Source organism: Schistocerca americana, chromosome 8 (genome assembly GCF_021461395.2).
Source record: "Schistocerca americana isolate TAMUIC-IGC-003095 chromosome 8, iqSchAmer2.1, whole genome shotgun sequence".
In the NCBI taxonomy this organism is placed as follows: Eukaryota; Metazoa; Arthropoda; class Insecta; order Orthoptera; family Acrididae; genus Schistocerca; species Schistocerca americana.
This window is the reverse complement of record NC_060126.1, coordinates 163,659,800-163,731,888: the sequence shown is the minus strand read 5'-3', so window position 1 is coordinate 163,731,888 and position 72,089 is coordinate 163,659,800. Positions and strand designations below refer to the sequence as shown.

General features: G+C 42.9%; 1 protein-coding gene across 1 annotated transcript; it reads right to left on the bottom strand.

Annotated features, from left to right (window-relative positions):
- Positions 1-14,795: 14,795 nt before the first annotated feature.
- On the bottom strand, positions 14,796-66,996 carry LOC124545006 (protein takeout-like). Its single transcript, XM_047123765.1, has 6 exons — positions 66,877-66,996; positions 37,878-37,970; positions 33,030-33,180; positions 28,579-28,715; positions 25,268-25,417; positions 14,796-15,063 (listed from the first exon to the last, which is right to left on the bottom strand). Exons 1-6 carry the CDS (start codon positions 66,971-66,973, stop codon positions 14,909-14,911), a joined length of 783 nt encoding a protein of 260 aa, XP_046979721.1. The 5' UTR covers positions 66,974-66,996; the 3' UTR covers positions 14,796-14,908.
- Between the last annotated feature and the right edge of the window lie 5,093 nt (positions 66,997-72,089).

Genomic DNA, 72,089 nt, shown 5'->3' with positions numbered 1-72,089 from the left:
AACGCACCTCTCTCGGTCCAACAAATGCAAGGATAGTTAACTTAACACAAAATTAGTTTCTGGACATTTCTGTCGGCATAAAAAGACGTAGAAAAGTGTAATGTTACATCTAGTAAATCGGAATTATAGATAGGTAGCGCCTACGTTGTTTGTTGTAATAGACAGAAGACAAAAAATATACTCATCTTTAATTCTCGATACTGTTGTTGGTTCGGCACGTAGTTGTGTAAAAATTCTTAGTGTTATCCTGCGGAGACCGTAATCTTGACGTGCTGAAAAGTAGAACATTACCCTGTCAACGACACTTTGTCATACTGTATTCACGAAATCAAATCTGTCAGTAATGACATTTTGTTCAATTACGTAAGAAAATGACTGGATAAAATTGTAGACTTTTGAAACAAATACTTTCTTGAGATCTACTTTTTGTGTATTTCACAATAAACAGATGCAGAAGAATTCATGAATATAGACGTAATGGAACATCGGCAATTTCAACAAGTGCATATTACATTGTCAAATAAAGTAACAAGTCACAGACTTTGCTCCCAACGTCTAATCTCTTTCAACATTTCACACTGACTTATTCAGACTCGTTATTTCGACAGTGCAAAGAGTCCATTAGGTAACACTGCAGTAGCAAGTCTGTGATAATCTCTGTATAGAAAATCTTATTCAGAAAACAAACATATTTTTAGAGACTGAATGATTATATAATCTTAAATATAATTTCCACAACGAAGTTTTAATAATTTGTATATTGCCAAAAGTAAGTTGGTAACTGGCAAAAGAATCAAAACTGATTTCTCAGGATGACTTATGTTTTCAGAGATAAACTGAAAATGCAGGAAAACAGATTACAAAACTGGATAATAATCCGGAAAGCTCCCTTTTAGAACATAACGTATGCAGACTTCAGAGAAACAACGTCAGAATAAGAGTAGTTCTTGAACGGTTCATTTGACACAGATGTATCTTCAACAACTACTGAATAGGCGTCACAAATGTGCAGATTCGTTTCAGAGTCCGCATCTGCCCCTGGAAAAGTTTTATAGTTTGCAACCTCTTTTCGAAACCTTTGTTTTACCACTGGGTTCTTGCGTTCTGTAGTTGATCTTGAGATGCTGTATTTTCACACCGCCACATCTCGTCATATAAAACACTGATTTGAGTAATGAAAGAGGCCAAGAGCCATTTATTTGCCAATGTATAATATTTAACTACGCATTATAATGATGTATTTTGACGATTTACAAGGAGAAATGAAACCAGCGCTACTGACGTGTCTAAGAGACTATAGACTAATTCAGCGCACATGTATAAACATTGATATTAAAGACAGACACTAAAGACATTTGACTACGAAGTCTTTCGCGACGGAGTCCTTGCATAAAAAGTTCTCGGTTTACTTGCCGCGTCAAATTTGGATAAAATCCCAAGCTTTCGATGACTACCTCCGTCATCTTCGTCAGGGGTAAAACTGACTGTAGTGGACCGGTGAGGCTTCCGCTTTTATAAGCAGTGGACGGTTTCTCATTGGCTGGATGACGTCACGGTGAAACCGATGCGTACTGAGGTGGCGGCCTCTATATCCATAGATTTTGTTTGCGCGCTTTATCCAGCGTTGCTTGCAGCGCCATCCATCGCAACAGGAGGAGAACTGCGAGGAATGTAAGAAGTCTCCCTCTGCGCTCTTTCTTTATCAGTTGCGCGCTTCCATGCATTGCTGAGTGCATAACCGGAATCTCTGTTGAAATTATTTTCACAAAGTCTAATTTCAACTGCTTCCCTGATGACAGAGTCCCAATAGTTTGAAGCGTGAGCAAGTAGTCTTGTTTCATCGAATAAAATCTTATGTTTATTTAACAAACTGTGCTCAGCCACCGCTGATTTTTCTAGATACCTGTATTTCAGGTGACGCTGATGTTCCACACTGCGATCGGAGACAGTTCTTATAGACTGGCCCACATAGCTTTTGCCACACTCGCAAGGAATGCTGTAAATTCCCGGTACTCTCAGGCCAAGATTATCTTTCACGGGACGCAGCATTTCCTTAATCTTCCTGGGTGGCCGGAAGACTGGTCTGATTCCTTGCCGGCTCAGGACTCTGCCGATCTTGCTGGTCGTTGCACCGCAGAATGGTAGCCGTGCGATGTGTTGGTCCTCTTGATCTGTAAAAACAGCGTCCTTTCTTGGTTTCTTCGCCAGAGTAGATCTGATATCACGAACAGAATAACCATTTTTTATGAATACCGTCGTCAGATGGTTAATCTCGGAGCCGAGATGATCCTTGTCCGAAATAGTCCTTGCTCTGTGTACCATGGTGTTCAGCATAGCTCTCTTCTGAGCTGGGTGGTGAAAACTACGCGCGTTTAGATATAAATCTGTATGCGTCGGTTTTCTGTGCACAGAATGTCCGAGACGTCCATCTGATTTTCGCTCCACCAGTACATCTAAGAAGGGTAACTTTCCATCCTTCTCCACCTCCACTGTAAATCTTATGTTCTGATGTATACCATTCAAATGTTCAACAGTGCGAGCGTTGAACAGTGCTCCCTTACGTCCATCCTGCTTCTTCAGGTATGTTGACGATACATTTTTAATCTGGCCACATGGCAATGAGGCACTGCAGCAGTTTGGAACATTCCACTGCGCGCATCGTCTTCTGTTGTATGTGTAGATGGATGCTAAAGGAAGTCATCTCGGCATGCCGGCCACGCGCGATAGCGAGTGTGCCAGCCGGCCGCTGTGGCCGAGCTGTTCTAGGCGCTTCAGTCCAGAACCGCGCTGCTGCTACGGTCGCAGGTTCGAATCCTGCCTCGGGCGTGGATGTGTGTGATGTCCTTAGGTTAGTCAGGTTTAAGTAGTTCTAAGTCTAGGAGACTGATGACCTCAATGTTATGTCCCATAGTGCTTAGAGCCATTTGAACCATTTTTGAGTGTGCCAGTCAACGCCCAAACAAATGAAGAAGATTTGAGAACAGTCATTCTATCAGTTCGGTCTCTAATGTCAAAGCTTCACACCTATATGTTACGGTCTATTGGGAGCTACGACTGATGAGGGATGCCCATCATCCGCCGTTGTAACACAGAAGAGTTATCGGAAATCTAATTATGTCGTTTCATTAGCTTAAATACGTCAGAGTTGTCTTTCAGCATTCAACCCAACTGCAAAGGAGAAGATGTTACGTGGCGCAGTTTAGTGGCACTGCATAGCATATCGATTACAATAATGAACTTCAAGAACGACGACCGCAAATTATTCTTAAGGTAAATTTGGCATACACATGCAACTGGGTGACAGATCTACATGGAGTGCACCCTAACAACGCCAGCAGAACTGAATTTGCTGCCATAGAGGAGGACACGAACTAGCGGTGCCAAAAGAAGAGAGCACTGATGATTTTTCAAGAACTTTGACGAGAAAAATGAAAGAGGATATGACATTTCCCAGAGCTGCCCAAGTAAGTAATCGAGAATATACAGGTGGGTACACGTAGGGGTGTTGCTTAAGTTAATTCCAGTAATTAAGAGCAAAATCAGTTTAATTCGGCTAAAAAGAAAGTAGTGTTAAGTTGTCTGAAGAGTCAAGCAACAAATGAACGAATACTAGTTGACCATATCAACGAAGTCAGTAACGAAAGATGTTTGAATGCAGAAGTAACGCTCGGCACCAAATCCACGAAAGAAGTGGCTTATAAGGCGCTTGTTCGCCCGATTCTAGAGTGTTGTTCATCTGTCTGGGATTCCTATCAGCTAGGACTGATAGGGGACTCAGAGAATATCCAACGAAGATCGGCGCGATTCGTCACGGGATCGTTTAGCTGGCGAGAGGACCTTAAGGAGGTGCTAAACAAACTCTACTGGCAGTCGTTACAAGGGAGGCGTTGTGTGTATGACGGAGAGATTTACTGTTGAAATTTCGGGACAGCACTTTTCAGGAGGCGTCGGACAAAATGTTACTTCCCCTCGCCAACATACATCTCATGTATTGACCACGAGAAGAAAATTCGAGAAATTAGAGCCAATACAGAGGCTTACCGACAATTATTCTTCCCACGCTCTATTCGCGAGTGGAACAGGGTTGTAGGGATCAGATAGTGGTACCGAAAGCACCCTCCGCCACAAACCATTAGTTGGCTAGTGGAGTATGACGTAGATGTAGATGTCGATGTATCTGAATAAGAATCTCATTAACAACAAGGAAGAATTTCGCTCGGGGGATCTCGAGGCTACTTTTGCAGCAGCAGCCTTCGACAACACAGGTGAGGCAGTCAACCAGCACGACAACAGTGCAGCTCCGTTTCGCAGTGCAGCAACCGGTCAGCTCGCTAATGGCCCTACCGCACTGGGATGCCAAGGCAGGTCTGCTGACTGAGACGCCAGACAGAAGCGTGGGACGCAATGGAGCCTCCCGCACCTGACATCTATCTACCTGGCTGTGGCAGCTCTGCCGGCAGAGTGCCGCCGCGAGGTTTTGCCGACAGGCCCCTAGCCGCGCTGCCAGTGGAACACACGGCGACTTACGGCAACACCGACTCAAAGGAAGGCCTCGGCGCTTGTTGGTGACGTCACGTCAGCTAGGCACGGCGAACGCCAGGTCTGTTGCAGGCAGAAATGCCTGGGCGTGCTTATCACTATAAATCTCCTATTTTTGGACAAAATGTTTGGTATTGTTTTGGATTCTGCAGTTTCATTTAGATGAAAGATTTTCTTACTATCGTAAAGCTACAAATGAAGATCATAGTTCTGTACTACTGAATCCTGACGAAACAAACGTAGATCAATATGAGAAGACGCTTTGCCCCATTGGAAGCTATATTTATTTGATCCATTTTGTTATCGAAACTTACCCCAACCCCCTTACAATGAACTCGTTTCTTTTATTTATTTTCGTTTGGCATCGTCACTGGAAATGTGAACTAATTTACATGTGTAAATGTCCAACTATTGCCAGTCATTAGATTACAGTCGTTTTCAACGAAAGGAATTCTAAACAGGAAACAAAATAGCTTCATACATCGAAAATACTGCTGAGCTTAAACTTTTTTAAACATGCACATTAGAAAGATAAATATTCCCCTCTTGCAACTGAAATGAGAAACTTTATAAGATAAAAAAAAATTTTTTGATAAAACAAGTATCTCTCTTTTGCCTCTTCTTCTGTCTTCCACCCCCTCAACCAACGTGTACAATCGCAAGATATTTCATTAACATTCAGTGCTCCTCACCCCACAGTCAACCAAGCTACCTAAAAAAGAGCACCAATATGTTCACAGTTTCTTGTAAAAGCAACCCAGTACAAACGTAACTTCCTCAGATCTACAAATTAGGTAAAGAAGCACGAATTCTGTTGCTGCTGGCCCATGAAGTTGTTTCTGTACGTCAATCCTTAAAACAGGTGGAAATTTAAGTTCAGGAGCACACTATTTGTTAAGAAGTGTAATGAATTGCACAATTAATTGATCGCAGAAATCTCTCAGAACAATGTGTGTTGGTCAACTACCGCCAATGGTTTCACATTTTCCTGTGTCAGGGAGGGAGACACCACCATTATGAGTATGCCTGCAACAGACCTGGCGTTCGCCGTGCCTAGCTGACGTGACTTCACCAACAAGCGCCAAGGCCTTCCTTTAAGTCGGTGTGGCTTACGGCCGCTCCCGCACCAGAACGCCAGCAGCGCTTGCCGAGGGCTACCTGCTGCACACCTTCACTCAGTTTTATCCGCCCACGTGAGTTCTATGGATACTTTTGACACCGAATCTTTATCTGCGAGGTTCAGAAGAAATCAGCAACTAGGGACACTCCATCTCAGAATTACTCAAAACGCCAATTGGAAAAACGTGGCCGGCCGTAGTGGCCGAGCGGTTCTAGGCGCTACAGTCCAGGTCCGCGAGACCGCTACGGTCGCAGGTTCGAATCCTGCCTCGGGCATGGATGTGGATGATGTCCTTAGGTTAGTTAGGTTTAAGTAGTTCTAAGTTCTAGGGGACTGATGATCTCAGAAGTTAAGTCCCACAGTGCTCAGAGCCATTTTTTTGGAAAAACGTGTTGAGAATTCCGAGGGTCATAAATGAAGCTGAGTTCGTCACGTTCAGTTGTTGTTGTTGTGGTCTTCAGTCCAGAGACTGGTTTGATGCAGCTCTCCATGCTACTCTATCCTGTGCAAGCTTCTTCATCTCCCAGTACCTACTGCAACCTACATCCTTCTGAATCTGCTTAGTGTATTCATCTCTTGGTCTCCCTCTACGATTTTTACCCTCCATGCTGCCCTCCAATACTAAATTGGTGATCCCTTGATGCCTCAGAACATGCCCTACCAACCGATCCCTTCTTCTAGTCACGTTGTGCCACAATTTTCTCTTCTGCCCAATTCTATTCAGTACCTCCTCATTAGTTATGTAGTCTACCCATCTAATCTTCAACATTCTGTAGCACCACATTTCGAAAGCTTCTATTCTCTTCTTGTCTAAACTATTTATCGTCCATTTTTCACTTCCATACAAACTTCATACAAATACCTTCAGAAACGACTTCTTGACACTTAAATCTATACTCGATATTAACAACTTTCTCTTTTCCAGAAATGCTTTCCTTGCCATTGCTAATCTACATTTTATATCCTCTCTACTTCGACCGCCGTCAGTTACTTTGCTCCCCAAATAGCAAAACTCATTTACTACTTTAAATGTCTCATTTCCTAATCTCATTCCCTCAGTAACACCCGCCTTAATTCGACTACATTCTACTATCGTCGTTTTGCTTTTGTTGATGTTCATCTTATATCCTCCTTTCAAGACACTGTTCATTCCGTTCAACTGCTTTTCTAGGTCCTTTGCTCTGTCTAACAGAATTACAATGTCATCGGCAAACTTCAAAGTTTTTATTTCATCACCATGGATTTTAATTCCTATTCCGATTTTTTCTTTTTTCTTTACTGCCTGCTCAATATACAGATTGAATAACATCGGGGATAGGATACAATCATGTCTCAGTTCCCAACCACTGCTTCCCGATCATGACCCTCGACTCTTGTAATTGCCATCTGGTTTCTGCACGAATTGTAAATATCCTTTCGCTCCCTGTATTTTACCCCTGCCACCTTTAGAATTTGAAAGAGAGTATTCCGGTCAACATTGTCAAAAGCTTTCTCTAGCTCTAAAAAAGCTAGTAACGTAGGTTTGCCTTTCCTTAATCTTCCTTCTAAGATAAGTCGTGGAGTCAGTATTGCCTCACGTGTTCCAACATTTCTACGGAATCCAAATTGATCTTCCCCGAGGTCGGCTTTGACCAGCTTTTCCATTCGTTTTTAAAGAATTCGTGTTAGTATTTTTCAGCCGTGACTTATTAAACTGATAGTTCGGTAATTTTCACATCTGTCAACACCTGCTTTCTATGGGATTGGAATTTTTATATTCTTCTTGAAGTCTGAGGGTATTTCGCCTGTCTCATACATATTGCTCACCAGATGGTAGAGTTTTGTCAGGGCTGGCTCTCCTAAGGCTATCAGTAGTTCTAATGGAATGTTGTCTACTCCTGGGGTCTTTCTATTAATTGCAATAACGCACTTTCTGTACTATAGCTGGCTGTAGATTGTGGAAATTAACGATTTCTTATTTCGTCACAGCTTGTTCCTGATGTTCCGCTCCAATCACGAGAGCTTTACACCACAGACAAAGCACGTCTACTATCCAGGGTACGTAAGTTTTCCTCGAAACCTACTTCCAGACCGACGTAGCACACCTACATATCCTGCTGCAGCAAGTAATGCTAAAGGCCAGATACATCACACACGCTAGAATTATTTTAAGAAAAACGATAAGCAAACAGAGGAGACAGATTTCCGACATCTTGTCTAAAACATTTGTAAATTTAGTTTCAGTTTATAACAACACATTTTTCAAATAAAAACTGAAAAGCATTCGTATGTATACTTTACAGTTACAACTAAATCTGTAAATATCACTGCAGACTACAAATAATTAGCTACCGAGTACACAGGTCACGAAGCTCTTTTTCTCTCTGGTGAGATTACTTTCCTTAAAACGGTGACCTTTTTCATCAGTTAATCTCGGGAAATCTCCACCACCTCGTCAAATGAACGGAATGGCATTCTCAGGATACTGTAATTTGTTAAATCACGATAAATCATGTCATACAATTCGTTACTGTAACGACAGCAATGAAGGGACGTGCCCAGAAAGCAGTGACTATTCGCTGTGTCTCCTGGCCTTGACGAACACGTCAGCAGTGCAATGCAGCTCGCTGTATGCCAGATTAGGTGAGCTGCAAACAGTCCCGAACTGAGATGCCTTTTATTAGTAATTTGTCCTGCGAAAAGTTGTAAGAACCCATTTCTCTGGATCCGAGTAGTCGAATCTAGTGACGTTCTTTAATTACAAACGAGAATATACCTATTGTCGTTGAAGTTGTATGTCTGTTCGGACTAGAAAAGTGGAAGAATTAATGGCCCTCTTTAAGCCACAAGGGGACGAATTGAAGCCAATATAAAATAGTTGTCAAATAACACTGCGGCCTACGAAGAGAAATTAGAGACATTAGACGAGATGTCTAGTATTATTACAACCGTACAAGCGTTGTCAGATTTAGAAAGACAAGGGTAGGAGGTAGCTACGAAAGTAGATATAATCTCTAATATAGAAGGGACTTTATTAAATTTACCTAAGGAGTTACAGGTGGAGATAGAAGAACGGGGCGACTTAGTCCAGAACGAATTTTGAGAACAGTTTAAAAAGGTAAGTGACAAGATGCAACAAATAGATGTATTGTCAAATCATGAACTAGAAAGTATAGACACTCAAATCTCGGGTACGCACGGCCATTTGTAGACAGTAGAACAAAGAGAGATTTTGGTGAATTTACTAGTGCCCAAAACACTTCAACTAGCTAGGAGGAGCACCTACAGGCGTCAGTTGAACGAAAAGTACAGAAGAAATCAGGGCCTAATATCACGACCACCAAGTCTTTCGGCGATATTGTCGAAAACCGAACAGAATTTTTGTGCGCGAATGAGCTTAATAGAGGATATGTAGTCCCTAAGCCTCATTTTGAAAAATATGTAAACCATAATGAATATTCAACAGAAGATTGTGTGTTTCAGGGAAGTTGGATTATGTGCAGCGATACTGAAGTATATCCTGGATTTGAGCATATTATGCATATGAATAGGCCTACGAATGAACATATGAATGTAAAATTTAGGTGCAAGTACATGTTACATATGTTATCATGTCATTTACTGTCAGTTGAAAACACAGAGTTCGCGACAAACTGACTTTGTTGCGTTCGGTGTACTACGTTACGAAGGTGTGCAATGTGAACTAACAATATGTCTGTTGTTTGATGCAACGGTAGATAGTAAAGATGTAAGATGTATTTATTTTCCTGGTCCTGGAGGAGGCTATCATGTACTGACGGCCACTAAAAGTCGTTAGAAGTACGGTGTGCACCCATGGACCAATGACCGAACTGGGGAGACTTTCAATTTTCCACGCGTTATTTCATAACATTCACAAATTATATTTATGTTACTTACGTATCTGAGGTGAATTTAGCCTCATTTCCGTATTTATTTATTTGTAAATGGAAAAGAGGAAGTTAAAAACATTAAAGATGTATGTAATGCAAGGAATGCTCTTATATGCTAAACTGTTCTGTAAACTGTTCTGTCCGCCACTGCAGAAACTCTACTGTAAAACAGCATAGTTGGTTCAGCATGAAAGTATAGATCTGAAGTTAAACACTCGTAGATCCTGCGAAAGTTCTAGAGTTCATTTAAGTGCTACAGACTAAAATTTTTCAATTTTATTTATTTTTATTACTCAACTGAGGTTCAAAATGGTTCAAATGGCTTTGAGCACTATGCGACTTAACTTCTGAGGTCATCAGTCGCCTAGAACTTAGAAGTAATTAAACCTAACTAACCTAAGGACATCACACACATCCATGCCCGAGGCAGGATTCGAACCTGCGACCGTAGCGGTCGCTCGGCTCCAGACTGTAGCGCCTAGAACCGCACGGCCATTCCGGCCGGCCTCAACTGTGGTTTTGTGGCTTTATTAACTATTTATTGAATGGTCAGTTGCAGATAAACTAGAGTTTGTGAACTACTTGCTGAGTAAAGTAAGTAGCGTATTCAGATATTACGAGTCAGCTGTTACGTTAAGCGAATTAAAGACGACTGCTGGACCTGCGAGCATAACGCATGGGCACTGTGTAATCTCTCGAGTGTATTGAATACACAGTGTTATTGTAATCAACATCCATCAATACATATTATGGAAATGTCTGTACGAATATCTGTGTGTCCAACACCTTGTCCTAAATCACTGGACCGATGTCAATCAAACTTGGTGCACATATCATTTATTGTCTGAAGAGAATCGTTGTGGGGGCAAGATCTAGGTACCTATTATAGTCCAGGAGATATGACGTGTTAACCAATGAGAAGCGTGAAAAACTGCCGCATCATGCATGACATTGAAATTCATTACTTCTCTCTAATAACTCTATTCGGGACACATTTGCAGATAGTATTCACATATGCTGCTGAATGACCCTAAAAAATATATCGTTGTACAACGCGCGGTTAGAGGCGCCATGTCACTGATTGCGCGGCCCCTCCCGCTGGAGGTTCGAGTCCTCCCTCGGGCATGGGTGTGTGTGTTGTTCTTAGCATAAGTTAGTTTAAGTAGTGTGTAAGTCTAGGGACCGATGACCTCAGCAGCTTGGTCCCTTAGGAATTCACACTCATTTGAACATCTGGAGAGATGTCTTCTAGTAAGACACTCCTATAGTCGAGTCAGTTTAACGTGAATTGTGCGTATCCACAGCTATACACTTGAACCGTAAAGAATAAACCGCTTTAGCTGTAGGATCAATCTTTATTTTTGGTCCAATTAGTTTCGGGCGTTAGAGCCACATCTTCAGGGATACAGGTTAATAATTTATTTCAACCTATAAGCAGTAGTTGACCCAACATTCTTTGTTCAGTTGCGATAAAACTGTTTAACCGTCAAGAGATCGGTGACCCAATTTAAAATAGAGCTGAGTTTAGGGGACATCACATTGCCACAGGAAAACTAAGACATAACATTGTCGTGATAACATGTCCGCTACATTCTGCTTTATTTTAAATTGGACCACCGACCTCTTGACGATTAAATAGTTTTATCACAATGGAACAAAGAATGTTGGATCATCTACTGATTATCGTTTAGAATAAATTAGATATCTCTATCCCTGTAGATGAGGCTCTAACATTGCGAAACTAGTTAAATCAGAAACAAAATATTTACCATACAGCTGAACCGGTCCTGTTCATCTTGGTATAATAACTGTGCTGAGTGTGTTTAGAAAGATAAATTAATGATTCCAAGAATTATTCTCTGCTTCCTTGACTCACAACGTTTTATGCAGGTGGCATTCCAGGAATTTGTTGAAACTCTGCCCCAGGAGGATATGCATATCACCCAAGCTGCATTCCCTGTCGAGGAAAACTTTCAACTCGTGATTAGGAATGGGGCTTTTCCATCTGAGCATCAGTATAGTATGGCAAAACTCAATGAAACGAGGCTATCCTATATAATAGCATTTTTCAGCATCTATATCGCATGCAGAGTATGAGCATGCTGTGAATATAGGGTGGGAATACTCCATCTGAAGAGAGTATGCACAACTTTACATGAATACAGACATGTGTTTGCTCGTGCATGTTTTCAAGAAATCCAGGCCTATGGATGACCACATATTCTCTGGATCCTGCCTTTTATTACACAGGACCTGGGTTGTCATTGGACGCTATATACATCTACATCTACGTGCATGCTCTGCAAATCAAACTTAAGTGTCTGGCAGAGGGTTCGTCGCACCACCGCCACAATAATTCTGTTATTCCAGTGTCGAATATTACACAGAAAACACGAACACCAATTACCCAATAAAACCAAGCTGGACATCGAACTATTGACGGATGATGGCATGCTTCTTTTCTTCGAGCAAAGGACCCATGGGGGACTTTTTCATTGTGTCCATTGCCACACAAATTCAAATAACCGATGTATGGGTGAGAGGTTCAAGGAATCCCTGGCTTCTAGTTAAGTTATATACTGGGATGGCAGTAACCTGTAGGAGCACACCATGCAGCAATCACTGTCGACTGACGAGATTCTATGGGTGCCAACATAAGAATGCAAGGGGTTAGGTATAAGAGGAGATACGTTATTCAATATCACAATCTCCAGCAATGTCTCAGATTTTGGATGAGGTTGGTTAGAATCACCCAGGCTATCGCCTTCGAGCAATCCCCCTGACTGAACGAGTATGTTGGTTTGAATACGCACTGAGGGCTTTCGCGATGTATGACTGAGAAAAGATTTTTTTTAATTAATGAATTATTCAGTTTTCGACTAACACAATAGAGAATTTGAGGGAACATCACGAAATTTTGATTAGAACCGAATTGGATGGTAGTTATGCGGTAATAAAATGCACCACCCAACCAAATTTTAAATGGGTCACAATATTCATTAAGAAATTTGTTTCTGTGGAGATTGCGAAGGCTGCAGTTGCATCTATGTGGGGATGGGCATACTAGACCTTTCCAAACTCTAGGAAATGTTTCGTTTCCCTGGCCCTAAATTACTTTATATGGATACAGTCAACTTCATCTACTGGGTGAAGAACTGCAATACACATGAGGTGCCACAGTAAAGAATTCGACATGTCTTCATACACAACTAATCATTCTTATGAAATTCTTCCTCAAAACAAAATGGTTATTGGCCTAACGAAAAACGAGGAGTTCGGAGTTTGTAAGTTTCCGAGCCAAAACTGTAATAATATCGCACATTGCAAGGTGGCACCTAGATTTGGGCTAACGGTGTGCATTATTTGGCCTCGAGTGACCTTTCTATCGAAGACTGTTCGCAGTGCCTATACAGTGGTTTTCACAGTGCCATGCCACAGCTGCATTATATGGTGCAGCAGGCTAGTATTTGATTGGGAGGGTATGAGGTAGACACGTGCTGCAATCAAAAGTCAGCCTGTCGCCTCAAAACGATAAAAGCGTCATTTGTGGTGATGGGATGAAACTCTCTCACACTCACACTATTCACTTGTTGAGAGAGAGGGGATGGAGGACTCTGATTGAGCCAGAGAGAGAGGATGAGACTAGATGTAAATAGTACGTAATAGTATGACCCTTTTATTACAGTGTAAGTAATCGCGCGCGCCCGAGCGTGCGCGCGCGCGCGCGCGCGTGTGTGTGTGTGTGTGTGTGTGTGTGTGTGTGTGTGTGTGTGTGTGCGTGTGTGTGCTTGTCTCATATAAATATTTGTTTATTCATGCACGCAATGTGTATGAGGAACGTGAACAGAGCATACTTGTAAATACACTGAAGACCCTAATAAAGTGGTACAGATGCCTAACATCGTTTAGAGCCCCCGCAAGAACGCAAAAGTGCTGCAACACGACGTGGTATGGATTCAACTAACATCTGAAGCAGTGCTGGAGAGAACTGACACCATGTATCCATTAGGGCTGTCCAAAAATGCGCAAGAGTACGAAAGGGTCGAGATCTCTTCAGAACAGCACGTTGCAAGGCATTCCAGATATGCTCAATAATGTTCATGTCTGCAGAGTTCGGTGGCTAGCGGAAGTGTTTAAACTCAGAAGAGTGTTCCTCGAGCCACTCTGTAGCAATTCTGGACGCGGTAGGTGTCGCATTGTGCTGCTTGGGATGCACAATGGACATGAATGGATGCAGGTGATCAGATAGGACGCTAACGTACGTGTCACCTGTCAGAGTCGTATCTAGACATATCAGGAGTCCCATATCCCAACTGTACACGCCTCCATCCGCTCGATACAATTTGAAACGAGATTCGTTCGACCAAGCAACATATTTCCAGTCATCAACAGTCCAATGTCGGTGTTGAGGGGCCAAGGCGAGGCGTAAAGCTTTGTGTCGTGCAGTCATCAAGGGTACTCGAGTAGACCTTTGGCCCCAAAAGCCCATATCAGTGATGTTTCGTTGAATGGTTCGGGCGCTGACACTTGTTGATGGCCCAGCATTGAAATCTGCAGCAATTTGCGGAAGGATTGCACTTCGTCTCGTTGAACGATTGTCTTCAGTCCGGCCACAGCAATGTCGTAGATTTGATGTTTTACCGGCTTCCTGATATTCACGGTACACCCGTGGAATGCTCGTATGGGCAAATCCCCGGCTCATCACTACCTCGGAGATGCTGTGTCCCATCGCTCATGCGCCGACCTTCAGTCTCACTTAAATCTTAATAACCTCCCATTGTAGCACCAGTAACTGATCTAACAACTATGTCAGACACTTGTTACCTTACGTAGGCATTTGCCGACAGCAGTGCCATATTCTGCCTGTTTACATATCTGTGAATATACGAGTACATGCCTATACCAGTTTCTTTGGCGCTTCAGTGTATAAAGATATTTATGTCACTTTACAACGTATATTCTAAAATAAGTCTTAAGGTTAATATTACCTCATATTTCCTTGCGTTTCTCAAGAAACTACGTTGATCTTCCCCTGCCTGTTCTTCTACTTGCCTCTTTATTCTTCTGCATGTAAGCGTTTTGCAGCGATGAGTTCTGGAATTGAGGATTCGGTGTTACTTACCCTAGTATACCATATACCATAAATTTGCAAGTGCTTATGTACGCCTCATTAGGCCATAAGAGAACCCTCAACGTGTCTGTAGGAACTGTGCTGTCATCAGGAGAATGAAAGGAAACACATTAAGTACACACAGTTTTTTTTATTTGTGGTGTATACTACAAGTAAAGTGGTTTGACAGATATGTGGATGGAGCAGCGGTGGTGTGCTATTCTGATGAGTGACACGAAGACGCTGTCTTCAGTTGGTTGGGAAGACATCGGTGTAGGGCACCTTGTGGAACACGTTGTTGGCAATATCCTTGAATGCCAGTCCGAACGCCTCTTCAATGCTTGGCTTCAGCTCCTTCAAGATCTCCTCCCAGTTCTCGTTCAGGAACTTGTTCATGTTGTCGCCTAGAAAGTGGAAGACATGGTCAACAAAGGCTACCGAGTCCACACCATCGAGAAAGTTACGCCCACAACTGGCACAACTGGCAGACTAGAATACTGAGTGCAGCATTGAGATGCGAGTCATGTGCAGGAAAATACGGGAGATTTTGCGCCGTTGCGGCATGCATGAGATAGGTAATTAGTCACTTGAACTAACTCTGAGGAAGGTGTCCCAAAACTTCAAGGCTATATTATTGTATACAAGGTTAATCGCAAAAGGATGGACACCTATATTTCGTGAACGGATCAAAAGACCAAAAAAAATTTTTTTTCATTAAATCCTAGGACGCACGCAAAGGGGTACGTAACTTAATGGTATGGATCATACTCTTAAATCTTGTACCAACGGAGATCTTTTTGTTGTGGTCTTCAGTCCAGAGACTGGTTTGATGCAGCTCTCCATGCTACTCTATCCTGTGCAAGCTTCTTCATCTCCCAGCACCTACTGCAACCTACATCTTTCTGAATCTGTTTAGTGTATTCATCTCTTGGTCTCCCTCAACGATTTTTACCCTCCACGCTCCCCTCAAATACTAAATTGGTGAGTCCTTGATGCCTCAGAATATGCCCTACCAACCTATCCCTTCTCCTAGTCAGGTTGTGCCACAAATTTCTCTTCTCTCCAATTCTGCTCAATACCTCCTCATTAGATATGTGATCTACCCATATAATCTTCAGCATTCTTCTGTAGCACCACATTTCAAAAGCTTCTATTCTCTTCTTGTCTAAACTATTTATCGTCCACGTTTCACTTCCATACTTGGCTACACTCCATACAAATACTGTCAGAAACGACTTCCTAACACTTAAATCTCCACTCGATGTTAACAAATTTCTCTTCTTCAGAAACTTTTTCCTTGCCTTTGCCAGTCTACATTTTATATCCTCTCTACTTCGACCATCATCAGTTATTTTGCTCCCCAAATAGCAAAACTCCTTTACTACTTTAAGCGTCTCATTTCCTAATCTAATTCCCGCAGCATCACCCGATTTAAATCGACTTCATTCCATTATCCTCGTTTTGCTTTTGTTTATGTTCATCTTATATCGTGCGCTTCTAGGCGCGTGACCGTTACGGTCGCAGGTTCGAATCCTGCCTCGGGCAGGGATGTGTGTGATGTCCTTAGGTTAGTTAGGTTTAAGTAGTTCTAAGTTCTAGGGGACTTATGACCACAGATGTTAAGTCCCATAGTGCTCAGAGCCATTTTGAACCATCTTATATCCTCCTTTCAAGACACTGTCCATTCCGTTCAGCTGCTCTTCCAGGTCCTTTGCCGTCTCTGACAGAATCACAATGTCATCGGCGAACATCAAAGTTATTATTTCTTCTCCATGGATTTTAATTCCTACTCTGAATTTTTCTTTTGTTTCCTTTACTACTTTGCTCAGTATACAGATTGAATAACATCGGGGATAGGCTACAACCCTGTCTCACTCCCTTCCCAATCAGTGCTTCCCTTTCATGCCCCTCGGAGATAAGGAAGTATATTTATTAAAATGAAACGATGTACTTTTTTCAGTGTTAAGGATAAAAGTATCGAACTGATATTTATGTCAAATGATAAGGTCTATGGCCCCTTGATGCTGCAAAAAAATTTAAGTTTCTCAGATACTGCCATTTATGTCCAATATTTTGATACAAACTTACTCATCAAAACCCATAGGATACTTCCCGTTGGTCTAGAGTAATGAAATTAGGCAAAAGTAAGATTTCACAGTATAAGTAAAGGAAAAAATCCGAAAGTTGTTAATCTGCAATTACATCACAATTTTTTTCCATTTGTTATCCGTCTTTCTGTCCATACGTCTATTAAGACCTCTATTTCTCAGGGGTGGGCTGAATTATCAAATTTAAACATATCAGATAGTACAGTCTACGCTGTCTTGGTGGCATAAAAAACATTAAGCTTCTAACTCCACTTATCTACATCTACATCTACAGAGATACTCCGCAAGACACTATACGAGTTGTGGCGCTGCGTAACCTGTACCACTTGTCATTTCCTTTCCTGTTCCACTCGCAAATAGAGCGAGGGAAAAACATCTATATGCCTCCGTTCTATCTATCTATCTATTGCTTGCGCCTTTGTCCCGCATGTTGCGCGGGGCTGGCGTGGTTAAATCGAATTTGGCATGTTAATGTGAAGGGGTGGCCGGATGCCCTTCCTGCCGCCACCCCGTACCCTCCGGGACGGAATCAGAGTACCCCTTCTTTCTGTGTCTAGTGTAAATCATGGAAAAGTGCGGATGTGTGTCAAATGTCTGTGAGTCATGTAACTGAGGCGGGTCGTGGGGACCAGCCCGGTATTCACATAGAGGGATGTAGAAAACCGCCTGAAAGCCACATCCAGGCTGGCCAGCACATCGGCCGTCGTCGTTAACCGGCGCGCCTACCCGAGTCCAGGAAGCAGCGCACTAGCGTTCTCGGCTAACCTGGCGGGTTATCTATGTACCTCCGTATGAGCCTTAGTTTCTTGTATCATCGTGGTTCTTATGCGCATTGTATGATCGCGGCGATAGAATCGTTCGGCAGTCAGCTTCAAATGCTGGTTTTCTAAATTTTCTCATGAGTGTTTCTGGAAAAGAAAGTCGCTTCTCTCGAGGGATTCGCAATTGAGTTCCCGAAGCATCTCCGTAACACTTACGTGTTATACGATCCTACCGGTAATACATGTAATAAATATAGCAGCTGAACTGCTTCGGTGTCTTTCTTCGATCCGACCTGGTGCGGATCCCAAACACTAGGGCAGCACTTTGGAACAGGTCGTACCAGCGCCCTATACGCTGTCTCCTCTACAGGTCAACGAGTCTTTCCTAAAATTCTCCCAATAATCCGAAGTCGACCATTCGCCTTTCCTACCGCAGTTCTCACGTGCTCGTTCTACCTCATATCGCTTTGCAAAGTATTTAATCGACTTGAGTGTGTCAAGCAGGACACTAGTAATACTGTATCCTAACATTACAGGTATAATCTCCCTACTCATCCGCATTAACTTACATTTTTCCTCGTTTAGGACTAGCTGCCATTCATCACACGAACTAGAAATTTTGTCTAAGACGTCTTGTATCTTCCTACAGTCACTCAACCTCGACACCTTACCACACATCCATGAGTCATAAGATACGGAAGTTTCTTAAGACCCCTTTCTCTCACGAACGGATAGAAACATAAAGTTGAAATTTGTGTCAAATATTAAAGTTTACAGTCCCTTGGTAGTGTAATTTAAGCTTCTGCGTTAATGAAATGAAACGTTAACGACATTTATGTCAGAGAATTAGCCACTCGTATTTGGATACTCGCAAACTCATTCATTATAACGCTGTCGAGGAACTATCTATATACGTACGAGTCCCACTCACACTTACCAGGTTTTCTGTGCAATTGATGACTAAGCGCTGTTTTTGAGTCTTCTCGCATTTTTTTATCCATCCAGATACTTTTGATTGCGTTTTGTAGTTGTTTGGCAATCCCACCATCCACAGGTTTCGACAAATTTGCAACAACCATCCTGTCTCCAATTTTCTGAAAGTTTGGTGGCTGTGATTCTTCCAGCTTCAGTGATAGAATTTGCTTGGGTAATTCTGTTTTTCCTTTTTTCATTCTTCATGGCTCAGAAGTTTCTGAAAGTATCTTGCCGTTATTCTGCTATTTTCGGGATTATTCAGGGCCAGCATTCCTTCTCCCTCTTTGAAACACATTTCTCTAAGTTTTTATTATTTATTTATTATATTACCATGATTTCGATTGTAGAGCCATTTTCAATGATGAAAAAAGTCAGTAAATATGGAACATGTCTGGAAGACATGTCGACGCTGAAACAGTACAAAACGTGTGTGGACTTATATAAGTTTGGTATTTTCTGACTTTTTCTCACCACTGAACTTGAAAATGGCACTACAGCCGATATCAAGGTAATGAAATAAAAAATAACAAAAACTTACAATCAAATTGGGGAAACGGTTTCTTTCAAAAATTGTATTAAGACTATGGTTGCCACACAATAAGAAAATCACGAAACACTTTTACACCCAAACCACTTTCAAAGAGAATTTCCTGGTTGTATGTGTTCTGGCGTAACCACAAGCGCCGGAACGAAGACAAAGAACGCAAGAGAAGAGAAGAGAAGGGAGGAGAAGAGAAGAGAAGAGAAGAGAAGAGAAGAGAAGAGAAGAGAAGAGAAGAGAAGAGAAGAGAAGGCAGTGAAACGACGTCGGCCAATGGTGCGCTGATTAGGGCCGCACCACGACAGGAGCGGCCTCTACGAAAGGAGAATATAAACGCCGCTCCTGCCAGCCTCGACCACTCAGTATTGGGACAGTATTAGCACGGCCTAGCAGAGAGTGCTACGATAGCAGTGACATGTGATCCATATCAATTGCTTGCACGGACATTGTATATAGCAAAGGACACATATTTGCATGACGCCCATTGCTTGCGACCACCTGTTGTAAATACAAGTTACATATTGTCATTCTTCTGATTTGTAAAAAACAACTATTAATTGATTTTTCTGGAACTGTTGTACAACATTCCGAGAACGCAGCATCCTTTAGGCACCCTGTATGATACCAGTGGGCAGGACCCCACAGTATGTGGGTTTTATTCCAAAAATTACATGAAGTAAATACAATCTCCCATCAAATGTATCCGGATACATCTATGTAATGCCAAACTCCACTAGACATGACGAGAGGCAATCCAAATAGTATAAAAGGAGGCGGGGAGTATTGTGTTGACAGCAGAGAAACAGAGTAAGAGCAGAGTGAATCGGTCAGCAGAGCTCAGAGACTTCGAACTTGAACTAATCGTTGGATGTCACCTCAGAGACAAACCCATCAAGGCTATTTCAGCCCTTCCAAAGATGCCCTTGTCGACGGTTGGTGATGTGACTGTGAACTAGAAACGTGAAGGAACAACCATGGCAAAAGCTACGACCATGCAAACCTCATGCACCGACGGGCAGGGACGATCGAGCGTTGCACAGGACGGTTGTAAAAAGTCGCACAACATTAGCGGAAGGAACCACTCCGAAATGCTACCAAAGTGAAGCTAGCACAGTGGTCGAGCAGATCCTCATAAGGTAAACATTCCTGTAATCATCGGTAAGCGACACTTGACATGCAATTCAGTGGATTACTGGAAACGAGTTATCTGGAGTGATGAATCTCGCCATAACCTTTGTCAATCCGATGGAACGATTTGGGTTTGACGAATTTCTGGAGAACGTCACCCGCTAGCACATGTAGAGCCAACAGTGAGGAGGTGTTATTACCGTATGGGGATGTCTCTCGAGGATAGGATGTGGTTCCTTTATTTGCGCAGAAGAAAACCTTTAACGCGGAAGGATGTGAACACGTTTTACAGTACCGATTGCTGCGTACAGAGTTCGGACACGGTGATTGTATCTGTACGATAATGCATGCTGTCATAAACCAGCACCTGTAAGGCAGTGGTTTCTGGATAACAACATTCCTGAAATAGACTATCACATACATAGTACCGATTTAAACCGAACAAGAGATCTTTGGGATGAAGTAGAACGTCGACATCGCTCCAAGCCCCCAACCATCTATGGTTTAGGCTTCTGAGGAATAATGAACTGCCATTAATCCAGAGACGCTAAGATACCTCACTGAAAGTGTCCAAGACAGAATTTGAGGTGGCAAAACGGTGATACCGTCCATGTTAATGTCCTCTAATAGGTGTCCAGGTACATTTCGTATGATATGTGAGTGGCTCGAAGACTTCTTAAATAACAAAACCCAGTATGTTGTCCTCGACGTCTGGTGTTCATCAGGGAGGTGTGATAGAACAGTTGTTGTTCTTTATATACATAAATGATTTGACGGACAGTGTGTGTAGCAATCTGTGGTTCCTTGCTGATGATGTCGTGGTGTACGGTAAGGTATCGAAGTTGAGTGACTGTAGGAAGATACAAGACGACTTAGACAAAATTTGCAGTTGGTGTGATGAATGGCAGCTACTCCTAAACGTGGAAAAATGTAAGTTAATGCGGATGAACAGGAAGGTCAAATCTGTTATGTTCCATACAGTATTACTAGTGTCTGATTTCACAGTCAAGTCGTTTAAATATCTGGGTGTAACGTTACAAAGCGATATGAAGTGGAACGAGGATGTGAGAACTGTGGTAGGGAAGACGAATGGTCGACTGTAGTATATTGGGAGAACTTTAGGAAAGAGTGGTTCACCTGTAAAAGAGACCGCATATAGGGCGCAGGTGCGACCTATTCTTGAATACTGCTCGAGAGTTTGGGATCCGTACCAGATCGGATTGAAGCAATTCAGAAGCGGGCTGCTAGAATTGTTACCAGAAGGTTCGAACATCACTTTCAGTGTTCGGAAACTCAAATGGGAATCCATGGAACGAAAGCAACGTTCTTTTCGAGAAACACTATTGAGAAAATTTAGAGAACCGGCCTTAGAAGCTGACTGCCTAACGATTCTACTGCCACCAACATACATTGCGCGCAAGGACCACGAAGATAAGATACGTGAAATTAGGGGTCATACGGAGATATATAGAAAAGTCGTTTTTCTTTCGCTGCGTTTGCGAGTGCATCAGGAAAGGAAATGCCTAGTAGTGGTACAGGGTGCCCTCCGCCACGCACCGTACGGTGCGGAATATCTATATAGATGTAGACGCAGACAGTGTGGTTCCATTTACAACAGGAGTAGCTGACATGCTACGTATGCGCCACGGCGTGAGAGAGAACGAAGAGAAAATATGTGTTACCTTAATAGTGTAGTCCTATCTTCGTGCTGCTCGTAACGAAGATGTCTGGCATGAAAGTCTCACTTGACGCCGCTTACACGGCAATAGCTGTTTCCACAGCGCGGAACTTCCACCGCTATGTCCAGTTCCGACCGACTTGCTTTAGGAGTCTGCTCAGCTTCGTAGTTCGAATTTTTACCTCAGTGACACGACCATCACAGGGTATTAGGTCAAAGCGCTAGCAGATGGCAGTGTTAGGTTTCTTACCTTCATGACAGAAATGATTTCACTAATGCACGTCGGTGACAGAATTAGCCGCCGGAAATCCTATCATTACGAATACAAATTAACACTGAATAGACTTGGCTACGATATAAGGAATTACTGTTTTCGCTGTGTGTATTAAAAATTTTACGAAATCGCTTTGCTTTTTCGATAAGTTTTTTTTTCTTTTTTTTTGACATTTTAGCTACGAAAAACCGCACTGATTGAGTTCGCTTTGTGGTATTGGTGCCTACTTATGGGATTTTTATTTCGTTTTTGTGCGAAAAAAATGCCTTGAGAAAGATCGAGTCTTTCTGAAAACACTAAAACGGCTGAACGACTGGGGCTATGCGGTTTCAAGAACCCAATGAAGATCGTGAGGTGAGATTTCTGTGGCGCGAGAACACCACGCTTTTACTTGCTCTTTCAGAACTCCTTCCGGTAGCGAGGTGAGACGTAGCTCTGGCCGAAAGTGTCAATCTTTACCTCGCACGTCAGAAACCTTTATTTAAAGAGAAAACCGCTAAAGTTCTCAGCATCTTCACACAATCCAGCAGAACTTGCGGAAGCCTTGCAAAACGGCATCCAAAATCTAATGGAAGAACAGTGCACAGTATTCCAACGTGTTTGTCGGGGTGTCAACGGCAATATGGGAGAATTTCTGTTTTTGGATACACATGGTGGGACACCAGAGATATTCCTCACTAAAATCGTGTTGACACAATCATGGGCCAAGGAAAAATAGTTCTTGCTGCGGCTTCATTAATAATAGCAGCCACTTTGTCACCCATTAGTGAAACAGCTCATACAGTGTTTAAAATCCTGATCGATTTGGATATTGGTGAATACACAGTATGTGATACCTCTAGCAATAGCGACAAACATAGGGTTCTATGAGAGTGCTGCTTAATAATACGGGGCGAGTGCACCATTGTTATCGCAAAACTGGTTCAAATGGCTCTGAGCACTATGCGACTTAACTTCTGAGGTCATCAGTCGCCTAGAACTTAGAACTAATTAAACCTAACTAACCTAAGGACATCACACACATCCATGCCCGAGGCAGGATCCGAACCTGCGTCCGTAGCGGCCGCGCGGTTCCAGATTGTAGCGCCTAGAACCGCTCGGCCATCCCGTCCGGCTCGAAAAACTAAAGAAGCGCTTGACTGAATCGTCAGACTCAGATCATGATCCCATAGGTATCGTTGCGATCCTTTTTTATGGCTACTAGAGGCATGCATTACCAGTGGTACCACGGGGAACAAGGGTGGGTGAGGCATGAGCATGCTTGAAGAGCTCAAATCTGTGGAAATACATCACACGGATCCACGTAACAACACACTTCACAGTGAACATGCTGCCTCATATATGAGGCAACACATATACGCACGAGGTTTCTAATTTATTGTTAAAAAGTGACAAGGGTGCATATCCGTAAGAACGCGGACTTTCTCCACTGTTGTTCAATTGCGTTTTGGAGGAAGTAGTATGGAAATGTATAAAAAGAACGAAAGATGAGAGGAAATAAAATGAAAATTGGAGGAGAGAGAGAGAGAGAGAGAGAGAACCTTCATCCGACCGATTAGCTTTTGCTGAGCACCTGCAAGATGGAACGAAACTTAAACATTCTCCAATAGCTAACTCTAAATACTGAATATCTCATTTCGTTTGAGAAAACAGTGTAGATGACCAACGTCGAAGGTGTGCCAAAACATATGGACTCGATACATGGAAAAATAAAGCAAATTTCCGAATTTAAATACTCGGCAGAGATAATCTAGTCAAATGCTCTCGACAAAGGGACCAACATAAATTGAGCCAAAAAACTATGGCATTCCACTAAACAAAGAACACATACATTAAAGGATTCTTATCATTTAATTCGAAACTGAGATCTTGCGAAGAATTATTCGAAAACTTTGGGTCAAAAATATGAAAGTAGTGTTTGGAAACTGAGAAGCAAGAAGTAAGTGTATGAAAAAACTGGGACTATAATAGATACAAAGAGAACAGTAATAATTACATTTTATGACCACTTAAAAACATTAGATAACTAGAGGCTGACAAATAAAATTTTCAGCTGCTCTGAAAAAGTCCAAAAACCCAAATCTCATGGTTTATGTAACTTAAAAAAGATCTGCAGGAGTGGGAAATGACATACAAAGAGATGCAAAACATAAATGAATTCATAAAAAAAGTATCAAAAGTTAGTGGTTTCCAGAAGAAAACACAACAGGAGACAGGAGAAAGAATAGAATAACAGACAGAAAGAATATAGGTATATTTGGAAGCCAAGAAAAAAGAAACGGGAAAAATTACGTCGTATATCATCTGTTTCACATTGTCCTGAATTCGCCAGATTCTAATAATAACAATAAAATTACAATTAAATGACGGGAATTATTTCATTCAAAATGTGTATTGTATTAAGTCGATCCAAAAGTATTATACAGATTTAAGCTTGACAGGGGGTAATCAGGAGAAGAAGTAACTATCATAAGCCCAGTGAATCCATCAACAAATATTTAGGGTGATTTCCGAGAAAATAACGTCAACGTTTCTTGTTTCGGCAATAAAATGAAGTATTTTTATGTTAGATTACAATACACTTCCTCTAAACCAATTTTCTTTTATGGTATTCCGACGTGAGATTTAAGACTGGAAGACAAGAGAAGAGACCAGATTTTTCCGACTACTATTAGACTATATATGAGAGATACAGTTACAAGCGATGATGTCTGAAATGAAATGGAAGCGACAGCATCACTGAAGAGAGAGATAGTTAGGAAAATAGTGACTTTAACATCTGTAGGCATAAACCATTATCAGTTTCCGTGGAAGACATACTATTATCACGCTAGAGGGAGACGATATGATGGCGTACCCCAGGCAAGATAGGGTCAGTGGCTCCACCATACTCGGATCGGGTGTTCACCAAATGATGGAACGATGCGCAGTGACTAGGGGCAACGTATCACTTGACGCCTCAGGCAGCAGGGTTATTCTACTGCGTCTGACTGGAGTGTACACTTTCAGTTCTGTCCGTTACAACAAGTTTTCTGTACAATACTTTTAATTTAGAGGTGAAAATAATGGCATAATCTAGCAATGCTTGATCTCCATGTGCAATTCCAGTTCTGTGCGTTACGAAATTAAGGAAAATTTCTTACCTAATGCCTTGTCGCCGTTAAACAGGTTGCTGAAGTCGAAGGTCATTTTCTTAGTCTCGAAGGAGAACTTGAAGTCCTTGATGTCAGCGTGCGTGTGTCCGTCTTTCTCCAGCGGTACGCCCTTCAGGTCCAGGAGGGCATCAATGTTGTCTGCAACAAGAAATGACAATGCGTATGTACTAACTGTTGTCTAGACGCGTAGACAGTCAGTGAGGAGACTGTAGTCACCGTTCGTTTCGTTCTCCCGTGTTCCCGGCTCTATGCTGGAGATGGAATGGTTGAGGTGCCTCGATTAAAGTTTTAGGTGAGCTCAGCGGTTAACGACAATTACCTGAATGAGATTTTCACTCTGCAGCGGAGTGCGCGCTGATATGAAACTTCCGGGCAGATTAAAACTGTGTGCCCGACCGAGACTCGAACTCGGGACCTTTGCCTTTCGCGGGCAAGTGCTCTACCATTTGAGCTACCGAAGCACGATTCAGGCCCGGTCCTCACAGCTTTACTTCTACCAGTTTCTCGTCTCCTACCTTCCAAACTTTACAGAAGCTCTCCTGCGAACCTTTCAGAATTAGCACTCCTGAAAGAAAGGATACTGCGGTGACATGGCTTAGTCACAGCCTGGGGGATGTTTCCAGAATGAGATTTTGACTCTGCAGCGGAGTGTGCGCTGATATGAAACTTCCTGGCAGATTAAAACTGTGTGTCCGACCGATACTCGAACTCGGGACCTTTGCCTTTCGCGGGCAAGTGCTCTACCATCTGAGCTGCCGAAGCACGACTCACGCCCGGTCCTCACAGCTTTACTTCTGCCAGTATCTCGTCTCCTACCTGCCAGGAGACGAGATACTGGCAGCTGTGAGGACGGGGCGTAAGTCGTACTTCGGTAGCTCAGATGGTAGAGCACTTGCCCGCGAAAGGCAAAGGTCCCGAGTTCGAGTCTCAGTCGGGCACCTAGTTTTAATCTGCCAGGAAGTTTCGGCAATTACCTCTTATTACACCGTCCAGTCACAATAACGTGACCACCTATCTGAAGTCGAGTATTGCAGTGCGGACAACTGCGAGACGCACAGGAAGAGAATCAATGTGTTTCTGGTAAGTATCGACAAGGATGTAGAGCTATGCCGACTCCAACGCCTTGGCCAGCTGCACTATGTTTCTCGGTTGAGGATCCATGGTGCGAACAGCACGATCGAGGATGTCCTGCGGATTCTTGATTGGGTCTAAATCCGGGGAGTTTGGTGGCCTGGTGAGTACTGGTCATCGAACCACGCACGCACACTGTGTGCGTGGCACACAAACAAACAGCATGCACGGGTGGACGTGGTCCTCAAGGATAGATGCATACTTGTGTTGACCCAATGTGGCTTCCACATTGAGATCACCGACAGAACGCCACGAAAACGTTCCCCAACCATAGCCCTTCCAACGATTGTTGGAAGGTGCTTACTTTCAGACGTTTCGGAGCCTCAAATGTGATTCATTTGAAAAGGACACCCGTCGCCACTATCTGGAAGTCCAGTTGCGGTATTGGACGTACATTCCAGCCTTCATCGCCGATCGAAAGCAGTCAGTATGGGAGCATGAGCCAGGTGCGGAGGCATATGAGCACCAAGCTTCACTGGGAGGTCATTGAGGAGATACTGTCGGTGGCCCCCTTGATTCATCTGGACGGTCAGTTGCTTAACAGTTGTCCTTCTTTTCGCTCGTATGCATCTCGGCAGCTGTAATTAACCTCTGTCAATTGTGGCTTGTGATGTACCACAGTTACCTCGGCGCCGGTTTTGGATAGCTCCATTTTCCATGTACGGTATACTTTAACCATGGTGGCACGCGAACATTTTACAAACTCAGTCGTTTCGGAAATGTTTCTATTCTTGGCCCGAAAGCCAAAGATCATCAGATAAACTGCTCGGGTTCCGCATTACGACAACTGCACTGATTTCAGACCCGTTTTATATACCCTGCACTACTAGTCTTGCCACCTGCGTCTGCCATGGTTATTGCAGGTTGACGTCGAACGTAGATGGTAGTCACGTTAATTTCACTGGCACTCAAAGCACTCCGTCTTCAGGTCACAAGAGGCCCATCGGGTCCATCCGACCGCCGTGTCATCCTCAGATGAGGATGCGGATAGGAGGGGCTTGTGGTCAGCACACCGCTCTCCCGGTCGTTACGATGGTTTTCTTTGAGTGTAGCCGCTACTATTCGGTCGAGTAGCTCCTCAATTGGCATCACGAGCCTGAGTGCACCTCGAAAAATGGCAACAGCGCGTGGCAGCCCGGATGGTCATCCATCCAAGCGCCGGCCACGCCCGACAGCGCTTAACTTCGGTGATCTGACGGGAACCGTCGTATCCACTGCGGCAAGGTCGTTGCCCAATTTGACTGGACCGTGTAATATTTTCTTGAAACTTATAAATGTTTCAAGGTCTTGTTTAAAGTGTTGTTTCAACGATCTGAACTCTCACTTTTAATTGTGTTTGTTTAGAGTTGTGCATTATTTATACTGAATAAATGTTATTATTACTCGAAGGCTTCAATTGGCTTACATCAGTACCAGTGAACCAGAGGTATGTCATTGTCTAGAATCAAAAGTTGTTTACTTCATTCTGTGAGTCGTTATTCTTATTAATCTCACAGACTTTATTTAGCTATTGAATTCAGTAATTATTCTTTTACGATTAAATGTTGAGGTATGTTTTTCAGGAAACTGTGTGCTTGTTATTTTCGTAGAAGAATAAGGTAAATAAATATTGTGCTAATACTGTTGTCAAATCTATTCCTGGAACATTACCACTTACCTGGCTACTACCTGAAAATTACGTCGTTGTTTACATTAGTTGTTGAATAAAACACACAACAACTAACGGTAACAACATAAGTAATATGAACGTGAATAGATATCTATAGACGAACGATGCTATTTGTATTATAAATATGTTTACTGACAGTGACTAGCTACTTGTACTAAGTTTCCAATTGGCAATTAGAACTGGTCAGTTTCCTGATACGGCACTTAGAACGTTTTTAATGAAGTATTAGTTTTCTAGTATGTAACATTATTATTTTCAATGATGCCGTTAGCATCATAATCCAATGGTATCAGAGTACCATCTCAATATTTTGGATAAAAATCGGTTTCGCACAAACAGAGATACTTTTTGTTTTTCATCCTTCTGATAAACGTCAGCTTTGGCACGTAGAACGTTCTCAAATTTCGATCTTTGACTGATGTTGTATTTTGAGAAAGTTATGCCGTTAACACAGTTTCTCCATTGTCAGCTATCGAAATATGTATGACGAGTTGCTTACCCGCAATGAGTTTGCAGTCGCCCTCTCCCTGAATGGGCAGCACGAGGACTTTTCCATCGATCTTGTACTTTCCAGTGAGCGTCAGCGGTCCTGTCGTGTGTGCCTTGATCTTCATGTCGTAACTGCCAGGCGTCATCCTGCAATCCGGAAACAGCTTGTTAGAGGAGGGCCGACTTTTATAAAGTTATGATATGCACGTTGAGTCGTGTAAGAAGCATTAGGCCTTCTATCCGTGAACGTTTGTAGTTAGTTAGTTAGTTAGTTGGTTAGTGTTATGCACCATAGGTCATTTGCACGATCAATCGCATTGATGTAGAACGGGCCATTTTACATTCATATTACAGATTCGATTGTAAATATGGCTACATGGTGACCATTTGTGTGTGCGAGAGAGAGAGAGAGAGAGAGACAGACAGAGAGTGAGGGTTAGTAATTCCTATACTATCACCCGTTACATTTCACAGATTACGAAAAAAGAAATTCTTCTATGGGAAATGTTTGTTAATTTTCGAATTTAACCTTGCTGTCCTCATACAGTTTATAGCATTGGGTAATTCATCAAGAATTTTGGTTGTAGCTCTGTGCAGCCTTTTTTGTGGTAAAGGCAACCTTAGTGTGCAGAATGAATACCATTTTTTTTCTGTTATCGTAATTACGTACATCACTGTTCCTTTTGAACTGCAGTGGATTATTTACAAAAAACTTCATGACAGAACAATACACTACGAATCAGTATTCGAAATGCTGAACTTCTGCCTCACCATAAGATTTCCAATGATTCTAAGTACAAACATGACTAAGCTAAGTTGTTTAAGGAGTACCAAACTGTTTTTTTTTTTAATTTATATTCTGATCAATATGGACACTCATAAATTTCTACCCTAGTTATTATTTCCCTGCTATGTGTTACAGTTATCGTTGGAGTTGTACCTCTAGATGTTGCGTCTTTTTTTTAACAGACACTGAGACCATTTGCAGTAAACCACTCATTACTTCTGACTACATTTACCATTTCTTTTGTTGTTTTATATACGTTTGGACTGATTACAACACTGGTGTCATCCGGAAAAAGCTAATTCTTTTTATTGTATATTAGACGGAAGGTCATTTACATGTACGAGAAAAAGTGGTAGACCTAAGATAGAGCCTGGTGGAGCCCCATCCGTGATTTCCCTTCAGCAGAAGAATCTCTTCCGCTAGACTATAGTAATACATAGAAAGCGTGTGTTTTCTGCACTTACATTTTTCTAGACGAGACGATGTCTATTGACATTAACAAACAAAAAATGGGGTACATTAGAATGTCAGGGGTGTTTGTTGTAGGATTCTATTGTCAGTCGATTACGGGATATCGTATTTTGAAAATTTCCCACATCGACACCTCTACACTACCTGTTTTAACACACACTAAAGAGCCAGACATGTGCATACAATAGTTATGAGGATTTTCACCACTAACGATACAACTGACTATTAAAGGTTGTGTTCAAAATGACCACCGGCAGCTACAATACACGCTCAAAGTTTGGTATAGAAAGACTTCTGCACACTTGTCAGCATTTCAGCGGTGATGTCCGAGCAGGCAGCACTACGGGCTGGACAGCCATCTCATTGGTACCGCAGGTTCCTCCTAGTTTGCAGAAGCACGTCTTCTAGCATCTGTGGAACATGGTCTTTTAGGAGGCTGTGATACTTGTGAGCGGTCAGTGAAAAACGGGCCTATGAACTCATGGTTCAATGTCCCACACCACACGTTTACACTCACAGACGCTGATGTGATTACTGAAAGTGGCTTCATCGCGAAACGAGATATTTGTATATCTGGATTATCCTGACTCAATGACCATGTACAGAAGTTGACACAAATCTCGTAATATTCTCCACGGAGCTCTTGATGGAGAGAGATGTGGTAAGGATGGAACATAAGTCGACGCCGAATGCGCAGGACATTTGTCTGACTCATGCCACTTCCTCGTGCGATTGCGTGGGAGCTAACGTGTGGATCAACTGCAACAGCAGCAAAAACCTTAATTTCTCCCTCTTCTATTGTCAGTTGTTTCCTTCTATTACTTTGTCTATTTGTTACACTACCACTGTCGTGTAACTGGTTGAAGAGATTGATAAATAAGTGCCGAGATGGCTGACGTCTATTGGGATATCTTCCCGCATACGTCGTACAAGAACGAATTGCATTCTTCCTGCACCCTTAAAACACCATGAGCATGTTGGTTTTTTTTTTCTTTTTCTTTGCATTGGTAAATCCCATCGTTCCCTCAGACCTGTTGCTTCGACTGTCACAAACTGACTAGCTAGTCGCAATGCTCACAAGGAATACACAATGACACAGTAAGCAAACAAACATAACAACATCGCACCTAGCAACTACCCAGATTGAATAACACAAGGAAGTGTCATTGTAGAAACTTTTCAGGATACGATTTCTCGTGAACGACTCGCATTAGATTTCGGCAACAAACGCCACTGACATTCTAATTTACCATATTTTTAATGTGTGTGTGTTAATATGCATTATTCCGTTTAAAGACGTGTATGTTTGCACAACAAATACACTTTCTATTATTTTTAATTTATTGATTGGATAAAAATACGAGCCCTGTCAATCCAATGCAATCCAATCTACGAAAACCGCACATCAACAGCACTTTCCATTTCCGCAATATTTGCGATTCAAGTCTTAGGTGATTCACCCTATATATTTCATAACTTTTTCTCTCTCATTTGAAACAAAATGACACTGGAGACGTTTTTGTCGCTCGATGTTACACATATCTGCAGCCTTGGAGGATGTTACAAATTTCCAACAAAGGCCAGTTGTCGGATGACACATTCGCAGCAACATTAGAAAGCATGCCGAGCGGACGTATGGAGTTCATGACCACACCCTGAATCCATGGGCAAACTTCCTTTGCCAAATGCAATAATGACAAAAAGCCTAATCTCACTGTTATAGCTAGAAGAGTACTGTTACCGTTACTAACAAGGGAACCTCCCCATCGCACCCCCCTCAGATTTAGTTATAAGTTGGCACAGTGGATAGGCCTTGAAAAACTGAACACAGATCAATAGAGAAAACAGGAAGAAGTTGTGTGGAACTATGAAAAAATAAGCAAAATATACAAACTGAGTAGTCATGTGTAAGACAGGCAACATTAAGGACTTTCTGAGCCCGGCAGTGCCATGGTCTGGTGGTTAGCGTGAGCAGCTGCGGAACGAGAGGTTCTTGGTTCAAGTCTTCCCTCGAATGAAGAAGTTTACTTTCTTTATTTTTGCAAAGTTATGATCTGTCCGTTCGTTCATTGACGTCTCTGTTCACTGTAATAAGTTTAGCGTCTGTGTTTTGCGACCGCACCGCAAAACCGTGCGATTAGTAGACGAAAGGACGTGCCTCTCCAATAGGAACCGAAAACATTTGATCGCAAGGTCATAGGTCAACCGATTCCTCCACAGGAAAACACGTCTGATATATTCTATACGACACTGGTGACGGCATGTGCGTCACATGACAGGAATATTTTGTCGACCCACCTAACTTGTGCACTTGGCGAATCGGTAAAAAGATTCTTCTACCTTGCCCAATACTACGGCGCAGTTACCTCGCATCGGACGGACGGACGGACAGATAATAATTGTCTGAAAATAAAAAATTAAACTTTTCACTCGAGGGAAGACTTGAACCAACGACCTCCCGTTTCACAGCTGCTCGCGCTAACCACGAGACCACGGCGCTCTTGGGATCATATTATCCTTCATGTTGCTTATCTTGCGCATGGACTACTCAGTTTCTATATTTTGCTTATTTTTTTTCGTAGTTCCGCACAACTTCTTCCTGTTTTCTCGATTGATCTATGTTCAGTTTTTCAAGGCCTATCCACTGTGCCAACTTTTAACTAAATCTGAGGGGGGTGCGATGGGGAGGTTCCCTTGTAAGAAGCATTCTCTATGACAGTGACTAATGATCTCAATAGGGGACATTTTCATTTAAGACAACAGCGTGGAATTTATCTTAGTAAAACATCTCGGTATTACGATTTATTTTTTGTTCAACTTCCGTTTACTTCTGTTGTTACATCGAACTTTAAGGTAATGTATAGATCTTTAAGGAATTATATAAATACATTATGAAGAAGGATACGTCTAAATATTATTTCATCGGTTTCAGGTACTTCTAAAAAAATTGGACACTTTTCTGTCTTCTAAAGATATAATTATTATTTGAGTGTTTCAGAAGAAGTTGTTCATAACTGAATATGTAATAGTTGAACATGTATAACACATTCTGTGTATTTGGCCAAAGTGTTTCTTAATCCAGTGCCAAAGTGGGGTGCATTACTTTAAGAACCGTAGGTGCCAAAATAATTTTCTTGAAGAAGCGCAGTTTTGGTTCTTTCGCTCCTTAACAGCTAAATGTGACACATATAATTTGTACTCACTCGAAAGAGTCGATGATGGCACTGGAGATGCCTGTGATCTGGAAGTTGCTGAAGTCAAGGTTGATGGCCACTGGTTTGTCCTTCTCCTCAGAGATGGAGAGCGACGTGATTGTGAGCGGGTCAATCGGCTGTGCCTCTAGGCTTCGGATGCCTGGACAGATAAAAGCACGCTGTTAACATAGAGGGACTGCTAGTTGGAGTATTTTCCTCCAACGAAACCAAATCTCATAGGTGCAACTGACTATCGCATAGATCGTCTATGATTATATCGAATGATTCGTCGTGAGTCGTAGCTGTCTTATAATATTTTCGTATAAGAACCTTTAAATGTTTTCCTGCAACTTTCCTCAGGAGATTTATCTCCAGGATAATCTCTAAGATGGTCTCAGCGTACGATAACTCGATCTTTTCAGTCGCTCTGTATGAGGCCTGTTTCGTAATCCTTTTCTGGTTTTCTGAGCGTTTTCCAGAATTCCTGGAACTGTTGGTTGCGATATAGATATAGCAAGAGGCGTAATAATATTTGCAGCAAAGTCTAACCAATTAAGTCTTGTTACAGCAAATGCGCAATCGCATCTCCCAAAGGAATAGTGTGCTCTCTCTTACAGGACTCCACGCACACTTCTTTCCGTGTCCAAACTGTCTAATATTTTGTAATATGGCACTTTACCTCTAAAATTAATTTTCAGTATGCTACACTACAAATGCTTATTATCTGTTGTTTTCTGAGTTTCCCATTAACAGCATTTCACTTCCATACAGTTCTCTTGTCCAATGGCACTGGCTCAGAATTTTCGTCCTGAATTGTAAGACAAATTTTTCTTATGTTTCCACCCGAAGACGGTTTTCACGTCTATGCCAGCCTATGTTTCACTTGTTCTTTGATCCAGTCATCTTCGAAAATGTTCTTCCTACATCACAAAAAAGTATTAAGGAGTCACTTCTTTTAAACTTATCAATTTCTCCCATTGCGAGACAGAAGTGTTAAATTTGGCTCAAGACTCCAGAAAACATTTTTTTCTGGATCATTCTTTCCCACTAGAATTTCTGTTTAACAGTTAATCTCGTCTACTGATCCAAAATTCTGTCTCTGTTTCTCCTCACCTAAAATTCCTTGCTAACAAGGGCGTCATTTACACCGAACGGTTGCTCACAGCCTTCAGCTGAAAGGTCATAGGACTTTACAACTCTTTCCTCTGTACTTTATTCGTGTTTGTAACCTTTATCTACTTTCTCTTCGACACATACATCAAGCAAAGATTATAAGAAACTGCAATCACAATATCTTCCTGATTAAATGTAAACACCTTTTTTGAATGTAGATAGTACTTCTGTATATAGTAGAGACATGTCTTTCCATTTCAAGAGAAATTTCATTAGTCCAAGAAAATTCTTGTACTTCAACTCAGAGCAGTATTTTTATAAAAATCAGGAAAATGACAGTAAAATTATTTCTAAATCACAATTTTTTGTATACGTAATGGATATTTAATTTCTCTCACTTTATGTACAGAAACTAGGAGTACTATACGGATTTTCACAACTGAAAAGCACTTCACCCCAACATTAAACAAAGGAGTTTTAGTGGTGTAAAATTTTACAACAAAAACAATCATCACAAAATCGAAACAAGTATCATATTCCGTACTATAGCTAAACATATCCAGGGTGAGTCACCTAAAACTTGCGTAGCAAATATTGCGGAAATGGAAAGTGCTATTGTTGCGCGGCTTTCACAGAATGGAGTGGTAGTCAGGGTCTTCTATTGTTAGCCAATCAAATGACTCTGAGCACTATGGGACTTAACAGCTGTGGTCAGCAGTCCCCTAGAACTTAGAACTACTTAAACCTAACTAACCTAAGGACATCACACACATCCATGCCCGAGTTAGCCAATCAACAGATTTTAGTAATACTTAGAAAGTGAATTTGTTGCGCAAACATACACGTCTTTAAATGGAATAACCCCTATTGACATTACCAAACTAAAAATATGGTAAATTATAATGTCATCTCTCTCCATCAAGAGCTCCGTGGAAAAGATTATGATATTTGTGTCAACTGCTGTACATGGGCATTAAGACAGGATAATCCAGATGTACATGCAATTCTTTTCTTGGTGAAACCACTTTTACTAATCATGTCCAGGCAAACCACTGAAACATGCACTATTGGTCTGTCGACTATCCCTGTCGGTTTCGTCAGATGGAACGTGTGGTGTTGGATAGTGAGCCATGAGCTCGTAGGCGCACAAGTATCTCAGCCTCCTAACAGACCACCTTCCACGGATGCTAGAAGACGTGCTTCTGCAGAGTAGAAGGAACCTCTGGTACCAACATGATGGCTGTTCAGCCTGTAGTTCTGCCTGCTCGGAAATGCTAGCACGTGTGCAGCTGTCGTTCCATACCAAACTAAACGTGTGTTTCAGCTGCCGGTGAACATTTTGAACACAATCTGTGATGGTCAATTGTCTCGTTACTGGTCAGAATTCGCATAATTAGTATATGCACTAGTTCTGTTCTTAAGTGTGTGCTGTAACAAATATTGTAAAAGCGTCGGTGTGGGAACTGTGCCGTGTACTCCTGCGATTTGATTGTTCCGGTGTAGTGTGTTCAATCTCTTTCGATTCGCTTTGCGGTGCGCGGGTTGGTGCGCCCTCTGGGATTCCGTGCGAGAAGCCGAAAGTGAGTCTCAGGCAGAGAGAGAGAGACGAGCGGGCCTGGGCGGGGCGACGCCGGAAGATCGCGGATGTCGTGTCGGCGAGTGGTGTGGGTGTGGTGTGACAGTTGCATTGGGGCCGGCCGAGCAGCGGAACTGGAGGTGCTGCAGTGACGCGCTGTCGTTCGTTCTGTTCAGCCTGTAGTGCTGCCTGCTCGGAAATGCTAGCACGTGTGCAGCAGTCATTCCATACCAAACTAAACGTATGTTGCAGCTGCCGGTGATCATTTTGATCACAATCCGTGATGGTCAATTGTCTCGTTCAACCTTCCTCACGCTGTGGCTACAGGCTGGTGTTATTCTGGCCATTACCATATTAGCGGCATTTGGATTGATATTGTTAAAGGTGAGCTGTTAGTTTGGTGCATCTTCATCTGGTGGACGGCCGGTGTGGCCGAGCGGTTCTAGGCGCTACAGTCTGGAACCGCGCGACCACTACGCTCGCAGGTTAGAATCCTGCCTCGGGCATGGATGTGTGTGATGTCCTTAGGTTAGGTAGGTTTAAGTAGTTCTAAGTTCTAAGGGACTGATGACCTCAGAAGTTAAGTCCCATAGTGCTCAGAGCCATTTGAGCCATCTGGTGAAGTTACAGGGCGATTTCTTTCTGGCGTATTCTGGCTTGCGCTGCTGAGCAGTGAGTGTTCCCACGTCGCGTGTCGAAATACTGACTTGTGCCCTGGTTGATTTACGTATGAACTGGAGTGCCTATGTGGGCGTGTTTGCTTAAATTGTTGATGAAGTGTTTCACAATACCCTTACTTGAGTGTCTTTAAATTGCATTTCAGTTTGTTACTGAACTTATGACTTGTCACGCTAGTCAAGTAAATTTTAAGTCTACTGTGACACCACTGTTTAAATGTTGGATTAAAGTTAATGCAATCTTAACCACAGCTAGGAATAATTCAATGTTAATTGTAAGTGCCGTATGTGGTTTTTCTTTTCTTTTTTTCCTTTTCTCTTACTCACTGCTGTTGAGTGATAAACTGGTTTGGATACCTCTATGACGTCATTTCACGGTGTTGTTTTAGAAGGAGTTCTGTGTGCACTGCTGTTAACGGCTCCTGTTGCAACGGGGTTTCTGGCCCACACATCTATAGCACGCCAGGGGTTTAGTGCCAACCGCCAACAGTGCGGTAACTTGTTATCAATCCTTTTCGAATCACCGTCTGGCCTACGACTATTGATGGATTTCTTTGGGAAAATTCAGATGGAGGCACTGTCTTGTTAACTTGTCTGAACTGAATGTGCTTGCCTTGTAAAACAGTGCTACGTAAGATTATAACGCAAGCGTCATTGCGGGTAACATTTACCATTTAACTTTATAAGTGGTTCTGTCAATCATTGTGGCACGCAAGGTTACGTAAGACAGTGCTGTAGTGGGCAGATATTGCTATACGTCTGTGATATTATTTCCTGTAAGCCATTGTGCCCATTAGGTTATGTATCGCTTAAATACAGTACCAGTTTGGTAATTTTCTGTGTTTCGTAATAACATTTTACAAGCATTAAAATTTTGGGAAAGGTTTAAATCTCATATTTGCAGATTGTTTGATGTTAGATAACTTGTACATTTAAATTGAACAAGTTATATTGCAATATGTTGTTACCAGTAGCTTGCATGAATTTTATTGCGTAATAAATTGAATTTTATCTTCTATCCTCAGTTTGTTGCTCAGCCTTCCACTCCAGCAGCCCCTGTATCCTGCTCCCAACCACACCAGGAACTTTTCAAAATACGATATCTCTTAATCAAGTGACGACAGAATCCTACAGCAAACACAATTCAACTGATATTCTATTGTACTGTGATTTAATTTGTTAATGTCAATAGAGATTCTTCCGTTTAGAAAAGTGTATGTTTGCACAAGTAGTACACTTTCTGAGTATTATTACATCTGTTGGTCGGCTAACAAAACGAGCCCCTGACTTCCAATCCATTCTGTGAAAACCGCACATTAATAGCACTTTCGCGTTCGCAATATTTGTGGAGTAGTTAAAGCAGGTGTTCTTGGCTTAGGTTGTCATACATTTGGTGTTGTCTTTAAAAATAAAGTAGTCCTATTGCGATAAATCTCGACAAGATTATGTCTGTCAACTTGCTCGTAGTATTAAACCAAGTGCGGAACTTACCTTTAGATAGCGAGGGTAATGCCCCCTGCAAAGCATTTTTCAAGCAGTCGTTGTATTGAGGGTCTGTCTGTTTGCATGTCTTCAGTTCGGGGGCTGAAACAAATGGATGAGAGAAGTTGATTAGCCAGTTGGTTACAACACTAGCTAAACCTACAAGACAAATGTAAAGAGACAACAAAATAATGTGAACAATAAGGGGGTTTTACCAGACAAGGTGAAGTGGTAATGCGGCCGTAGCAGCAACTAAGTTAGTCACGTGACTAGATACAGCCACACTCGTATTAAAGCAGCGCATCTTGCTACGTCGCAGTGCAAGCATGGAACGTGTGGGCATAAAATGCCTTCGTGGGCAGACGCGACGGCTTGTGGTTACAGTGGTTAAATTTGTTGACGATGGGAGGGAGAAGGATTTGTCATTCCGGCGGAGAAGGCGACGGAACGTGCCGCCAAAATGCTAAAGACTAACATGGTTTGGAAATTACGGAAGTAGGGACGCGAAGCCCAAAAAAAAAAAAAAAAAAAAAAAAAAAAAAAAAAAAAAAAAAAAAAAAAAAAAAAAATCAAATTTCTACACCAAAAGAGGAGAAAAGACGTGCTCATAATAAGTATATCTAATTGACTACACTACTGACCATTAAAATTGCTACACCACGAAGGTGACGTGCTACAGACGCGAAATTTAACCGACAGGAAGAACATGCTGTGATATGCAAATGATTAGTTTTTCAGAGCATTCACACAAGGTTGGCGCCAGTGACGACACCTACAACGGTCTGCCATGAGGAAAGTTTCCAACCGATTTCTCATACACAAACTGCAGTTGACCGGCGTTGCCTGGTGAAACGTTGTTGTGATGCATCGTGTAAGGAGGGGAAATGCGTACCATCACGTTTCAGACTTCGATAAAGGTCGGATTGTAGCCCAACGCGATAGCGGTTTATCGTATCGCAACAGTCCTGTTCGCGTTGGTCGAGATCCACTGACTTTTAGCATAATATGGAATCGGTGGGTTCAGGAGGGTAACACGGAACGCCGTGCTGGATCCCAACGGCCTCGTATCGCTAGAAGTCGAGATGACAGGCATCTTATCCGCATGGCTGTAACGGATCGTGCAGCCACGTCTCTATCCCTGAGTCAACAGATGGGGACGTTTGCAAGACAACAACCATCTGCACGAACAGTTCGACGAAGTTTGCAGCAGCATGGACTATCAGCTCGGAGACCGTGGCTGCGGTTACCCTAGACGCTGCATCACAGTCAGGAGCGCCTGCGGTGGTGTACTCAACGACAAACCTGGGTGCACGAATGGCGAAACGTCATTTTTTTTCGGATGAACCCAGGTTCTGTTTACAGCATCATGATGGTCGCATCCGTGTTTGGCGACATCGCGGTGAACGCACATTGAAAGTGTGTGTTCGTCACCGCCATACTGGCGTATCACCCGACGTGATGGTATGGGGTGCCATTGGTTACACGTCCCGGTCACCTCTTGTTCGCATTAACGGCACTTTGAACAGTGGACGTTACATTATAGATGTGTTACGACCAGTGGCTCTACCCTTCATTCGATCCCTGCGAAACCCTACATTTCAGCAGGATAATGCACGACTGCAAGTTGCAGGTCCTGTACAGGCCTTTCTGGATGCAGGAAATGTTCGACTGCTGCCCTGGCCAGCGCATTTTCCAGATCTCTCACCAACTGATAACGTCTGGTCAATGGTGGCCGAGCAACTGGCTCGTCACAATACGCCAGTCACTACTCTTGATGAACTGTTGTATCGTGTTGAAGCTGCATGGGCAGCTGTACATGTACACGCCATATCCAAGCTCTGTTTGACTCAATGCCCAGGCGTATCAAGGCCGTTATTACGGCCAGAATTGGTTGTTCTGGGTACTGATTACTCAGGATCTATGCACCCAAATTGCTTGAAAATGTGATCACATGTCAGTTCTAGTATACTATATTTGTCCAAAGAATATCCGTTTATCATCTGCATTTCTTCATGGACCCTCCCTCACAGCTTTAATTCCACCAGTACCTCGTCTCCTACCTTCCAAACTTCTGCGAACCTTACAGGACTAGCACCCCTGGAAGAAAGGATATTGCGGAGACATGGCTTAGCCACAGCCTGGGGAATGTTTCCAGAATGAGATTTTCACTCTGTAGCGGAGTGTGCGCTGATATGAAACTTCTTGGCAGATTAAAACTGTGTACCGGACCGAGACTCGAACTCGTGACCTTTGCCTTTCGCGGGAAAGTGCTCTACCAACTGGATTTCCTGCAGTTCCCTAAGCACAAGGAAGCGTGTAATATTCATGCTTTGACCCTGTAGTGTAGCATAGTGGCACTAAGACAATCTTTATGTTGGATATACAAATGGTCGCTATTCCAAGGGCTATCCAAAACAACGGTGCCTTTTGTATCACCAACAGGACCCAAGGTATGATCACCGGAAAATCTCGTTTTTACGCTCGGCGTTTTTGAATATATTAATTAAGCATACTGTCGCATACTACCTAGGCAGCAAAATAGCCCATAACGGACGGAGCAAGGAGGACATAAAACGCAGAATACCACCGGCAAAAAGGGCATTACTGTCCAATTGGATTCTACTGGTGTAAAACATAGGTCTTACTTTGAGGAAGAAATTTCTGAGAATGTAAGTTTGGAGAAGTGCATTGTATAGCATGAGAGATTGACTGTGGGAAAACCACAACGGAGGAGGATAGAAGCGTTGGAGTTGTGATGCTACAGAAGAACGTTGAAAATTAGGTGGACTGATAAGGCGAGGAATGAGGGGGTTCTCCGCAGATTAGCGAGGAAAGGAAAATATGGAAAACACAGGCAAGAGGAAGGGACAGGATGGTAGGTCATTTGTTATGACATCACGGAATAACATCCGTGGGAGCTATAGAGGGTAAAAATTGCAGAGCAAAACAGAGATTGTAATACATCCAGCAAATAAATGAGGATGTAGGTTGAAGGTGGTACTCTGAGATGAAAAAGTTGGCACAGAAGTGGAACTCGTGGCGGGCCGCTTCATCCCATCCAGAAAAATGATGACTCAAAAAAAATCTTCCTTTGAATGCCTAAGAGGAATACAATGAGCAACACAAGTAAAAGATGGAGTATAAAACGAGTAAATAAATATGTTGATTCTGGTGACTCTTTGGCATTTTCCACTGTTTAGTTATCTTCACGGGTGTAAACTGTCATATGGCTTTTAGTTGAAACCTATTTTGGTGCTCGAGGGAGGTACCCATAGAGATGTTCTTTTCGAAACGGAAATCGTTTCTCTTTTATGAAGAATAAAGAGCCTTGAGCTTCTGCGCACCAAAAATATTCCATGTAATTCAAGGCGAGAAATACGATATTATATTAGTTTATGATACTTTTTGTGATAAACTTGGGCGCGATGTACAGCAACGTACAGATGCTCCGGCCGTCACTAAGAAGACGACGAAGTAAGGCTATAAAGGAGTTCTCCGTCTGCAACAAAGCTTTCAGGAACAATGTACAAATTGAAATAGGCAAGAGTGGGAAAAGAAATCGGACTTTCTCTTTCCAAAGGAAGCATTTAAATATTCGTCGTATTCGACTGGAGACAGCACAGGTAAGTTAAATCTAGAATGAGATTTTCACTCTGCAGCGGAGTGTGCGCTGATATGAAACTTCCTGGCAGATTAAAACTGTGTGTCCGACCGAGACTCGAACTCAGGACCTTTGCCTTTCGCGGGCAAGTGCTCACCAACTGAGCTACCGAAGCACGACTCACGTCCGGTACTCACAGCTTTACTTCTGCCAGTACCTCGTCTCCTACCTTCCAAACTTTACAGAAGCTCTCCTGCGAGAGCTTCTGTAAAGTTTGGAAGGTAGGAGACGAGGTACTGGCAGAAGTAAAGCTGTGAGTACCGGACGTGAATCGTGCTTCGGTAGCTCAGTTGGTGGAGCACTTGCCCGCGAAAGGCAAAGGTCCCGAGTTCGAGTCTCGGTCGGGCACACAGTTTTAATCTGCCAGGAAGTTTCAAGTTAAATCTAGCTTGACAGTCCTCCGGAACGCAAGCCTAGTGGCTTGATCACTGCGCCTCCTCACTCGGTAAGGACTGGAGTCATAAATATCTACATCTACATACATACTCCGCAATCCACCATACGGTGCGTGACGGAGGGTACCTCGTACCACAACTAGCATCTTCTCTCCCTGTTCCACTCCCAAACAGAACGAAGAAAAATCTCTCTTACCTTATCTTTGTGGTCTTTCCGCGAAAAGTAAGTTGGCGGCAGTAAAACTGTACTGCAGTTAGCCTCAAATGCTGGTTCTCTAAATTTCCTCAGTAGCGATTCACGAAAAGAACGCCTCCTTTCCTCTAGAGACTCCCACCCGAGTTCCTGAAGCATTTCCGTAACACTCGCGTGATGATCAAACCTACCAGTAACAAATCTAGCAGCCCGCCTCTGAATTGCTTCTATGCCCTCCCTCAATCCGACCTGATAGGGATCCCAAACGCTGGAGCAGTACTCAAGAATAGGTCGTTTTAGTGTTTTATAAGCGGTCTCCTTTACAGATGAACCACATCTTCCCAAAATTCTACCAATGAACCGAAGACGACTATCCGCCTTCCCCACAACTGCCATTACATGCTTGTCCCACTTCATATCGCTCTGCAGTGTTACGCCCGAATATTTAATCGACGTGATTGTGTCAAACGCTACACTACTAATGGAGTATTCAAACATTGCAGGATTCTTTTTCCTATTCATCTGCATTAATTTACGTTTATCTATATTTAGAGTTATCTGCCATTCTTTACACCAATCACAAATCCTGTCCAAGTCATTTTGTATCCTCCTACAGTCACTCAACGACGACACCTTCCCGTACACCACAGCATCATCAGCAAATAGCCGCACATTGCTATCCACCCTATCCAAAAGATCATTTATGTAGATAGGAAACAACAGCGGACCTACCACACTTCCCTGGGGCACTTCAAATGATACCCTCACCTCCGATCGACAGTCACCATCGAGGACAACGTACTGAGTTCTATTACTTAAGAAGTATGCTGCAGTCGTATTATGGAGGGCCTGACTAACTTAGCTGGCAAGTGTCAAACGACAAATTCATAGATCTGTGAATCAATGCCCGGTTGGTACTAATATATATTCTGCGATATCCCGCTTCTTTCAACTCTGTCAAATACATTGACGGAAAAAGAAATCGCATCTCCAAGAAGGAGTTGTGCGACATGAACGAAAGTTGGTAGTCGTGTTTCTATATGTGGAAGTCGATGCCTTTCAAATTTCAAGACAGTCTCATAAGCGTGTCGCTAGTAACACCACTGTGAGGATTCATATCAAAGTTCATTTTAAATACACGCTGTAACGGTGGTGTGCATTAGTTACCTTTGAGATTGGACGTGGTGAGTTGATGTTAGTCAAGACTGCCTTTAAGACTACGAAGACGCCATATTAAACAACTCACTGGCTTTGAACGAGGTCATTAAGATGGTTGTTCCATCTGCGATATTGCAGAAAGACTTGCCAGGAATGTAGCCACTGTACATGATTGCTGGGAGCGGTGGTCACGAGAATATGCGGTCGGAAGAAGACGAGCGGAGGATGGCCATGGCTCTGGTGCTGCGTACTACATCTGCAGCAGTTGGCACAGCCGTGAAACAACGAACTGTTACAAATCAATTACTTCAAGGACAAACGCCCTTTATTATGCATTCCACTGACCGCAAACCACCGCCATTTGCGACTTCAGTGGTGTCAAGCGAGAGTGAATCACTGCCTGGCTTCGGCTTTTTCTACCATTTGTTTCATACTGTCATTCCACTTTACGTCTACCTCGATGGTTACTCCTAGTTATTCTACGGTAGCCACTGCTTCCAGTGGTTTTTTTCCCCCCACTTGTCTGCCTGCCTGTGTGGCCGTGCGGTTCTAGGCACTTCAGTCTGGAACCGCGTGACCGCTACGGTCGCAGGTTCGAATCCTGCCTCGGGCATGGATGTGTGTGATGTCCTTAGCTTAGTTAGGTTTAAGTAGTTCTGAGTTCTAGGGGACTGATGACCACAGATGTTAAGTCCCATAGTGCTCAGAGCCATTTGAACCATTACCACTAGTCTAACCAGACAATAGTAGACTTCTTCGCTTATTTATCCGTAATACGTTACAAAACTCTACCATCTGGTGAGCAAGATGTATGAGACAGGCGAAATACCCTCAGACTTCAAGAAGAATATAATAATTCCAATCCCAAAGAAAGCAGGTTCGGCAGATGTGAAAATTACCGAACTATCAGTTTAATAAGTCACGGCTGCAAAATACTAATGCGAATTCTTTACAGACGAATGGAAAAACTAGTAGAAGCCGACCTCAGGGAAGATCAGTTTGGATTCCGTAGAAATATCGGAACACGTGAGGCAGTACTGACCCTAGCACTTACCTTAGAAGCTAGATTAAGGAAAGACAAACCTACGTTTCTAGCAGTTGTAGACTTAGAGAAAGCTTTCGACAATGTTGACTGGAATAGTCTCTTTCAAATTCTGAAGGTGGCAGGGGTAAAATACAGAGAGCGAAAGGCTATTTACAATTTGTACAGAAACATCAACAAAAGCAAAACGAGGATAATGGAATAGAGTCGAATTAAGTCGGGTGATGCTGAGCGAATTAGATTAGGAAATGAGAAGCTTAAAGTAGTAAAGGAGTTTTGCTATTTGGGGAGCAAAATAACTGACGATAGTCAAAGTAGAGAGGATATAAAATGTTGACTAGCACTGGCAAGGAAAGTATTTCTGAAGAAGAGAAATTTAACATCGAGTATAGATTCAAGTGTCAGGAAGTCGTTTCAGAAAGTATTTGTACGAAGTGTAGCTATGTATGGAAGTGAAACATGGACGAGAAATAGTTTGGACAAGAAGAGAATAGAAGCTTTCGAAATGTGGTGCTACAGAAGAATGCTGAATATTAGATGGGTAGCTCACATAAATAATGAGGAGGTATTGAATAGGATTGGGGAGAAGAGAAGTTTGTGGCACAACTTGACTAGAAGAAGGGATCGGTTGGTAGGACATGTTCTGAGGCATCAAGGGATCACCAATTTAGTATTGGAGAGCAGCGTGGAGGGTAAAAATCGTAGAGGGAGACCAAGAGATGAGTACACTAAGCAGATTCAGAAGGATGTAGGGTCCAGTAGGTACTGGGAGATGAAGAAGCTTGCACAGGATAGAGTAGCATGGAGAGCTGCATCAAACCAGTCTCAGGACTGAAGACCACAACAACAACAACGTTACATTTATTTACATTCACGTTCGGCTACCAGTACGTGCACCGATCGTCGATCCTCTGCAGATCCTCCTGGATTTCGTTACAGTCTTTAGGTTTTACAATCTTACTTTCTCACTTGCTTCTCTAACTAAACTGCTTTGTTTATAATAAGCCCGATGCTCGATTCTGACGGTTCGTCTAAACCATCCATTTTGTACCTTAATTCGTTCACAAACAAAACTGCTTTTTCGCCATGCAGTGTTCATATTTACTATGCCACACGCTTTTCGTCATTTGCATGACAGGGGCCGTCTCTGCGTTTTCAGAAATAGTGTATAGGTTTGATTTTCAACACTTTAATTATGTGTTTGAAATTATACCCCGATTTTTTGAGTAAATGTAATGATATTTACCTGAACAGCTACTTTTTTTCATTTTTTGACGATTTTAGTACTTACTCCTCCTCTGATCACGTCTAGAAAAATCGCACTTCACTTTCATATCGTTAATACTTGTAGAAATTTTGCAAGTGAATTCAATTCGTTACTGCGCAACAAGCGTAAAAATACCATATGAATATACGCTACGTCCTAAAATCCTACGGTTTTGAGTCATTAAAGAAATAATTCGCGAAGTTCTCAGAGCAGTAGCTCACAAAAAATATTCAATATATCGTCTGCTTCCTTCCAAGTACGGATGCCCTCTCACAAAATTTGTGATAGGATAAAACTCTTGGTGCTACAATTCATACTAGACATCAGTAGCAGTTGGAATCCCACGTGACTCTGGCGGAGCCATATGTTGTGCCAGCAAATCTTAACGCATGAAATGTGCATGGAATATATTTAGAACGCTCTTTCAGATTTGCTAGCAAGAACGATAGTGATGTATCACATTTCAGGTATAGTATTCGTTGTGCACACGCTGATACCCACCCCGACACATTCAAAAATAGTATAGGACCATTTTCATGGTCTACACGTTCTTCCAATCTTTTGGATTACTGCCTATTGGCCCGGGCTGCTGTGATTATAATTGCAGAAACGCTACATCAGAGTGCCATGAATGCCTGCGAACCCCTTCGACAACATTGGGTGGTTTTTAAAAGACAACGATCCGACGAATTCATTCCTGTCTAGAAACGATACGGTGACTATTTGAACTTATGAGTTTCTGAATTGTAAAATTACATTACTTACTGGCCCAGTAACGAAGGAATTTAGGACGTTATTATATAAAATTCTTTTCTTATTTTGACGTAAACTATCATTCTAGAAAGCTATCAACGGTATTTCTGACGAACTCTGTATGTTTAGTCTGCAGTCTCGCTCTCTCAAAGTAATTGTGTGTGATCAGCTGCACAGCTAATTAAGGGACAAAATGACAGTCTGCTTCTGTCTCATGTTCTTCGGACGACGTTTGACGATTTCTCTGTCGTTTCGCCAGCACGCGTGGCTGCACTGTCAAAGCTTCGCCCTCTGTTGCAGGTGGCGGGCTGCAGCCAAGCTCGCGGAAGCAGCTTACACAGGACGATTCGGCTGACCCTGCCGCTGTGGTGTTATGCAACACACAGTGCTACAGCTGGCCTGCATAAGCAACGTGCGAGATTTTCGTGTTCTCTCGCTCGCTACGCGCAAACTATTAATCCTACAGAAAAACTCAACAGAGTCTCTTTGTAATAAATTTAATGTAGTTAAATTTTGTACTAGTATACATTTTCGCTGGAGGCCGTGGTTTTCGTTTTATTTAAAAAAGAACGTACAAACGTGACCATCAAACGCACCCCCCACTCCCACACTCAGCCCTCACCAGTCAGGATTTCTAATTTGTTGTTCATGGAATTCCGTCCTGCCGCTGTACAAATATTTACAACTGCACAAATTGTTTCCGGCGTTCGATCTGTTTTGGTCTTCACTAACCGCCGTTATTATGCCATCAGCTTATCCGAACACTTGCAAAAAGTGAAACTGACGTTTAGTAAATTTTACCTAACAGTTTTATGAATTTTCACAGCGTAAAATAATCAATTAATTCATTTTATTCGTCAGGCGTTCTGGCTACGAATCCTTTGTTCTGTAACCAATAACTTTGGATCGAATTTTCACCGTAATTAGTTTTAGCGCAACGTTTACAAAACCCAGTTTTCGTTCATTACAATGACAAGCACGTTTAAATTAAAAATGTTTATGAAGTAACTGACTGCTGGTGTCGTAACAGCCCAATGAAAAGAGACAAGGAAGATAGAATATAGGAAATAGTTTGTGTAGTCAGAATTTTTTAACAGTGGCAGAAGGGAATGCCGTGAGCAGCATATTAGAAATCTTTGTTGGTGGGGGATGAGCGTAACGCGGAGGTGCGTTTAAAGATCACCTTTGTACGTTTTCTTGAGTAACTTGAAAACTGTGGACTCCAGCAAATTGAACTAAATTAAATTTCTTAGAAAAAAAATCCTGCTGATGGTTTTTCCGTAGGACTAATAGGTCGCCCGTAGCGAGCAAGAGAATATGAAAATCTGCCGCATGTTTATGAGGGCCACTTATAACAATGCAGGTTGCATAAAACGACAGCGGTAGGGGCAGCTGAATCACTATGTACCTGGCGCCCCGAAGTCCGAGGGATTTCGCTCTGATTCTCTCCTTGCTGTCTGCAATGATTTTTCATTACCAGCACAGGAATCCAGTATCTGTTCACCTTGAGGCCTTCCTCTTTCTTGATGAAGCTGTTGTCATTTTTTGTGGACATCTATGGCTTGCCTGAACAAGCGGGTGTATCTCAGCATTTGTCCACAGCAAGAATTTCCGTGTCGGTGGGTCTCACACAGCGCATGATTCACCAGCTTGTGTTCGGAGATCTTGGTGTTGATTGATCGTCCAGTCATGCCAATATGACTTTTCCAAGTGTACGAGGTGTGTTGTATATCTCCTACATTGCGATGAGTGCCTTTGGTCCTTTGACGATCTAAGACAGTCTGTTGGTTTATGAATAGTCTCTAACCCGTTTGGTTGCAATACACAGCGTATTCCGTCCGTCACCTTGGGAATATGTAGCAGAAAAGCCGTACTGTCATTTCTCTTCCGATGAGTCACTTCGCCAAATGACACATCGTATGTAACAGGTGGTAGCCATTGCTCCTCAGAACGCGTTTGACGTGCTGCAGCTCACGTATTCGTCTTGCATGCGTTACGAGCGTACTAATCACATCTGTTTTCTAGCTCGGGTGGCGATTTGACAGTTTGTGCAGATAACGGTCCGTGTGTGTCTCTTTACATACACGCTGTGTTCCAGGTTCCAAGGTTCCCTCGTAACCAGCACATGCAGAAAGGGTAGCTGTTGGTTCTTTTCAACCTCCATAGTGAATTTTACTGGGTCTGTTCAGACGCCTAAGGAAGCCACCGAGCTGTACCTCACCACAGCCCCACAGGACGAAGATGTCGTCAATGTACCCATACCACATATTAGGTTAACATGGTGCCAATTCCAGCGCCTCTATTTCTAAATGTTCCATGAAGAAGTTGGCCATCGCTGGTTTAAGTGAACTGTCAATGGGGAAGCATTTCATCTGCTCGTAGAAGTTGTCATGCTACTAATTAACTGATTGAGTCCATCTCTATCTCTGCCTTGGTCGTAAATATCACAGCGTAGTTATTCGGGCAAGTTCACAGTTGACCTTCCTATGTAATGTTGTGACAGGTTAATAAAGAGAAGAGAGAAAGCGTGGGTGGGGATGATTGGAGCCGGTAGAATGGCATCCCACACGAAATTCCCAAACGTAAAGCAGGATTTCACGTACAGATAGCACAATCTCGATTCCTCGCGTATCTCTTCAATCTGATTGTAATCGTCAGAAAACGTAGCAACTCGTGGACAGTGCCTTCGTTTTGCGTTTCTTATTATTATTTATTAATTCTCAAAATTATAATCTGATTGCTTACATGATCGGTCTTTGACACCAAAACAGTGTAGAAAGATTTTCGAGAGAGGAATATTTTTCGTTTATTCCCGCATGGAATGAATAGATATAGTAGTTACTCGAGGTATTTGAAATTCATCTATGCAACTATCAAATTGGTTTTTTTTTCATACGTTTTTCATTTTATTGGTGGCACAGATTGTTAGTCAGCGCATGCCCATTTGTTTCCTGCTTAAATTCGTGTCATCTCCATGACCGTTTATCAGACATTCCAGACGTTTTCATTGTTTTTTGTCCTGTTTATCTCTTTCAATAGGAGCATTACATTCCTCCTGCACATTACTGCGTAACTTTTTTTTTTTTAACTCGAATTGTAAAAGTTTATCTCTGAGTTCACTTTCTGCTCTCTTACATTACACTTTGAAGATGTTAGCGTTGTTCTGATCGCAAGAGGAAGGTCACAGTACGTAGTTTTATCATTAGTCGATCCTCCTGATGTAGAGGTTCAAATAATGCTGGTAAAATGTTTGTAATGTGAGTCTCGTCGCTTATTCTGGTCATTAGAGAAAGTTAGTGTTAGGTGGTACTATTGTTCGTTCACATAATTATAGCTTGTTAATCTGAGTAGAGTTCCTAAAAGTTTAGGAAATGGAGTTAGTGGTTACACCACAAGTCGCAAATCTCGTGAGCTCTACAAGCCACGACCTGTACTCACACTTCTTTCATGCTGAGCGCATAAGGATTAGAGTCGGGTTCTATCACTATGCAGACGTTTATTCTGTTCGGTTAAGTTCTTTTTATTTCGCTGAGTACTATTTTTCCACACTTAGTACAATGATCGGCGTTTCACTCACAGCTATCGCTTTGGTTCAAATGGTTCAAATGGCTCTGAGCACCATGGGACTTAACATCTGAGGTCATCAGTCCCCTAGAACTCAGAACTACCTAAACCTAACTAACCTAAGGACATCACACACATCCATGCCCGAGGCAAGATTCAAACCTGCGACAGCAGCGGTCGCGCGTTTCCAGACTGAAGCGCCTAGAACCTCTCGGCCACAACGGCCAGCAGCTATCAAAGTGACAGCGATGGCGCGAGGTGAATACCATTGAGGAGTTTGCCATTATTTGTTAATTTACTGTTAAGTATTCTGAACAAGGCAGAATTCACTCCTGATTGCAGAGTCGACATTTTAGTAATTTCTCATATTATTTGCAGTTTAAAAAGAGAGTATTTAGTTCCGAAACTAATACTTTCTGGGCGTCCTCTCAGTAATCCGTACAATCTTTACACTGTTTTGAGGTCTGACTCAAGGAAAATAGCATATTTGAACATAAAAGTACCAGCGTAAAAATGTTCCTATCTGAGCGGAAGAAAGGCGAATATGCTGTTGTTTAATAGACTGACTGAGTATTGGGGCAACAGCTGCCTCGCTGTATCTTACTCACTACATTAAAAAATTTTGCCAAAATTTTGGTGTAAAATTTTAAATGTGCAAGCTGGTGCCCCACTTTTCAGCCAGAGTCTTTTAAATAGCAGCAAATTCGCCTGTTTCGTGCTCCAATAGGAGCATCTTTTCTCTGGTTCTCGCTCATATAAGAAGTTTATGGGTCAGTGAAATCTTGATTGTTTATATACATGAAATTTAAACAATGCGAAACATTCACCATAGATCAGAAGTTACGTGTGCAAAATTTTTTCATGTTTTTCAATACTACAACATGCAGTTCCCACATAACTAACACGCTATGTAACGTATATCATCGTACTACGTCACTTTATAAACTACGTTTTCGCCTCCCAACGGATTTTACGTATACGAGTAGGGTAACTTTGAACCTCTGTACCTCGGTAACGGATAAAGATACCAAGAAAATTTTCATCTAGATCGGCATCTTAGGACTATATCGTAAAAATTACCCTCATTTGCTGTGCATACCCGTTTAGAATCTACGGCTCCCCAAGAATTTTTAAAAACGGAGAGATGGAACTTCTAGATAAATGCTTAAAGATAGAGAATATAACGTTAAAATTTGAGCGGTTTGCCGTTGTTAGTTTTTATTTAGATTTCGCCTCATACCGGATTTTACGTGCGTATTTTACGTGTTCAATTAGGATAATCTGAACCTTTGTATCTCAGTAACAGATAAAGATATCAAGAAAAATCTCCATGTTTTTATGGGCATAACTGTGTTGGAATACTCGGCTCGGTTTTGGTGGGGAAAAAATTGTTGAAACCCTTTTTTGGAGCTTTCTAAGGAACCGCCCATGAGCTAATGGTGCCTCCTTAGGCCACTTAAACACCACAGCATACCACATCATGTCCAAAAAGAACCAATCGATTTGCTCCACTGCCCAAGCAGGAGGAAGTGTCTAAGATTTAAGCTATACTTTGGCCCTATACTGTTAGGTTAGGACAGTGACACTAAAACGCTCCTTCTATAGATTGTACAAATGGCCCGTGGCCCAAGAGATATCCAAAACCGTTGCCCCTACCTTTCTATCACCAATAGAACCCGAGGTATGAACTCCGGAGGAGTCCTGCTTTTACGGGCGGCGTTCTGGAACCTCTTAGGTGACACCTGCGAATCGATCTGAGAATTTATACGGGGTGGAGGTACGAGTGCAGATCACATCCGTAGGTCCAAAAACACCCTGTAGGTCGCCGTCCAAAGATATGAACCATAACGGCACGTTTCTTCGCTGGTTCGATCAGTAAGTGAGAAAGCGTCTCTAGCCGCTCGTCAAACTCCTGCTGCAGGTTCTACGAGGGAGGCGTTGGGCATCACGGAGAACGTTCTTTACCAGGAAAGTCAATCGTCTCACACATTCCTCGCGGAATGCCCACGACGGGAAAAATCAAAGGAACTGAAGCCCCTATGGAGAATCGCGAACAGTCCTTCTTCTAGCGCGCCATTCGCGAATGACGGGAACGACAAAGGTACACGAAGACCCTCCTCCACAAGCTGTAAGCTGGGTTCTGGAATATGCGTGATGTAGACAAACCTTTTTTTGCGTGCACTTTGCGACAGATTTCCAAAAAACGCAACTTACCCACAAACGTGTTATTTATTCCGATGACGCAACGTATTGTACTACCAGAGCTATTCCTGTATAAAATTATCGCCATCCTACACTGGATGAATAAAAGATATCTTCTTACAAGATAAATGCAACACACTTTCATTGTAAATGGGCTAGGGAATAATTTCTTCGGACGTAGCTACCAAGTAAACAGCTCAGTTCAAACCTCGTGTTTGTTTGCACGCATGTCTTACTCAAGAATTTACTTAAGCCTGACCTTCATGACGCTGCTGTCAGTATTCTGTTTGTGGTTTCTTGTTAAAGCGCGTCACCGCCACCTCTTACTTGAAGATGTGTTGATACGCCCAAAACTTGTTAGCTGAAGTATTCTCCAAACAGCAATCTCAGCGACACTTGAAGCTCTTTCAGAGAAAACTCATTTACATTCAGCTAGCACAACTGCTTGTTGCGCAGTGGCTGGCACGTAAAAACAAGAAGGGTGAGACGGCATCTGAGTTCTCATGAGTCCGTTCTATCTTTAACTCAAAGCTTTGCACGCCAATAACAACGCGATTTGTTTGATCAATGGGAGTTATTTTTTGCTGCTTGGTAACCATTTGAAATTCATGTTTATCGCAGACTTTGCACTATAACGTGATAAAAAAAATTAATACGCTAGTGTGATGTTATCAGATGATTATTTATCAAAGTCGATCAGGACGACTTACAACAGACTCTTTGACTCTAACCTATATTGACAATACGTATCATTTTATACATAAGACATATTTGTAACAACAGCAGTACATTTATAATTGCTTCCTGATTCCATAGACACCGTACAATTCTTCTGAAGCTGTATTTTAGGATTCACGTAAGAAGTCCAAATCTCGAATGTTGAAACCAGTTAAATTCAGCACCCCATATTTTGCTACCATGAATTGATGATCTACAAAAATCTAAGGGACCAAACTGCTGAGGTCATCGGCCCTAGACTTACACACTACTTACACTAGCTTATGCTAAGAACAACACACACACCCACGCCCGAGGGAGGATTCGAACATCCGGCGGGAGGGGCCTCCCAATCCGTGACATACCGCCTCTAACCGGGCGGCCACTCCGCGCGGAAACTGACCATCTATAACGACTACATACCATAATAGGATAGCATTTTTCATGAAGGACCTACTGCATTGCGTAATTTAAAAAAATGTGTCAAGTATCAACGAGAGAATTTATGATGAAATATCAAAATTCAGTTATTGACTGTTCTGAAAAGTAATGTTCATTGACTCAATGTCATAAAACAAATAACTGCAACCTAAACACTCAGGTGAATTATTATTAATTATATATTGATGACAAAATTTAATTCTCCAACCATTAAGATGAAACAGGGTACTTTGTGTACCATCGTTATTTCCCTCTCTTGGCGGATCCAGTTGCTGCTAAGCTTCCGTGTGAACTCGCTTCTCTCTATTTTTATCTTCATGATCTTTTTGCAAGATATACGTAGGGGGAGTAAGATATTGCTTATTTCAGAAGAAGAAAACTGATGTAAACTTGAAATTTACCATATGTCTGGTGAAATCAATTGAAAAATTTCACACAAATAAGACTATTTAAATAAGGAAACATTTTAATATCACACCTTTTTAAAACTAACTAAAAAGTATAACATAATTTCTCCTAGCTACATACAAATTCCTGAACCCTTACAGATGATTCTGAAAGTTTGTGCTTCTGAACTTTTAATAGCTCAGACAATACTTGTAAAATTCAAAACAAAAAACGTGGAGCACATGCAACAGCTAATACAAGGGCTATATTTTTTCAACTTCTGATCGGTCGTGAAATTAAACTCACAGTGAAAACCCGATGTAGCTTGCACTGATATACTGCACAGTGTCTTTAGTACGCCTATCGATTGGGTGACGTCAAACTTTTCATTTCTGAGCACATAGTGAGCGCATAAAGATCCCTGGAACATTAGCGTCTACCGCTAAGTGTGAAGTGCTTGCTGAAAGGTTCCGCCTAATATCACGCTACCCACGTAAAGTAATTGTCATGAAATTTCCTTCTTCATGACAATGCTCAGCTGCACACTGCATGTGTAACGAAGATGCTCTGGCAGCGCTTTCGATGGGAAGAGCTTGTTCGCTCATCATATAACCCAAACACGACTCCATTTGAGCTTCATCTCTTCACTCACATGAATCTCTGGCTGTGAAGACAGCATTTTGGTGCAGACAGTGAGCTGCAGACCAGTGTATGGAATTCGCGGATAGCACAGGTATTTGTATGTCTAACGCAAAACAGCGACTGTTCGCAGAAGTAGCTGGAACTTGTAGCTGAATGTTGCCAATCAATTTTTTTATTTTATTTTCACCGTGGTTTCCATTTCACGACCAATCGCAGGTGGAAAAATGAGCCTTCGTGGTAAGGAGCGTAGAGAGTATCTGTCATTGAGAAAAATCGTACAACTATTCACATCAGTTTCAGTGCAATAAAAATTGAAATCCTTATGAGACTACGACAAATTTTAGACAGTCCGTTTTAGAAACGTGTCATACTAAAAAGTTTTCTATCTTAATTATTATTGTCTTTATATTCACGCGTTTTGCATTGCTGCACAAAAGGACCTCTACTGTTGCTCCAGTTCAACATGTGATATATAAATTATTTTCATTGGTATATTGTACTGTCATACTGAGGCCGTCCTTCTGCGCACATTATCCTCTTCTGCTGCTTATACACCTCTGTCGCATTCTTGTGCCACTGCTGCTTTCACAAGGGAAATTATTGTGAATGGAAACTTTTGCTACTATTCCCATGGCTTTTCATTCACTTTTCTCATGGATCAACGATTTTTCTCATATTTCGCACGACTGTATTACACAGTTATATGTAAAAGATGCCGCATTAGTACGATGTGCTTCTCAAGCGTTTTCGAGAAATCGACCTTCAAGGTCTTACGAAGCTGTTAACACCATAAGAGGCCACTTGCTGTATAGCAGCCTCTTAGATAGAAAACTTGTCCGTTCTGTGTTCGAATTTCTTTATTCAATTTTTTCTCTAGTCTTTTCGCAGGTCAATTTCTAGTGTTTGCGGGTTGGATTAAATGCAGGGTCAGAAATTTTCTTCGCTCGGCGATCGGGTATTTGATTTGTCCTTATGATTTCATGTCATCTTCATCACAAACACGCACAAATCACCGAAGTGGAGCCTAATAGAAAGATTTGCACCAGGCGAACGAACAACGCCAGACATGTTCTCCCGTCAGATAATACCATAATACTGTTCCACCTTTTCTTCCCCTGACGTTTCACCAAACACTCGAGTGATGATTCTTCACACGCCGTTGAAGGTCTTGGTAACGGCTCCGTTTCAAAAGCATTCTAAATGCATCTTCGTATTGTACAGCAACACACGAGCGTCGTACTAATTAACAACTTGTTGGCTTATGGTATCGAAATAGAGCGGTCTGCAACACAACAAGTAAGAAAACAGGCAACCTCTGAACATTCCACAAATAGTGGGCACAGCTGCTTCCTATTGACGCTCCAGCAACAATACAAATAGAATGTGCATTATTCGCCTGCTAGGGCTGCACAGCGATATGCACACGAATCTCTCGATAAACAAATACACTCCTGGAAATGGAAAAAAGAACACATTGACACCGGTGTGTCAGACCCACCATACTTGCTCCGGACACTGCGAGAGGGCTGTACAAGCAATGATCACACGCACGGCACAGTGGACACACCAGGAACCGCGGTGTTGGCCGTCGAATGGCGCTAGCTGCGCAGCATTTGTGCACCGCCGCCGTCAGTGTCAGCCAGTTTGCCGTGGCATACGGAGCTCCATCGCAGTCTTTAACACTGGTAGCATGCCGCGACAGCGTGGACGTGAACCGTATGTGCAGTTGACGGACTTTGAGCGAGGGCGTATAGTGGGCATGCGGGAGGCCGGGTGGACGTACCGCCGAATTGCTCAACACGTGGGGCGTGAGGTCTCCACAGTACATCGATGTTGTCGCCAGTGGTCGGCGGAAGGTGCACGTGCCCGTCGACCTGGGACCGGACCGCAGCGACGCACGGATGCACGCCAAGACCGTAGGATCCTACGCAGTGCCGTAGGGGACCGCACCGCCACTTCCCAGCAAATTAGGGACACTGTTGCTCCTGGGGTATCGGCGAGGATCATTCGCAATCGTCTCCATGAAGCTGGGCTACGGTCCCGCACACCGTTAGGCCGTCTTCCGCTCACGCCCCTACATCGTGCAGCCCGCCTCCAGTGGTGTCGCGACAGGCGTGAATGGAGGGACGAATGGAGACGTGTCGTCTTCAGCGATGAGAGTCGCTTCTGCCTTGGTGCCAATGATGGTCGTATGCGTGTTTGGCGCCGTGCAGGTGAGCGCCACAATCAGGACTGCATACGACCGAGGCACTCAGGGCCAACACCCGGCATCATGGTGTGGGGAGCGATCTCCTACACTGGCCGTACACCACTGGTGATCGTCGAGGGGACACTGAATAGTGCACGGTACATCCAAACCGTCATCGTACCCATCGTTCTACCATTCCTAGACCGGCAAGGGAACTTGCTGTTCCAACAGGACAATGCACGTCCGCATGTATCCCGTGCCACCCAACGTGCTCTAGAAGGTGTAAGTCAACTACCCTGGCCAGCAAGATCTCCGGATCTGTCCCCCATTGAGCATGTTTGGGACTGGATGAAGCGTCGTCTCACGCGGTCTGCACGCCCAGCACGAACGCTGGTCCAACTGAGGCGCCAGGTGGAAATGGCATGGCAAGCCGTTCCACAGGACTACATCCAGCATCTCTACGATCGTCTCCATGGGAGAATAACAGCCTGCATTGCTGCGAAAGGTGGATATACACTGTACTAGTGCCGACATTGTGCATGCTCTGTTGCCTGTGTCTATGTGCCTGTGGGTCTGTCAGTGTGATCATGTGATGTATCTGACCCCAGGAATGTGTCAATAAAGTTTCCCTTTCCTGGGACAATGAATTCACGGTGTTCTTATTTCTATTTCCAGGAGTGTACCTCAGTAATACATTGCCTCAATGTATCACGATGATGATTATTATTAATTCCTTTAAAAAAAACACACATGGTCTATTGTACGCATACAACAACCCTCTTAGCTGGTTGCGTTCACGCTCAGTTCGATGGCTGGCGCTTCCGTATATTTCTCGACAGGCTCGTAAAACTTTGAACCTCGATTCCTCAGAAATTTTTGAAAAACGCCTGTTACTGGGGCACCGTTTGTACTACCATCGTACGTTAATCAGCAAAATTGTTACCCGATGCGTACATACTTCCCTTGTGAGATACAGTAGGTGCGAAAGGTTGTTCGAGAGAGTTTTGGAAAGGACATGCGATGGAGAAGCTGACGAGGGGAACCCCGAACAAGATCTTGGAAAGCGAGGGAGGAAGCGTCGTGACATGAAGAGGAGGAATATTGTCCTGTTTACCCTTTGTCCTGTTAACCCTTCCCGTTACCCCTTGATGTGACAAATATGTGCCACTGAAGTAATAAGCAGTTTTGATGGCTGGAATGTCTATGTCCCATATCGGTCTGGTGTTGCCATCTAGTGAGAAGCTTTCGCAACTTGGAAAAAATAGTGCGGACCATGGGCTGGATGTATAGAAGGCTACGAATGACCGAGTGGTGTGGTATGTGTCTAGAGTTGATATAGCGCTTCCGTTTCAAGAAAATCTTCTGCGTTCCAAGAATGTCTGAAGTTTTGAAACACTTTTACACTAGTCGGTAATACTACGGGTATTTATATTTGTAATCAAGGCTTTCCCGTGACTACCACTAATATCGAATGAAAGAACAAGTGTGCCGTTACCACATTTTATTTCAACGAAGTGTTTCAGAGGTTTAAAACATGAAAGGCTATCTTTGGTCCTTCCAGTTTCTATAAAGTTTGATTATGTATGTATTGTAATGCTACAGAGTTTGTGGTTACTGCAGACAGTACACAGGACACTCCAAAGTCGTAAGACACACGTACGAGTATGTGGTGTTTTAATCCACATAAATACAGCTGCTGATTGAACCTTTGAAACGTGTCATGGAAATAAGCAGATTATGACGTACCAGTAAACTTGTTTCATTCGGTACGTGATATGTCAAAGCCATTGCCAAATTTTGTCTGAAAATATGTACATTTCACGCTTTTTATTGTAATGAGGATAAGTGTGTTTTGGTACTGATTACATATTATGGTTATAAATTGTCACTAGATACAAGAAAAATAAATAACTTCGACAATTCTAGGTACAAATGAGAAATGGACCTAGTTAGGTTCGTGGAAAACACGTATCCCGTGACACTGATTTTCCAAATTGATCAATTTAGTTTTTCCTTTTATTAGTGAACCCTTAATACTGAGCATGGCGGAAGACAGCGTGTGATATTTTTTCATATATGTGCATAATGAGTTTTAACTACGGTTCAAGTGTGAAGGATGTGTAGGTTCAGTATAAGAGCGTCGAGTCGACCTTAAGTCTCGCTTGGTCGGAGTGCCTTAACAAATAGGTGAATTGCTCGAAATAAACCGTGACTGGCAGAAACCACGTCTCTGTATCTCATTATATCAAAATAACAGCATTTATTCCACAAGGAGGAGTGGCAAAACCGAACAAAACTAAAAATAAATCATTGTAATAGTGGAACGCTATGATATCTTTTAAAGAAAACCGCTTGCTCACTCTACACTAGAAATTGTCGGCGATTTCTTCAAAGTTACCATCCATGCGTTAACTCAAGCGATGCACAGAAGTGACAGAATATGTAAATTATAATAGTCTGTTGGGGATTTAAAAGCTGATCTTCCGGACTACGCGTCCCGCAGGTACAGGGAGCTCGTGCTCTAGTGGTAAAGCGCATGCCTCGAAACCGACAATTAGCTTGATCGAATACCGGGTGGACCACGGAAATGCTCAGTCTACGATTTTAATCTAGCCTTCAAATCTCAGCTTTTGGAGAGTCATCAGGAATGACACAGGGTTTGGATTGCACCTTGAAGTATAACCGCAATTTCTCAAGATGGATAACTGGGGAAAAGATATGTGGCGTCCGCTTAAAAGATTTTCACCCGACCGTTGAGCTACTCAAAAATATCCCTGTAGGAGATCAGCTGCAGCCATGGCTATCAGGTTCTTAAGGTATAAAGTTAAAACAAACGTGTACCAATGGATTGAAGTACTCACAAGAAGCAACAGTAACAGCGCCAACAAAAAAAGGAATGAGTATGCACCACCATAAATAGTGTTAGACGGACGCATATACCGTGTCTATATTGGACATACCCTAATCACTGCTTTTTGGCTGGTAATATGAACAGTCCACTTGTTGCTAAATTATTTGTTTGGAATTTAATACAGAGTATTAGAGTATTAGGATTTAATACAGCGTATCGTGTCAAAAGATTTCAAACGTAGCATTGGCGTTCAACTGGTGAAGTTCCAGTCCAGATTAGCACCAGTATTACGGCTGAAGTCCTCTGATACTCCGATGATGGCGTATGTCAGAAATGCGTAAATAAATAAAGCTTTAACAATAAGTGGACTCTTGTTATTAGCGGCCATTAAGCGGTGACGTGCTCAGTATTCATAAAATGCTAACAGGTCTCCTACGCGACTGGATCTCCCAGAAGTAGGAACTGAATGGTATGAGACGAATTTTAAAAGGTGTCAAATAGTACAAGAGAAAAATTAATGTGAATGCAAAAACATCTGCAATGGGTATATTATGTGATAGAAAGCGCACGAAACTGTGACATAATCCATTCGAGGATTATTCCAAGCTAGAGGACGTTATTGTTATAGGACTATGCACGAACATAAACGCGAAGTATATCAGATAACTAAGGCAGCTACAGATGCAAATCAACATCACATACAATTAACATGCTTTTGTGCATTATGTACAACTAATTGGATTGTAATCACCGTATATTGAAAGAAAATGAAAAGTTGGAAGTCACTGGTTTATTACGGTTTCTTCCTTCTTTATTCTGTGCACAATCGGTTTCACACTTAAACACCCGTTTTCAGGTGGCTGCATCCACATATTAAACACTGCATGTTGTTAGCACCATTCCGTCTACCATTAAAGTGTATGCCGGTTATTGATCTGGAAATTCTAGTTGAGTTTCTCTATATTTAATGTGAAGAATTGATCGGCCATCAAAGAGCGTATAGTAATTCACTTTTAACACAGACTGTTTGTGTCTTTCATATGAGAGAACTTCACAATCATTAACTCGCAATTTTAAGTTTCGAAATCGTAAGGCAATTGCACATGTGGTGCAAAAGTAATATTTTTATGTACGTAGACCGAAGCGGCGAGTGAAGATTTGTACCAAGACAGGGAATTGAACCAAGGTCTCCTGCTTATAAGAGAGGTGCGTTTGCCGCTAAGCCACCTCGCCGCAATTGTTCATACAACTACACGTATTACAGTAATCCAAATTCCCCGTTACACACGAGCAGAATTGGCGAGGCTCTCTATGTACTGGAATAGCACCTCAGTATCAAACGTAAATGGGGGATAAAGCCTGAAACCCAGCAGCAGGTACTTATATGAATGAAATGACAGAGTTTCAGAGACTTTACTGGTTTCATACAGATATGATTTTATGTATATAGACTGAGGCGTCGAGTGCAAATTTCAGTCTTGATACATACAATTAAATCTGTATGAGACCAGTATAGTTTCTGAAACTGTCTCATTTGATTAATATTTTTTATATTGACGCTAAAGCACATTTCTAACGTTTATTTTCCTGAAAACTGAGTGACTGAATCTCGTGTGCTTTCATGTCAAAGACACAAATGCTACAGGCGAAGATAATCGTTTTACCCTATTCGATGAGCAAACAGTTCTGCATATTAAATAATACCTCGGAAGGCAACGGGAAATTCCGAGTCGAAGGGCAGAGTATGATAACGTAGTTTCTCGCGCGCGATATTCTAGGATAAATGTTCCTCGGTTTTACATGATGTATCAACTTCTTTCCCCAGTATCTTCGTACTAATATGTTGTTTCCTATCTTCGTACGTAGTTGGGCAACTGATGTAATGGAGATGTTCGAACTCCATGCGTTCCAAGAGTTTGTCATATCTGTGATGAGGGAAGATCAGCAGCGACGTTAATTCCATAGAGGCTAGCTAACTCACCTTTTTTCTCTGCAGAATATCAGCATTGAGCCTGACCAAAGTAATTCTACTGTTTTTTTACTCCCAGTATACTGAACTCTGGATCTCTTTTATTTACGGTACCCAGTAAGAGGCAGCGTTGGTCTCTGTATTTCCAGCATTCAAAAAATTTCTCTTGAATGATGTAGCACTTACATTGGTCACTCTGTAAGTACGACTTCAGAACGATGCAAACGCCACCGACGCCATATCAGATATCGCCACATTGACAGATCTCTGTTGTCGAATAGAACCTCGCAAATGAACATATGATTATGTTCGATGAAACGAAAATCCTATCCGACGCATCTATCTACTGGAATTCTATCATCAAAGAAGCCGCTGGGATAAGAATGAGCAACTAGAACCGGGACTGTGGATGTATCCATAGCAAAACACGGCGTCGTGCAGTCGATCATGAAAGGTTACAGAGGTATAATCTGAGTGGTGTACCAAATAATGAAAACAGCATCGCTACTGGTGCTAATCCGCCACAGACATCGAAGTAATCTCCAGCATCGTAAGGAAATTCAGTGGCTTTGTGACGTCTCCTTGACAGTTCAGATAACTACGTACAAAAGTATCAAACGGACTATTAGTACGACAATTAATCCTGTGGACGAAGAAGTCATTGAATTCTTGAGGATACAGACAAATGTGACATGGCCAGAAAACAGAGAAATATTCATCCAAAAACCAGAATACACTTCAACAACAGATAGATTATTGATAACGACATGCAGAGCTTAATACTTGCAGTCTTCTAAAGATGGATATACAAGGCGAATCACATTAAAAATCGTACTTATTTTATTTCGTCAACGGTTCAGGTTGTTTGAAACAGAGTTTTCGGAAAATGAGAAAATGGTAGTACGCAGAGGAACAAGTTATTTTTTGCCATCAACCAATTCCAAAATGGAAAGACTTACTGTTTTAACGGTATTCGAAAGTTCTTGAAAACGAAAGTGTGGTTTTATAACGGTTGTAGATGCTGCAAAACTGTTTCGCAAAAGTATCCGAGAAATCTGCTCAAATAATAAGACAAGGCGGCCGTGACTGTGATGCAAATATCAGCAAATGGGGCTCTCATACCAGGCTTTGTCGATGATCAAGTTTCGTCTGTTTGTGTTTCCACAAAATCTGTTACTTAAATCTTAAAATGTACACACCTTTGAATTAAAACTATTTCTTATGTATTTGGCTTCCGTAGTTGCATTACAAGGCATGTTACAAAAATTGCTAGCAACCACCAACTAGAGGGTATTATCTTTGACACATTTTATTGTTTCTTACCACCACTAGCTGAGAACATTTTGGACACCAGAGGACTGCATTGTATCACACAATGAACTTTTAATGCAATGTTTCGTGTTACAAGGGGAAAAATTAATCCTTCACAACAACAAGGACTCATTCAACAGGCCTTTAAACGTATTCAAATTCAAATGGTCCAAATGGCGCTGAGCACTATGGGACTTAACATCCGAGGCCATCAGTCCCCTATAACTTATAAGTACTTAAACCTAACTAACCTAAGGGCATTACACACATCCATGCCCGAGGCAGAATTCGAACCTGCGACCGTAGCAGTCGCGCGAATCCGGACTGAAGCGCCTAGAACCGCTCGGCCACCACGGCCGGCCTTTCAAAGTATTCAACAGCTGGTCAACAGTTCGTTTTGTAGATGCAACGCAGCCGTCTGATGCTAAAATTTCGAAAACGATAGTGCAAAGGAACGATGAAATGTGTTTAAGAATAATTTCACCAAGTTCGTAGCTGTTTTTATAGGATGCCGTTGAAATCGTTTGCTGTGTCCCTTCCGATACCCTAGAAGTTAGCATGCAGCTGATCCTGTACCTATGTCGTGCAAAGTAGATCCAGTCAGAAATACGTGTTTCACTAGTAGTGTAGACCCGTCTTAATGTTGCAGACATTGACAGAGACTGGCACTGGAGACACAATTGGCAGTGTTTACAACACAGCAGCCGATTCCGACCAGCCTCACCTTTCAGTTTTGGTTAATTCTCGGATACTTCTTGTAAAAGTTTCGATTCCATCATCAGCAAACGTAATACCACTGGACTGGTGTTTCCAAAAGATCTAGAATTAAAATAGTACATTGTTCCATTAAAAAAAAGATACGTCCTTCAGTATCTCGGTTGATACAGTTGTTAACAGGATTACCCGTGAACCCGTTCCTCAGTATCATATGCCGGAAAAACAGATTAAATCTTACATTAAGCAGAAAAAACAACTATCCAGTGTTAATAACGCTATTTGTTAGTGATAAACAGCGCCGTCACCGGTTTCGAACAGACAGGTCGTCCTACGACGGCTGTTCACATTTGAAATTACATTTTGATATACATGTAATGTTGGGTGCTTGTGAGGAAAATCCCTTAGAGTGGTGGAATTTTGAACACAATCGGCAGACATCGCATGCATATCGTACGGTAATACCAAATGTGAACAGTCGCCTTGCAATGGACCTGTCTGCCCGAAACCAGTAAACGGTGCTACTTGTCCATAACAAATAGCATAAATAACATTTTCTGGCGGCTGTTCTCATTTTACTGTAAGAATTAACCTGCGATTTTTTGTAACGTATCCACGGTCTCACCATGTCAATCTTAGACAAAGCACCACTTACCGAAAGGCAAAGTTCGATACCTTGAGTCGGTGACTAGGTAAAAGGGGTTGAAGTTTCATCCTGCTCGTGCCTGAAGCCGGTTAAGGATTCAGCAAAGAGACAAACTATTCAGGTCTTCAGGCTTCCGTGATCGTTGCCATCGAAGGTAAAATGTTCGGGAGTCTTAGGCCTCATTATCTCCTTGTTCAATTTCTTCTTACACAATCGGGGTTTCGATCCCCTTGCTGAAATATTTTTCACAACATTTTTGTGTTCCTGATTAATTGAACACTGTCCAAGAGCAGTGCTGCATCCACTTATAAAAGGGAGTTTTTCCGTTATTGTGAGAAAAAAATGGGGTTAAGTTACCGTTCGTTTCTAGAATCGCCAACCACAAAAGCAGAAATATTCGGAGAATAGGTATGAAGATCATTACTTCAGTAAGAACAAAGTAAAATAAATGACTGTAGCAAAATGAATACAGGACAGCAAAACAACTGAATAAAGAGCACGAAATTCAAAAGCGGTTAAAACAAATTCTGAAATTTGCAGTAGCGGAGAGGTATAAATCAGAAAAACGTAAAAGTGCTAGCCAACGAATGCAACTTTTATAGAAGGAAAGTCGGAGGAAGGTTGGAGATTTGTAAAAACAAATATTACACCAGTGTAAGCTAGCGACCCACAGCGGCTTTGGAAGTATAGTACAAACTACCTACGGTCCCAAAGTCTTGTCTGACGTAAAGGTAATAGATCATACAGGGTGAACCAAATCGTTACCAACAAAATTTCGGAGATTATGTATCGATATTTTCCGAGTGTTTTGGTGTAATGGACCCGTGACCTCCCGTGGCTCGTTACAGAATAATCACATTTCGATCAATTTGTTGCCCTCATTTATCTCCGTATCTGCACTGCACTGAAAATATCTGCATAACACTGCAAATGTCGATGACAAGCAACGTCAGTCTTGTTCGAAAACACTTGATTTATTAACTCAGGGTGCTTGCTGTTGACAAGAGTAAAGTAACTCTTTACTCTTCGATCTCTCGAGAGTTTATTCAGCATTGGTGGGTTCTGCAAATGTTTCTGAGATTAGCCTTGACATACAGACTCATAGCTCTTAGCTCTTAAGCTCATAGCTCTTAAGGTCTGTATTTTAGGGTCCATATTTATTAGACTTCTTTGCTTTAAATAATCGGTTCTGTCATATCCCTGAATATTGACCATTCCTGTTGGCACACCCAGTACACAAAAATATTACTCATGAGTAGTGAAAATCATATCTAAATGTTTACGGTAGTTTCTTAGATTAGCTTTCATACGCAGACAGAAAAACGCGGCGCGGGACTTCATTAATCATAGTCTAATCATTTTGCAGGAAGTATTGATTAAATCTGTACAGAAATATCTCTTATGAATCATTCTGTCTATAAGTGAAAACTGTATCAAAATTTCTATAGTACCTCCTAAGATTAGGCTTCATACACAAACAGAAAAACGTGCAGGGGAGTTTAGTTTTGTAATATGTGTAGATGACTGCTACAGGGTTCCACCCCGTCGCTTCCAGTCGTGAAGGAAGTGTATATATATATATGTGTGTGTGTGTGTTATCTGTTCTCCCAGACATGTCTGAAAAAATATAAATGTTTGATCCAGCATCCATTATGAATTTAGATACAAAGGAATTACAGACATTGGCTGCGAGCTGGCACTGATTAAAACCAATGGGGACTGTTGAAAATTTATGCTGGACCGTGATTTGAACCCTGGTCTTTTACTAGGCAGATGCTATGACCACTGAGCATCCGGACACAGTGGTCATTCCAACTGTACGGAGTACAAATTTTCAATTACTAGCGTAGTGCTCCGCGGACATTATCCTCGTTGCTTGTGGCATTTCGCCGATTCCCCTAAGAGTTCTATCCCGGTGTCCGGATGACTCAGTGGCCACAGAATCTGCAGTGAACAGGAGATCCGTATTCGAATCCCGGTCTGGAGCAAATTTTCAGCTTCCCTACATTTCAGTCAGTGCCCGCTCGCAGCCAGTGTCTGTAACTATTTTGTGTCTTTCGTGAAGGAAGTAAATACGCGGCGTCTGTGCTCGAGGAACACACAAAACTATTACGGCACCAAAAGAAGGTATTAATAAACGATTCCTTGAAGGGCCCGGGTTCGGTTGCAGGCCGTGTAGCAGATTTTCTCCGCTCGGGATTACGTGTTGTATTGTCCTTATGTTCGTATCGTTATTAATGACACGGAAGTCGCCTCCAAACAACTGTCGTATCGTCTTATCAGTACTACTAAGGTGGCTGCATGGGCACGAACAGAAAGCCAAAAACTAAAATAAAAAAATGGCTCTAAAATGGTTCAAATGGCTCTGAGCACTATGGGACTTAACATCTGAGGTCATCAGTCCCCTAGAACTTAGAACTACTGTTTAAGTAGGACATCACACACATCCATGCCCGAGGCAGGATTCGAACCTGCGACCGTAGCAGTCGCGCGGTTCCGGACTGAAGCGCCTAGAACCGCTCGGCCACCGCTCCCGGCAATAAAAAATGAATACATAAACATTCCCCCTATCTCGATCTGCCTGTTCTGCTGCCTAAGCAATGAAGATGGACCACCAATAGTGACGGCAAAAATTTGGCTCAGTAACTCCACTTCTCGAAAACAAGCGAGGCAAAACTTTCTGGTACAACTGCTCTTTGACGTTCAGTTATCCGGAAACACCAAAAGATCCTTTAGAAGATCGCAGCGGAGGGATGGAAACATCGATAGTGTGAGAAGATAGTGAAGAATATGACGCGAGCTAACAGCCTAGAGGACCAGAGCAGCAAATCCCTATGAGACAGTGGCTGAGTTACGATATCCTGCGACTGTTTGCCGTGGCTGGGTGAGAGGGGGCTGCGAACTCACGGAGCTGTGCTGGGGCGGCTGCAGCTGCGCCGAGCGCCAGTAGGAAAGCGGCGGCGACGGCGGCGGCGGAGGCTGCTCGAGGCGTGCGTGTGGCCATGGCGCGGGTTGCAGATCTGTGCGCCCCGGGCGCGTCGCGCGCGCTTTTATAAGTTGCTCGCGCGCTGCGAGGTCTCAAGGTGACTCCGCCGCAGCATCTTATGGTGCTGCGGCCAATCGAGGCGCGCCGCGTCGCGCCGCCGCCTTCCGTGGCTTCCACCGAGCCCCGGACCTCATCCTCCATCGTGCTCCTCGGCACTTGGTGTCTGCAGGTCAATGTCACTAACGCCCGGCGGTCGCGGCAAACGTAACCTGCTGCGTTAGCTCAGCTCCAAAAGCTGTGGTGTTGCTGCAGGAAAACGAGCTTCGCTAAAACAGTCGCAGTCGTGCCCTTTCCTCTCGTCCTTGGTTTATCATGTGATCGTTATACAGAGGGGTCCAAAAAAATGTATCCACTGTTTAAAAGTCCATAACTGGCAAACTAATTGTGGTGTGCGTACTGTAAGACCTTCGGTACACACACCATCAGATTATTTGACTTGTCGCTCTAACGAAGTAGGCGAGTGTCAGCAATATGTCTCGTGGTCTTATCGTGGCGTGTTTATCTTCTGCCGTTAGGTCAGACGATAGAAACGCCACTTGCACGCTTAGAGTAGCAGATTGACTGTCACCAACTTTAAGCAGAACTTGATTAATTTTCACACACATTTATTAAAATAATAACAAGCATAAACATTATGTAACTTGGTTCTGGATGCTATTTACAATTGACAATCTGAAGTTCCTTTGATCTTGGTATGTTAATCTTATTCTCACATATATCTGATACTTGGCAAAGTGTCTATACATTTCTCTTCATGGCTATGTACAGGAATATGATAATCTTATTAGGGCAGACTGAAACTTGACTATAGACTAATGCAGACTGGTGGAGACTGCCTAATCGGAGGTCTGTACACTCGTTATAATACCTCGCGCGTTCAGGTATCACTGCGCGAGTGTGTTCTTCGAGGAGAAAAGGTTCTACGTTAGCAGCAATCTCATTGGCTGCGTTACATGTTAATACGCGGATCGGCGGAAGCAGAATTTGGTCCGTCTCCAAGACGGCGCCATCTCGTAGTGCGGAGACGGACGAGCGCTGCGCCTGCACTGTTGTGCTTAGCGGGGCGCGCTCTAGTGGGAAAGTTGTGTACGCGCTGACTACGCGGAACTATGAACACAACACTAATTGACGGAGCTGTCTCACTTTTGGTAAAAGTGTAGCTTAAAGTCCAACTTAAAGGTATCACTGTAGGTGTTCGAAATGGACACCAGTAACATATACACACAAACGATGGCGCCAAACTGCAGCACGAACTACTGACTGCAACGTGTTCAGTTGGATATTTGCACATGAATGTATGATGGATTCTCGAAGTTCATCCAATCTGCGTGGCTTTTGTCGATAAACGCCGTCCTTTAGTGTTCCCCACAGGTAAAAGTCCAGAGGAGATAGGTCTGGGGAACGTGGTGGATACTCCACAGCACCTCTACGGCCTATCCACCTTCCACCGGCACAGTTACCGGTGAGGTGTACCTTCAGAAGCTTCAGACATCCATTTTACCTGCCATCCGAGACTTGTATGGAGACGGAAGAGTTTACTTTCAACAAAATGGTGTCCCAGCCCACTACCAAAACCGTGTTAGGGCGTATCTCGACGAAAATCTACCAGGAAGATGGATAGGCCGTAGAGGTGCTGTGGAGTATTCACCACGTTCCCCAGATCTAACTCCTCTGGACTTTTACCTGTGGGGAGCACTAAAGGACGTCGTTTATCAACAAAAGCCACGCACATTGGATGAACTTCGAGAATCCATCGTACATTCATGTGCAAATATGCAACTGAACACGTAGCAGTCAGTAGTTGTGCTGCAGTTCGGCGCCATCGTTTGTGTGTGGGTGTTAATGGTGCCCATTTCGAACACCTGCAGTGATACCTTTAAGTCGGACTTTAAGCTACACTTTCACCGAAAATGAGACAACTCCGTCAATTAGTTTGCCAGTTATGGACTTTTAAACAGTGGATACATTTTTTTGGACCCCTCTGTATACAATGACGGAAAAAAGTCGCAACATCAAAAAATAATCTCGATAAGTAATGAGATTTCGCGAATTCATCTTTGTAGGTAACATACCATCGCAAGATCACAGATTAATGTAAGCGCGAATAAGCCATTGCTGAAACGTTGGTACAGTAATGAGTGGTATAACCGGCAGAATGTTAAATATAAGCATGCAGACCGTAACACCCCAATTACAGAAGCCCTAATAAACAACACCTTGTTGTAAAAGAAGTAGGAAAATTAGTCATCCTGACAGTGACGGCAGCTACTGACGACAAAATTTACACTTGTGATAATTTGATCAACAGGAATGTCACGTGAATAATAATACAAGGTGTCCACAATGAAACTCCAACATTTGAACTCATAAAATCTGAGAGGAAAAACAATTTACTGACGGACAAATACAGGGAAATCATACAACAGCTCATCGAGTTTTCATGCACAGGTGTACGGTTCAATACACTTGAACATGTGCGACACGGGTAGCGCGAAGAATATGAAGTCTACAGGGTGTTACAAAAAGGTACGGCCAAACTTTCAGGAAACATTTCTCACACACAAATAAAGAAAAGATGTTATGTGGACATGTGTCCGGAAACGCTTAATTTCCATGTTAGAGCTCATTTTAGTTCCGTCAGTATGTTCTTCCACCTACGCTCAATAGAGCACGTTATCATGATTTCATACGGGATACTCTATCTGTGCTGCTAGAACATGTGCCTTTACATGTACGACACAACATGTGGTTCATGCACGATGGAGCTCCTGCACATTTCAGTCGAAGTGTTCGTACGCTTCTCAACAACAGATTCGGTGACCGATGGATTGGTAGAGGCGGACCAATTCCATGGCCTCCACGCTCTCTTGACCTCAACCCTCTTGACTTTCATTTATGGGGGCATTTGAAAGCTCTTGTCTACGCAACCCCGGTACCAAATGTAGAGACTCTTCGTGCTCGTATTGTGGACGGCTGTGATACAATACGCCATTCTCCAGGGCTGCATCAGCGCATCAGGGATTCCATGCGACGGACGGTGGATGCATGTATCCTCGCTAACGGAGGACATTTTGAACATTTCCTGTAACAAAGTGTTTCAAGTCACGCTGGTACGTTCTGTTGCTGTGTGACTTGAAGAGAAGTAATAAAATGAACTGTAACATGGAAAGTAAGCGTTTCCGGACGCATGTCCACATAACATACACTCCTGGAAATGGAAAAAAGAACACATTGACACCGGTGTGTCAGACCCACCATACTTGCTCCGGACACTGCGAGAGGGCTGTACAAGCAATGATCACACGCACGGCACACCGGACACACCAGGAACCGCGGTGTTGGCCGTCGAATGGCGCTAGCTGCGCAGCATTTGTGCACCGCCGCCGTCAGTGTCAGCCAGTTTGCCGTGGCATACGGAGCTCCATCGCAGTCTTTAACACTGGTAGCATGCCGCGACAGCGTGGACGTGAACCGTATGTGCAGTTGACGGACTTTGAGCGAGGGCGTATAGTGGGCATGCGGGAGGCCGGGTGGACGTACCGCCGAATTGCTCAACACGTGGGGCGTGAGGTCTCCACAGTACATCGATGTTGTCGCCAGTGGTCGGCGGAAGGTGCACGTGCCCGTCGACCTGGGACCGGACCGCAGCGACGCACGGATGCACGCCAAGACCGTAGGATTCCGCGCAGTGCCGTAGGGGACCGCACCGCCACTTCCCAGCAAATTAGGGACACTGTTGCTCCTGGGGTATCGGCGAGGTCCATTCGCAACCGTCTCCATGAAGCTGGGCTACGGTCCCGCACACCGTTAGGCCGTCTTCCGCTCACGCCCCAACATCGTGCAGCCCGCCTCCAGTGGTGTCGCGACAGGCGTGAATGGAGGGACGAATGGAGACGTGTCGTCTTCAGCGATGAGAGTCGCTTCTGCCTTGGTGCCAATGATGAAAGTATGCGTGTTTGGCGCCGTGCAGGTGAGCGCCACAATCAGGACTGCATACGACCGAGGCACACAGGGCCAACACCCGGCATCATGGTGTGGGGAGCGATCTCCTACACTGGCCGTACACCACTGGTGATCGTCGAGGGGACACTGAATAGTGCACGGTACATCCAAACCGTCATCGAACCCATCGTTCTACCATTCCTAGACCGGCAAGAGAACTTGCTGTTCCAACAGGACAATGCACGTCCGCATGTATCCCGTGCCACCCAACGTGCTCTAGAAGGTGTAAGTCAACTACCCTGGCCAGCAAGATCTCCGGATCTGTCCCCCATTGAGCATGTTTGGGACTGGATGAAGCGTCGTCTCATGCGGTCTGCACGTCCAGCACGAACGCTGGTCCAACTGAGGCGCCAGGTGGAAATGGCATGGCAAGCCGTTCCACAGGACTACATCCAGCATCTCTACGATCGTCTCCATGGGAGAATAGCAGCCTGCATTGCTGCGAAAGGTGGATATACACTGTACTAGTGCCGATATTGTGCATGCTCTGTTGCCTGTGTCTATGTGCCTGTGGTTCTGTCAGTGTGATCATGTGATGTATCTGACCCCAGGAATGTGTCAATAAAGTTTCCCCTTCCTGGGACAATGAATTCACGGTGTTCTTATTTCAATTTCCAGGAGTGTATTTTCTTTCTTTGTGTTTCCTGAAAGTTTGCCGTGCCTTTTTGTAACACCCTGTATAATCGATTTCGTGCCATGTGTTGCGGAGCATCTGTTCTGTGACAGAGTTGATGACAATTCTTATGCGCTGTTACAAGTCTTGCAGGTCCTTTACTGGTGTAGCGTATACCCGGTCTTTCACATAACACCACAAGAAAAAATCGGGAGGGGCTATGTCGGGCGAACGTGGCGGCCAAGGAATTGGACCTCCACGGCCAATTCATCGTTGCGGGAATGTGTGATTTAAAAATTGTCGGAATCAAGGCTCCAATGGGGTGGTGCACCGTCCTGTTGAAACATCACATTTGGCTGCAGATCTGTTATCTGTAGCGCGGCAAATTGTTCCAACATGTCCAGGTAGATGGCTCCATCCACAGTCGGCTCCTTAAAGAAAAACATCCCAACAATGCGA

Excerpts from the sequence above, each read along its gene's own strand:
- LOC124545006 (XM_047123765.1), bottom strand. The coding sequence starts at position 66,973 with ATGGCCACACGCACGCCTCGAGCAGCCTCCGCCGCCGCCGTCGCCGCC. Across the intron at positions 37,971-66,876 it reads AGCCGCCCCAGCACAGCTCC|CCCCCGAACTGAAGACATGC; the intron begins GTGAGTTCGCAG and ends CATTTGTTTCAG. Across the intron at positions 33,181-37,877 it reads ATTACCCTCGCTATCTAAAG|GCATCCGAAGCCTAGAGGCA; the intron begins GTAAGTTCCGCA and ends TTATCTGTCCAG.